This window comes from Garra rufa, chromosome 5 (assembly GCF_049309525.1).
Source record: "Garra rufa chromosome 5, GarRuf1.0, whole genome shotgun sequence".
In the NCBI taxonomy this organism is placed as follows: Eukaryota; Metazoa; Chordata; class Actinopteri; order Cypriniformes; family Cyprinidae; genus Garra; species Garra rufa.
In genome coordinates, this window is record NC_133365.1 from 22,175,607 (window position 1) to 22,236,006 (window position 60,400).

The 60,400-nt window shown below is 35.6% G+C and overlaps 2 protein-coding genes across 2 annotated transcripts; one reads left to right on the forward strand and one right to left on the reverse strand.

The window, feature by feature from the left end:
• Positions 1-3,371: 3,371 nt before the first annotated feature.
• On the forward strand, positions 3,372-17,308 carry LOC141335202 (nucleoporin 88). The gene is made up of 17 exons (XM_073840582.1): positions 3,372-3,610; positions 3,698-3,867; positions 3,953-4,078; positions 5,873-5,959; positions 6,166-6,339; positions 7,749-7,935; positions 8,028-8,184; positions 9,623-9,721; positions 10,106-10,196; positions 10,395-10,499; positions 12,149-12,301; positions 12,607-12,732; positions 14,148-14,213; positions 14,446-14,526; positions 14,693-14,819; positions 14,977-15,095; positions 17,022-17,308. Exons 1-17 carry the CDS (start codon positions 3,374-3,376, stop codon positions 17,083-17,085), a joined length of 2,169 nt encoding a protein of 722 aa, XP_073696683.1. The 5' UTR covers positions 3,372-3,373; the 3' UTR covers positions 17,086-17,308.
• Positions 17,309-17,775: 467 nt separating this feature from the next.
• On the reverse strand, positions 17,776-55,354 carry LOC141334484 (rab GTPase-binding effector protein 1-like). The gene is made up of 18 exons (XM_073839576.1): positions 55,219-55,354; positions 49,887-50,015; positions 46,277-46,480; positions 44,296-44,456; positions 44,038-44,157; positions 43,448-43,583; positions 40,901-41,079; positions 38,378-38,488; positions 35,841-36,296; positions 33,298-33,402; positions 33,072-33,188; positions 31,683-31,781; positions 31,037-31,177; positions 28,396-28,585; positions 23,665-23,720; positions 23,265-23,363; positions 22,836-22,952; positions 17,776-20,761 (listed from the first exon to the last, which is right to left on the reverse strand). Exons 1-18 carry the CDS (start codon positions 55,262-55,264, stop codon positions 20,660-20,662), a joined length of 2,568 nt encoding a protein of 855 aa, XP_073695677.1. The 5' UTR covers positions 55,265-55,354; the 3' UTR covers positions 17,776-20,659.
• Positions 55,355-60,400: the final 5,046 nt, after the last annotated feature.

Here is a 60,400-nt window from a genome sequence, read left to right on the forward strand (position 1 = left end):
TGAGCTTGTATTTACGACCTACTGCAAACATATTTATCCTTATATTTCAAATAACATGCTCCGGCTTCCTGCAGGCATGCAGGGATCTGGTATCACGCTACAGCAATTTAAGTCTCCAATGTCATATATCCCAGTCTGCAGTGACACCGGATCAGTCCCAAATGAGAAACCATTTTCTAAGCCGAAAATGAAGGATGCACCTTAAGAGTTCTCATATAACCTTGATGTGTTTCAATACAAGATAATCTGAGAGAAATTTTATGGTCTAAACCTGGTGAGCCAGAAAATAAAACAACCATACAAAATGCATTTCAAACGCATTTATGGGAACACTGACTGCATTTACAATAATGCAACGAGTGATACTTAAGAGATAATATACAGTCAGAAGCTCATTATTGCAACTCTGTATGGGGGAGGGGGGCATCTATACATAGAAATACAAAGAAATATTAGAGTTTTTAGAAAGGATTTGAGATTTATCTTTCGCTTTCAGTTTAGCCTAAAGCTCCAGCTAACAAAAAAGTGCATTTGCATCTATTAAGGAAAAAAAAAACAATCCAATTAGAGAATTACAGAAGTAGCAACAACATGAACACTGCAATACAACAATAGAAATGTATATATTATTAACCATGTAGTGCAGGTATTTTGCTGTTCACACAGCAGTGAAATATGCAGTTGAGCAGTATATATAATGTATGAAAATATTTCAGTGCTTAATGATGCGTTTGACCAATCAGATCTAAGTATTCCGAAGGCTTGCGTATTAAAACTGATTTTTATATCAAAGGGGAAAAGATTACGCATTTTTGCCCACACTTTTGTACGCTAGCAAAGCTGTAATGAGAATTAGATGTTTATATGTAAAGCAGTGTATTACTAAAATAGTTCATTCGTTATTTACTTTTAATGTAAAAACTTTAACGTTGACAGTAAATATTTGGAAAACGGTTCCCTTCTGAAATAATGGCTGTAGGCTCCAAAACATAATTTTATCAAGTATGAGTCTTTGTAGTGCGTCTGCAGTGCATTGGTCTGCAGGGCTGTATGGTACTCGATGTATGTGATGGCGTGTAATGCATATAACACGCTACACAAATCCCACGATCAGTCTTATAGGTGAATGGAATAACGTACCGCACAGTTTGTTCAAATGACAAGTACAACAGTTGATCAGAGAGAAAATGACAGGCATGTAATGAAACAGCCTGGTAATGGTGTAAACTGTGTGTGTGAATGGAAGAAATACCTTTTCACTGAGTCGCACGATCTGATTCATTTTTTCTTCATCTTGTAGGAGCTCCCGTAGTTCACTGCTATTGAGGACCCTGTACCCATCTGGGTAAGAGTTCACGTCCCTTTTCTGGGACATTCTTGTCCCCGTGAGGCGCACTAAACAAGTCCGTTTGCCAGCCATTTAACTTCCATTTTGCTCACGCTCGGCGCCAAATGTACATGAGCACGGGAGTGGTGCTGGAGAAGCTCTCATCGGCATGAAGGCGCACCACTGACTGTTTGCGAAGACAATGCACGGAGAGACTATGGCATACGTTTACAGATTCCGCCAGTTCCGCATTCCACCGCCAGGAGGCGCCACGACTCAGCGCTGACAACGTGCCATACATAACATACAAAATAGTACAGAAAACGGAAGACATACGGCCGAGATATTATACGAGTTTACATACAAATGATACGTTACAATAACTAGAAGACGAGTTATCTTCGTTTTATGCACAAAAAAAAAAACAATTTTCCTTATGTATTAGGCTAACTCAATATTAATAAATATTTATAAAGAAAAAAAAAATCAGTTGAACCTGAAGCTTCAGCTAATAAAAATAGTCCATTACATTTACTATTAAGAACATTACTATTATTTGTAATATTAATTACTATTACTATCAGGAAAAAACAACAACAACATGGACACTGCAATAAAATGAGTAATTTATATACTATTAATCTGGAACTTTATGTAGTGTGGGTATGTAGCTGTACACAATAGTGAAATATAATTGGCATATTGCTATTATTATTTTACATTATGACTGTTTTATTGACTGTTTTATTTACTTATTTTTGATAACAAAATTACTGGACAGAAATCGGAATTGTGCAAGTTAAATTTGAAACCTGAAACCTTTCAAAACCAACAAGAACAACATATACACTGAAAAACATTAGAAATTAAGATTATTATTATTATTAGTGTATATGTTGTTCTTGTTGGTTTTGAAAGGTTTCAGGTTTCAAATTTAACTTGCACAATTCCGATTTCTGTCCAGTAATTTTGTGGGTATGTTGCTGTACACAATAATGAAATACAATTTTAATATTATTATTATTATTATTTATTTATATACATTATGACTCTTTAATTGACTCTTTTATTATATTTTTTTTACATTATAACTCTTTTATTAACTTAACATAAATAAATAAATAAAGAAGAAGAAGAAGAAGTGCAAGTTAAATTTTCCAAACCTGAATTCTTTCCAGTACATCTGGAAAATTAGTTAATTTCAAATTGTTAATTTTAATTTCAAAATAAATAAATAAATAATATTTTAATTTAATAATATTAGTGTTTCTCAGTGTTTGTAATTTCTAACTAAATCATTTTCATTGAAATTTGAATGAATTGAAATAAATCAATAAATAATATTTTGCTTATTTTTGCTTAAAATTAAGCCTATTTTTTCAGTGTTTGTCGTTGTTAATTAAATCGTTTTCATTGAAAATTAAATGAACTGTAATAAAGCAAATAAATAATATTTTGCTTATTTTTGCTTAAAATTAAGCCTGTTTTTTCAGTGTTTGTAATTGTTCACTAAATCGTTTTCGTTGAAAATTAAATGAATTGAAAAATAATACATAAATAAACGAACATTTATCTAGGCAATTAAATTAAATTTAATACGTTTAAGATTAGATTATTTTTTCACTGTAAATAAATATTTTTATATTATATATTAATTATATCTTAATAATTAGTATTATTATATTCCGTTTCAAATGGCTGGGATGGTAGTTTTACACAAATTACAGTAAATTATGTCATTATGGTCATTATCACAAAATAAACCCAGAGTAGTAGAAATATTTGAATTGTAAAAAAAGAAATGTTGAATTAATAATGCAAAATATTCAAATAAATTATTTTAAAAAAATTATTATATGTTTAAGATTTTCTAATAAATTCATATGTCTTGTTTTTTAGTGTGCTCCAGTAATGCTGTCTAAAATGACAACGCGCCTTAATAAACTACAAATCCCGCGAGGCAACAGAAAAGTTGTAGTCGTTTAGCGTGATTCTATTGGTGGATTTCTCTGACGACTTTATTCTGTGACAACACAGAAAAAAAACATGGCGTCGTTCGCGGGAGATCGCTGGAGGGAAGCGTTGAAGAACCACGATATCTTTACTAAATTACATGAAAGGCGTTATTTAGAACCTCAGGGGACTAGCAAAAGAATAGCCAAGAACCTTACGTTTTGTCTGAACGGTGACCTGTTCATATGGGATAGCGTTGAGAGTGTGTTTTACACCACAAACCTGCGACAGCTGAACACTGACGGCGACACAGACACTTCTAAATACCAGGTCAGTGACTTTAAATAGTGTGTGTCTGCTATAGCTATTTCACTGACTGTGTGTACATAGTTACCAATGTCCTTTAACTCTTCGCAGACTCTGCTGTGCATCAACCCGCCGCTGTTTGAGGTGTGTCAGGTGCTCGTAAGCCCTACGCAATATCATGTGGCTCTCATCGGTCAGCGTGGAGCGACTATACTGGAACTGCCTCAACGCTGGGGCAAGAGGTCAGAGTTTGAGGGTGGACGCATTCAGATCAACTGCAAGTGAGTATGCTTCAGGTTTAGGAGAGCTGCGTTGTTCCTCTGTGCTCTTTCAGGTTCTTTAGTATTACGTTTTTCCTTTTCACAGGACGATTCCAGTGGCTGAACGTTTCTTCACCAGTTCTGCCTCTGTGACACTCCGACAAGCTGCCTGGTATCCCAGTGAAACTGAGGAGCCTCATCTGGTTTTACTGACCTCGGATAACACCATAAGGTATCTGAAATAAATGTTAAAATTATGGCGTTGTTTACTCATCCTCCTGTCTTTCCAAATCCATAAACCTTGGTTTATATTTGAAACACAAATTAGGATAATTTTAATGAAACCTGAGAGGTTTCTGTTCCTCCATTCCTCCAAGTCCAGGCTACTGAAACTTAAAAGATCCAAAGAAGGTTATAAAGGCGTCATAAAACATGGTCCATGGATCAAGCGTTTTTACAAGATGAACAGACTAAATTTATGCTTTTATTTACATAAAAATGATATGCATATCCAGTTGATGTCAAACGTTTACATACATCTTGCAGAATCTGTAAAATGTTAATTATTTTACCAAAATAAGAGGGATCATACAAAATGCATGTTATTTTTATTTAGTACTGACCTGAATAAGATATTTCACATAGAAGACATTTACATATAGTCTACAAGAGAAAATAACACTTAAATGTATTTATCAAAATGACCCCGTTTAAAAGTTTACAGGCACTTTCTTAATACTGTGTTGTTGTTTTTTTGTTTGTTTAGTGATTGTTGTTCACAAGTCCCTTGTTTGTCCTGAACAGGTAAACTGCCTGCAGTTCTTCAGAAAAATCGTTGGACCTTTTTGGTTTTTCCAGCATTTTTGTGTATTTGAACCCTTTCCAACAATGACTGTTTGATTTTGAGATCCATCTTTTCATACTGAGGACAACTGAGGGACTCATATGCAACTATTACAGAAGGTTCAAATGCTCACTGATGCTTCAGAAGGAAAAACGATGCATTAAGAGAATTTGAAAATCTGGGTAAATGTAACTTATTTTGTCTTCTGGGAGACATGTAAGTATGTGAATATTCTCTGTAGCTTCTGAAGGGCAATACTAAAAAAAAAAAAAGAAATTTAGGCAAAATAAGAAAAATGTACACATCTCCATTCTGTTAAAAAGTTTCACCCCTGGCTCTTAATGCATTGTTTTTCCTGCTGGATCATTTTTGAGCGTTTGAACCTTCTGTAATAGTTGCATATGAGTCCCTCAGTTGTGCTCAGTGTGAAAAGATGGATCTCAAAAGCAAACGGTCATTGTTGGAAAGTGGTAACAACACAGTATGAGGATTCAAGCGTATGTAAACTTTTGAACGGGGTCATTTTTATAAATTCAACTATTATTTTCCATTGTGGACTATATGGAAACATCTTTTCTGTAAAATATCTTCTTCAGGTCAGTACTAAATAAAAAATAACATGCATTTTGTACAATCCTTTATATTTTCATAAAGTAATTAACATTTTGCACATTCTGCAAGGTGTATGTAAACTTTTGACCTCAACTGTACATGTGGCCAATGCATATGACAAGCAAACTTAGACCCTAGACAGTTCCCTGGAGGGTTACATGTAAAGGACATACTGATGTATTGTGTTCTCTTCAGTTTCTTCCTTGTGTTTTCTTTACTTAAAAGTCTTACTTTCTTTACTTAATCTTAAAAGTCTTAAATTTACCTTAATGAAACCTGCAGAAAATCCTATTTTGCAACATTTTTATAACCTTTTTAGATATTTTAATTTAAGTTGTGGCTACCTGGACTTTCACGGAGGGATAGAAGCCTCTCAGGTTTCATTAAAAATATCTTGATTTGTTTTTTAAGTTTAACCAAAGTCTGTGTTTAAGTAATAACATAAGTGTGAGTAAATGATGACAGAATTTTCATTTTTGAGTGAATTAGCCCTTTAAAAATGCCTCTCTGTACAGTTAAATTACTGTTATGATTGTATTTGGTTGTATAAAACAATTTTTTTTTCTCCAGATTTTATAACCTTAAGGAGCCACAGTCCCCTGCCAAAGTTTTATCTGTGTCTCAGGTGGACGAGGAAAGCATTGTCCATACAAGAGGGTAAGTGTGACTGTTTCCGTCCAAACCACAATTTAGCTGCTATATTATTCATTTTATTAGGTGCTATTGATAAAAGCTATTCTATCAATAATCTGTATTCTGCTTGGATATATAAATGAAATGTAAAAATATAAACTAACTGATATATAATGGACAATAACTGTGTGGCTGTGATATTGGGTTAAAGGAGTCACTCTCTTCTATAGACGTTCCTATGCAGCATCTTTGGGGGAGACGGCTGTGGCGTTTGACTTTGGACCACTGTCGGATTCTCCTCATCTGAGCAGACTGCGTATGAAGGGAGAGCTGCTGGTCTATTCACTGTACATACTGTATGGGAATGGAGAGACGTTTCTGAGCTATATTTCTCTCACACACAGGTAACATAAACATGCCTATGACTGTGTCATGATGTGGTGATGACATGATGTGTTTTTTTTCTTTTTTTTTTCCCCCCCCAAGTAAAACTATAAACTTTTTTCCCCATTTTCATTAACTAAAATAATCCTGAAATAAAATTACATATATTAATTGAAAATGTAAACTTAAAGGTTGTATCAGCGATTTCTAGCCTGAAACATAAAGTGTCAAATTCAGCTGACCTTTCATCACGATCCGCTCGCTGCCTGCCCCATAAATTGTCTGTGAAAAAACCGCGTCTCTCTGGTCAGCCTAGGGTCCAAGATATGCCAAAAAAACAATCAGCGCTACCAACCTTTCCACAGATAAACAAACAGTGTTCCAACCAATCAGCGTCAGGGGTTTGGTGTTGTGGACTTTCGCTCCGCCTCCCTCACATCCCTGCACCAGTAGGAAAGTCCACAACACCAAACCCCTGACGCTGATTGGTTGGAACACTGTTTGTTTATCTGTGGAATAGTTGATAGCGCCGATTGATTTTTGGCATATCTCGGACCCTAGGCTGACCAGAGAGACGCGTTTTTTTCACAGACAATTTATGGGGCAGGCAGCGAGCAGATCGTGAAGAAAGGTCAGCTGAAATTGACACTTTGTTTTAGGCTAGAAATCGCTGATACAACCTTTAATGGAAATTAGAAAATTTCCTTTGGCAATGACTGAAATAAAATAATTTATTTAAAATTACTAAAAATGAAATGATATAAATATTTATTCAAGCGAAATAGGAATAAATGAAATAAATAAATAAAAATGGCAAGCATAAAGAGAATTGCAATAATGGCAAGCACAAAGAAAATTACTGACACTTAATTGAAAACCTAAAAAAGAAAAAAAATAGCATATAGATAAAATATGAAGCAAATTCGAAGTATGTAACATACGAAAAGTATAAAAAAAAATATATATATATATTTTTTTGCATTTTGACTATTTTAATGGCTATTACAGAAACTTCCCTTAATTTTGCATTGCAGTTGTGTAAAAATAATCCTGTGATGTATACATTCAAAATGAATGATTGAATATGTTTTTATATATATATATATATATATATATATATATATATATAGGTTGAATATATACATTATTATAGTATTTGTTATACTGACTTTAAGACTAATAGGAATTAAAGTCATTACAGATGCAGCGTAAAATGAGTAATATATTATATTCATAATGTATAATGAATAGTTGTCCTGCTGTTAACACAGATGCCTTTATTTTTTTATTTTATTTTTGAAAAACTTCAGCACATTTGTTGTGAATACAGACATTTTTTTCTCATCTTTTCATGTTCCTTGTGACAATGATTTATTTCCTAATGTGAAACTGCCACAGCTGCTTAATTTCTCTTCAATCTGCCTTTTAGTGTCGGTAATTTATGGAAGCCGATGGGTCCATTACCCATGTACCCTGCAGCAGAAGATAATTACGGCTATGATGCGTGTGCTGTGCTCTGCCTGCCTTGTGTGCCAAACATCCTAGTTATTGCCACTGAATCAGGAATGCTGTACCACTGTGTGGTGTTGGAGGCGGAGGAAGAGGAGGATGGCGGAGTAAGACAGACAGAATTCAATCAGTCCGTTTTACAAATCACCAGCTTGTCAAGTGTGAGAGATGCTAAGCCCCTGTGTTTCCCTGCCTTTAGGCTGTAGAGAGATGGTCCAGAGGCTCAGAGACGGCAGTGCCTTCGCTTTATGTGTTTGAGTGTGTGGAGCTGGAACTGACGCTTAAACTGGCTGCTGGGGAGGAGGAGGAGGAGATTGCAGAGTCAGATTTCACCTGTCCAATCAGATTACACCGAGGTCAGGAGGTCACGCAGACACTCACCACACACAGAGGCTACATCCTAATTTTAATTCTTATGTTACACCGTAATGATATGTACTTTGCTGGGGATGAGAATCAAATTGCTTTTGAGTATGTAATAGTATGTCAGAAAATTACATTTTGACACCACAAACTTCTTTGCATACTGTCTGGGTTTGCAAGTACTCATTAGTGTCTAGCTGAATTCTGCTTGGCTGTAAGCTTTTGTGGGAGCTTTCGCCTCACGTTTCCTGTCAGCGCTTAAAAATATTTGGAAGAACTCCTGTTCTGCAAGATGTCATGGGTAGTAGTGGGCCAGCATTTAAAAATCCACTGAAAACAGTATACAATTTTAAGTACCTTTGGCATACTTCGATTCAAAATTCAAAAATTTACAATCAATAATAAGTATTTTAGAAATAAGTTTGTACTATTATTTATCAGAAATGCAATAACTCAATCAGTTACAGTAAAGGCATTTGTGACCCTGGACCACAAAACCAGTCATGAGTTGCACGGGTATATTTGTAGCAATAGCCAAAAATACATTGTATGAGTCAAAATTATCGATTTTTCTTTTGTAAAGATTATGTTCCATTAAGATATTTTGTAAATTTCCTACCATAAATATATCAAAACTTAATTTTTGATTAGTAATATGCATTGCTAAGAACTTCATTTGGTCAACTTTAATGGTTTTCTCAGTATTTAGATTTTTTGCACACTCAGATTCCAGATATTCAAGATATTGTTGTTATACAATAACCATACAACAATGGAAAACGTATTTATTTATCTTTCAGGTGTTGTATAAATCTCAGTTTCAAAAAATGTACCCTTATGACTGGTTTTGTGGTCCAGGGTCACATTTGTAAAGTTACAGATGACTGTTTCACGTCATGACGCTTCATTAAATGTTTCTTTATTTTAAGAAAGGTTTCTCAAATCGGATCAGCATATTAGAATATACATTTTCTTTAGGATTATGTAACAAGTTTTGAGTAGATTACACTGGTGTGTAAAATATATATTTAAAATATTAAATAATTTTTTTTAAAAATAGGGGGTTTAACATTTTTGATCACTCAGATCTTACCTTTGAAAAAAAGCACTTTTCCCTCCCAAAAAAGTGTTACTGATTTCAAACTTTTGATCTATGGTGTAAAATTATTACAGTTTAATAATTTTAACAATTATTACTGTTTTCTGTTTTATTATAGACCTTAAAATGTTATTTATTCTTGTGATACAAAGCTGAATTTTCAGCCACATTACTCCAGTCTTCAGTGTCACATGATTCTTCAGAAATCATCCTAATGTGCTGATTTGCTGCTCAAGTAAACATTATGCACATACAGTCTGTTCTTTTTGATTAATTTAATGCATCCTTGCTTAATAAAAGTATTAATTTCTGTCAAAAACCCTCTGTTTCAGACCCTCTGTGTCAGCACAGGTACCACTGCACCCATGAGGCTGGTGTACACAGTGTAGGACTCACCTGGTTCAAAAAATTACACAAGTTTCTGGAGTCTGGTGAGTACATTCTTTATTTGTGACATTTTAAAGGGACAGTTCACACAAAAATGAAAATAAGACCAAATTAAATATTTTTGAGAGAGTCTTTCTGACACTGCACAGACAGCAACATAACTGACATGTTTAAGGCTTACAAAGGTAGTAAGGACATTGTTAAAATAGTCCATGTGACATCAGTGGTTCAACCGTAGTGTTATGAAGCCATGAAAATACTTTTTATGTGCCAAGAAAATTGTTAATCAACAAGTTCTTCTGTTTGGAATGACATGAGGGTGAGTAATTAATGACAGAATTTTCATTTTTGGGTGAACTAACCTTTTAAATTTTTACCATTATGGTGTTTGAAGAACTCTGAGTTTTGGTATTGTGTTTTATGTGCAGATGAGGAGGATAAAGACAGTCTGCAGGAGCTGGCGGCAGAGCAGCGCTGCATAGTGGAGCATATCCTGTGCACCAGACCTCTTGCTAACAGGTAGAAGAACGCTCACAGGCAATTAACATTTCAGTGCCATGGCACCAGAACCGACAGTTAAAGCTAAAATCCAGATCTCTTATGAAACAAAAAGCCCAATTTGCAGATGTTTAAGCAAACCTTAAGGGACCATGAGTAAACGCTGCAGATTACCGGTGCTTATTTAAATTCTCCTCTCGTCTTATCTCTCTCTCTCAGTTTGCCGGCTCCTGTTCGTGGGTTTTGGATAGTGTCAGACCTGTCCCTGGGAGCCACCATGATCTGCATCACGAGTGCCTACGAGTGTCTCCTGCTCCCTCTGCTGTATGTGACAAGCACACTCTGGCTTTTTCCTTTTTGTTAGGTCAGGGTTTCCTAAACGGGGGTTTGTGAGAGAACTGCAGGGGGTTTGTGAGTTGATGGAAAGCTTGTATAGTTTAATATGTTATTTGTGCTTTTGTAAAATAATAAATGTGAACAGGATGTACTTTCTGCCGTCTTGGTCTCTGTAAACTTGATAGCATAAAAAAACAATTACAGACATGACAAATCTATCTATAGAGAGCAAATAAACCAATTCAAATGAAAAAACATTCTCAGAATATGTAATCCATATTAAACATGCATTCAGGCGCATCCACTACTGCAGAGATGACGAGTCAGTGTCGCCAATTAATTAATTAAAATGAATGACTACTTTTCGACTTAAAGGAACACTCCACTTTTTTTGGAAAAGGCTCATTCTCCATCTCCCCCCGAGTTAATAAGTTGAGTTTTACCATTTTGAAATCCATGCAGCCGTTCTCCTGTTCTGGCGATATCACTTTTAGCATAGCTTAGCATAGATCATTGAATCCTATGAGACCAATAGCATTGCGTTCAAAAATGACCAACGAGTTTCGATATTTGTCCTATTTAAAACTTGACTCTTCTGCAGTTATATCGTGTACTAAGACCGGTGGAAATACAAAGCTTCAATTTTCTAGGCTGATAAGATTAGGAACTACACTCCCATTCCGGCGTAATAGTCAAGGAAGTTTGCTGCCGTAATAAGGCCGAAGCAGGAGCAGTAATACCACGCAGCACATGTGCAAATGCTAAACTAGCTGGGAACTCATTTCTGATAATACTCCGCCTGCTTCGGCCATATTACGGCAGCAAACTTCCTTGACTATTATGCCGGAATGGAAGTGTAGTTCCTAATCTTATCAGCCTAGAAACTCGCAGCTTTGCATTTCCACCGGTCTTAGTACACGATATATATTACAGAAGAGTCAAGTTTTAAATACAACAGATATGGAAACTCATTGGTCATTTTTGAACGCGATGCTATTGGTCTAATAGGATTCAATGATCTATGCTAAAAGTGATATCGCCAGAACAGGAGAACGGCTGAATGGATTTCAAAATGGTAAAAATCAACTTATTAACTCGGGGGGAGTTGGAGAATGAGCCTATTTCCAAAAAAAGTGGAGTGTTCCTTTAAGTCAAGTACAGTTGTTATAATTAGAGTTAAAACATCTTACTAATAATTACAACATCAGAGAACAAGTGTTTGATTGAAATATTAACTTAAAATATCAGGGGTTACTTGAAGTAAACATTTAATAGTTGTTATATTGGGGCTGTCATGATTTCTCAATTAAATTAGAGTACTCCATTTGAAAAAATCCTTTATTAACCGACAAAATGCCGGAAGTGGCATATTTAATCTGTATATTTCAAGTAATTTTAAAGTCTTAGCTCTATTTTTATTGCCATGAAAAAATCTGATTACTCGATTAATCGGCAGAATAATCTACCAACTACTCATTTAACAAAATATTCATTAGTGACAGCTCTAGTTTATATATTTAAGTGATTTAGCTGGCAAAAAAGTTTGGGAATTCCTGTTATATTATTGAAATTAAATGAATTGCTATCAGGTTTTTATGATGTTATCAATAACATTTTCTTTTAAAATATCCATTTAGGAGCTCTATTCGTCCACCGTCCCCTCCGTTGCTCTGCTCTCATCCGGGGGCGGGATCAGGAAGCTCTCCTCTGCGTGGATTGGCTGAAGATTCTTTTGAACAGCATATTCGGAACATCCTGGCACGCAGCTCAACCAATCCATTAATGCTGAGGTAAAATGTGACTTCTTATATTCTTATATTAAGCTTCATTTGAAAAAAACAAAAACAAAAAAAACTGCTAAAACCAACAAACTGTAATTCATTAGGGCTGGTAGGCCATCTTGAATCAGCAACAAAGCGTCTACTGTTTTCCATAATGCATCTTAAGCACCTTAACGTTATAAAAATTATATTACACTGGTTATTATAAAGTTTAGCTTTCTGAATGGATGTTTTCTGCACTTGATTAAAGCTGTCATTGAGGTTGCCACGTTCTTATGTCTGTGGGTGGTGTCTTGTGTGTGTGTGTGTTTTAGGGCTGGTGATAAAGACTCATCTCCTCCTCCTCCAGAATGTCTACAGCTGTTAAGCAGAGCCACACAGGTGTTCAGAGAGGAGTACATCCTTAAACTAGGCCTGGCACATGAAGAAATGCAGAGAAGGTTTTAAACTTTCTTTAGTAGTGTTAAATTGTTGCAGTCCATGAAAATACAGCTGTTATTATAATTAGGGGTTCAAGTGCATAGCTCATGATCTCTCCACATAAAACTGATCAGTGCTTACCAAACCGTAAGTCATAGAGACTTGCAACTTGGAGGAATGGTAGTATTTACATCGCCAACAATGTGACCAAGGCTTGCCCCAATCGGCCTGACGGTGGCATTACAGCGATCAAAGGTGTGAAATCGCTTATAACTCCTAAACCATTAGACGCAGACTTAAGTGTCTTACGTGGTTGGAATCAGAAATTTTGGGAACTAGACCTAGGTTTTTCGCCCAATTGCAACCAAACCAGTGCAGAAAGATTCTCTGGAGAGCGTTGAACATTTGATTCACCATCGCAAAGGGACATCAAAAAGGGCAAGGCCACTTTTAGTAAAATGCCTATAACTCCTGAATGGGATGAGATATGTTCGCCAAACTCAGGACTCTTTTGTAAGAACTCAACCCGAGGTCACAGGACAAAAATCGCGGAGCCTGTCCATTTGGTGGCGCTGTAAGAGGGAAGAAACATAAAAATAGTTATACCTACGCAACCATTTGTCCTATCAATGTGAAAATAGTTGTGCACGGTCTAAGTTCAAAGTGCCTCACGTGTCTATAAGGATTTTTTTACGTATCTCAAAAAAACATGGCCACCATTGGCCGATGAAGTTTGAGCACCTGTTAGACATGGTTAACGGAGACCGATCGGAATGAAACTCGGTGGGCCTGTTTGACTCACGGCCCCAAAGGTCTGTGAGAAATGTGATATCGCATTTTTCTAGGGTGTAAACGATTGTGCATTGCACGGTTTTTCACACATACACACGATATTGGTATCATGTAAGAACTTCTCATTCTGGACAACCTTGCCTCTAGAACCACTGCTGTCAATCAGTTTAAGTGATTGAGATCTAAAAAACCTACTTTTGCAAACTAGTCCTAGGTTTTTGAAAAAACAACAACACTGCAGTACAATTCTCTAGACACTCTAGGTCAATAATTATGAAAAAATGTTGAAATTTACCCTTTGGGAAGCTATAATGTGGACATTTAGAAAAGGGGCCTCTCCGAATTTACCCAAAATCCTATAAAACCTAAAGAAAAACTCAAAACTTCACGAAACCTGGTAAGCACTTGCAACAGGCGATTCTAAACAAGCATGCAACGTTTTAAAGAGATCAGACCACAGCTGGAGCAATAACGGTCATAAACGTTACAAAACATATTTCGATAATAAATTACATGTATTTGCAAAAAACGGCTTGCTATATCATGTCTTTTTTCATATGTGCATAAAAGCCTTAAAGCTCTTGAATTTTGGTAATCACTGCTTGCAGCTTTATTTTTGATGTTATGATTGTTCCCTTTTCAGAGTAAAGCTCCTGACCGGCCAGAAGAACAAACAGTTGGAGGATCTTGCTCTTTGTAGAGAGGAGAGGTGACTACAGCACTGCCTGAAAAAAACTAATCACAACCACACAAAAACACATTTAGCTCAGTCGCTAAGAAGAACTAAATGTACTACAAATAGAGCTAAACCTCATGTTGTTATTGAGTTTGGTAGAGAGTGGAAATAAATGAGTGGGCTCAGCACAGAAGAGTTATTAATGCTGTGGTTTACTGTGGTAGGCAGCTGTGCTTAATATGGTAAATTTGATGTTGTGTTGTAGAAAAAGCCTGACGGAGGGTGCGGAGAGGCTGGCTGATAAATATGAAGATGCCAAGTATCGTCAAGAAGCCATCATGAACAGGTTCACCTTTCTTTGAATTTCGTTAAATAGAAAAAATGTTGAAATGGGCATGTTTTTCTGAACTTGTTGAACTCAAAACTTCCTCTTTAGTCCAAAAAAATATTTTAGTGTAACTAAACTGCAACTACTTGTGTGTGTGTGTGTGTGTGTGTGTGTGTGTGTGTAGAGTAAAGCAGATTTTGGGAAGTCTGCGGAGTCAACTTCCTGTGCTGTCAGACAGTGAGAAGGACATGAGGAAGGAATTGCAAACCATCAATGATCAGCTCCGTCACCTTGACAATGGCATTAAACAGGTCTGTGTAATGCAGTTTTTAGTCTGATACTTTATGCTGCTTCACCATGTATCCTAGTTAAAAGCTAGTTTGTTTTGGCAGCGTTCCTCTGTTGCCATGAGCAGAGCGGATGTATGTCATTTCCCTAGTGTCACTGTGTGCTTTAATGTGTTATTAGGTGAACATGAAGAAGGAATATCAGAAGAAGCAGATGAATACAGGAGCATCTCCGGCTCGCTCAAGTCTCGCACTCAACGCCCACCAGAGGAAGTGTGTCCAGGGAGTGCTGAAAGAACAGTATGTACAGAGTTACCACCTGCTTTCACTTCACACGTACACCAAATGCCACTGCTAGTATGCACCATTCATACTGTAAAGTGCTAAGTATGTATTATGGTGCGTTCACACCGCACACTTTGTCTGCGTCAGGCAACGCACCTAACGCATCTAGTTTGACGCATGTACGTTGAAGCTGGCAACGCTTGCTTTTTGGTCCGTTCACACCGCACACATCAGGCAACGCTCCCAACGCATCTAGTTTTTTGCACACTTCCCCTGAATAAACCATGGCAAACTATTGGGACTGGACATTTTGGAATCCTCTCATGACCATGTTTCGCTAGCTAACGAAATGGGAAATAATTACGTTGAGAAAAAAATTGACATCCCGATCTCTTCAGCGATCTTCATCCAAGCAAGTTCCTTTACATTCCTGTCTTTATACAACAACGAGGACGGATCATACAATTCTCTGCGATTGCAGACGGCTAGAATAAGCTTGTAGCCGTCTGCAATCGCAGATTATTGTATGTTGTTGTTTTTTCTGCTCCCGCTTCATTCAAAATACGTGTGGTGACGTCGCTACAGTGAGACGCTCTGATTGGTTGACGCACTGCGTCAAGTGCGTCAAGTCCGTCAAAAGTTCAGCTAGCTGAACTTCTGCGTTGCTTGCGTTTGCTGCGTTGACGCTTGAAACGCAGGTAACGCTTGAAAAGTTGACGGATCCAACGGACACAACGCAACGCAGAGCCTCTGACGGACCTCTGACGGACTCAACCATTGACTTTACATGTAATCTTGCCGCAACTGACGCATGACATTTGGGGCGGTGTGAACGCAGCATTAGACTATGCTTTGCAGAGATTTACTGTCATCATTCCATTACCATCTCTTATTCTGTATTGTGATAAGGTCATATTACACCCACAAAAAGAAAAATAGAAATGACACATTGTATTTTTAGAACCATGACAGTGTTCTACAAGACTGCAAAAACAGAATTGTCTAATTAATCTGTTACTGTACTGTTACACAGCAAAGGTCATCTCTGTTACTGTTACACAAAGGACTCATTCCTGTTAGTTGACACAAAAAAACAAGTTACACAGAAGACTCTTTACAATAATGTTCATTCGTTAACATTAGTTAACTACATTAGTTAACATGAAGTAATATTGAACAGTACTTTATTAATTTTAGTTAATGTTAATTTCAGCATTTACTAATTTATTATTCTAATCACAAGTTGTGTTTGTTAACATTAGTTAACAATAAATAGTGTAATAAATGTATTGTTCATTGTTCATTCAAGTTAGGTAATACATTGATGTTTACAAATGACATCATCTTGTAAAGTGTTACCAAAGACTTATTCCTGTTACTGTTACGCAAAAAAAAAAAAAACCTATTACTGTTACACAGCAGACTCATTCTTGTTACTGTTATGGAAAAAATAACAAATCCCTGTTACTCATCTCATCACTCATCTGTTATTATTCTGCAAAAAAAAAAAACATGATACTGCTACACAGTAGACTCATTCCTGTTACTGTCACACACACACACACACACACACACACACACACACACACACACACACACAAACAAAACACTGTTACTGTTACACAGTACAATCAATCCTTTTACTGTTACACTGTAGACTCATTTCTGTCACTGTTCTGGAAAAACTAACAAATCCCTGTTACTGTTACACAGTAGACTCATTCCTGTTACCGTTACGCAAGAGTGCAAGAAATGTAACCCTGATACTGCAATGCTTTACATAAAACAGACTTGCATGTAAAGTGTGTATATTTTTAATTGCATAGTCAAATAAGTAATCAATTCAAAGTAAAATGTTTCAATGTTTTGCATTATTTACACATTATATATGTATTTGACACTTGTGTTAGTGATCCTGAACTATTTACTTCTGTCCTGCAGGGGAGAGCACATCGCTGGCATGATGAAGCAGATCAAGGACATCAAGAACCATTTCAGTTTCTGACCATCAGCATTCAACAGTCCTCCCAAGGCCAAATAGATAATCATTTTTATAACATTCAGAGAAACAACAAAAGAGCCAAATTGCATTTCCATAGACTACATCGATCTCCAAAGGACAGTACCAAACCTCTCTCATATTCAGAAGGTCTTTAAGAAAGAAATAGCTGGGGGTTTTGTATAAACTAATTAGTCTTTTTTTAAATAAGTGGTATTTACATGTACACGTCTCCTTGACAATAAAGAGTTTTGTACATTTAAGTGAGTCTTTCCTGTGCGTGTTGCTGTGCGAGTTTATCAGTGGTGAGACAGTAGTGTTGGGCATTGGCGTTATTTCCCGAACCGAGACAATGGCTTATCTGAAGAGGTCATGCTGGATATGAAGACTTCTCCCTCTTTTCCTTCCCCCTTCTAATCACAAGGCGGAATGTGACGAGGGAAAAGATCATGTCAAGTACAAGGAGCTTGTACGTTTACTCTTAACCGTATCTGTTTACTACCAAAGTTCCCCCTGACTGCTCCCAGTCGAAGTTTCAACTTTGTCATAATTGTTATTTTGTCGTTTTTTTATTTTGGTGTCAATTTTTAATCGTATTAATTTTAACACTGTCAGTTGAATTGAAGTCAGATTTATGTGATTTTTGGAAACGGGGTAAAAAATTGAACAGCTACTGACTACAAACCCACATCAAACTTAAGTTTCAGTTTGTTTTATTATATAGATATATACAGGGATATGTACACAGTACAGTATATAAATCTGCAAGGGTTTCTGCATTTGCAACACAGCATGCAAAGAACAGAAATACAACCGTTGTTATTGTGAAAGTATCTGAACTATCACTCTTCACAAACCCAGTAGAAATGACTGTCATGAATTATAAATTATACCGACAGGAGAAAAGTCTTTTTAAAACATAATTTCCATTAGAAACGGTAAGTCTCCTTGCCCCACATCAGTTATTAGAGTTCAAACAGTGTCTGCTAATGAAAAATGTAGTTCCTAAAATATTCTGACGTCAAAACTACACTGAAGTGAAACATGAAGCCGCTGAAGTAGCAATTACATGATGTTAACGTGTGTTCGCAATGTGAAGACGGCACGGGATGTGTGAGCGTTATGAAGTGCAACTTAAACATAAAATCAACACCACAACACACATGGTCTTAATATAATGCACATATTCACACAGGAGAGCTTCTTCATCAACATCAGATGACAACAGCAGCACTGGTCATACTATAGTAGCATTGTTAAAGCTGTGTGTACTCATCAAATGTAGTTGATAGTGGTTGGTTTTGCTCAGGAAACATTTCATCGTATTTATCAATTTAAAACCTGCATATTTTAATATGTGGAATATTTTGTCTGAATTAAAACTTCTTAGAGACAACAGTCTCTCGTTCAATTACAAAATTAGCAGACGTAGTTCAACATGCAGGGCTTTAACTATACTCTTTTTTTAATTTTCAGCCAATTTTCATTCTCAAGCCCAAACTTAAATACACAGATGAGTCAAAAGTTTACATACACCTTGCAGAATCTGCAAATGGCTAATTATTTTACCAAAATAAGAGGGATCATACAAATTCATACTATTTTTTTTATTTAGTACTGACATGAATAAGATATAATAAGAGGACTTTTGAACAAATTGAAGAAGTGTACATTTTTCTTATTTTGTCTAAATATCATATTTTAATTTTTAAATTTACCCTGATCTTCAAATACAACCCCTCAGCTCTTAATACATTGTTTCCTTCTGGAGCATCAGTAAGCTTTTTAAGCTGTCCTCAAGGATCTCAAAATCATATAGTCATTGTTGGAAAGGGTTCAAATACACAAAAATGCTAAAAACTAAAGAATTGTGGGACTTGAAGGATTTTTCTGAAGAACAGCAGGCAGTTTAACTGTTCAGGACTAACAAGGAACTCAACAACTATCACAAAAAAAAAAAAAAAAAAAAAACGGATCATCCATGTAACAGTATTAAAAATCATTTTGAACGGGGTCATTTTTATAAATTCAACTATTATTTTCTCTTGTAGACTATATGTAAACATCTTTTAATGTTATAAAATGATTTTATTCAAGTCAGAACTAAATCAAAAATCACCTGCATTTTGGATGATCCCTCTTATTTTGCTAAAATAATTAACATTTTGCACATTCTGAAAAAGTGTATGTAAACTTTTGACCTCAACTGTATTTCTTATTTTTCATTTATAAAAAGACCATGCCAAAAATCACATGCCACTTTTGGTCATGGTCTTGCAAAAAAATCAACTAAACATTTGCATTTAGACAACTGAATATAAATCACACGCACTTGTTTCCTGTAGTTGAGTTACATCGCCCGGCGTCCGTTATTTTAAAGTAAACATGAGCCAGAAAATGATTTATATATATAAACCATTAGCCCTTTCCATGTTTTCATCTTCTCAAAATGATTTAAACCATCGAAATATACTGCTTTGAGAATTCAAGGTCAACATGATCAACTTTGGTTCTGCGAATCCCATTGCTATTCTGTTTACGCCACACATAAAACAGACATAGATTATTGTACCCTTTAGCATGGTACACAAGATGCCTATTAGTCCACAGGACATCCCAATGACTAAATCATAAACATGGTGTGCTTTCATTAATATACAACGGCAGAATGATGGGTGAAACACTTTCTAAAACGGTCAGTTTAAGTGCTGTGGCCGTATACTTGACACAAATCAAGCGAATATCAAAATCAAACCAGATGTTAACAATAAAAATCATCAGATGTGTTTGCAATATCCTTCTGAAAGAAAAAAAAAAACACACTTGCACACAGAAAAATATGCAAAAACCAGTCAGTTCTAACGAATGTAGCAGTAACTTCAAGCAAAGGTCATCAACTGCCAGGTAATTAGGGGAACACACGGACTGTGGAAAATCTGAGGAAAAGTGATACGAGGCAGCTAGTAATTACATCCCAGTGAAATGATTGGCGGATGAGAAGAAAACACAGTCACTTATGAAAGTGTAGGAGGTGGGTCGAGATGGGAATCACAGTCTTGTGTATTAACTTAACTAATGCAATATACACAAATAATCTGTATACAAGTATGTACAAAACACTTCAGAAGTGTCCGTTTCTTTCATAGGTCACCGCTGCTAGCTTAGCAGATAGAAAGCTGAGGAAGGAAGAGAAGAAAGGCGGTAGAGATGGGAACTTTGGTAGGGTCTGGGAATGGGACACTCACGTTATTCGACCCATTATCTCATTTCCTAAACTGAATGAGGAACAAAAGCAGCGTTCGTTTGAAAGATCAGCAGCTCCTCACGGGATCCGCGGTGGACAACTGCATTATAACAGACAAACCCTTCATTCAGATAGAGGCGGGAGTCTTTTCGTGCTCTTGCGAACGCATGTACAAGCTGGATAGCAGTAGTAGGAATCAGTAGTGTTCACCAAGACCTGCAGGATCAAGTCTTCCTCGCTCGATTCGATTTATCTTGATGGAGTCGGGCCGAAGATCTGGGGTACAGGTGAAGTGTGTGTGTTTGTGGACGAGGGAGTTGTAAGGAGGAAGTGACATCATGTCTCAGGAAGCTGGCTGATGTCTGTAAGGTTGGTGTCGTTGAGGATGGCACGGATCCGCTCTAATGAGTCCGCTTGCCGGATACGCTCTAACTGCACCTGAAGGAAGAACAAGAACATTGTAGTTTTTATACACGACATACAGTCAAGCCTGAAATTATTCATACCCCTGGCAAATTCTGACTTAAAGTTACTTTTATTCAACCAGAAAGTTTTTATTGACTGGAAATGACACAGGCTTCTCCCAAAAGATAATAAGGCGATGTACAAGAGGCATCATTGTGGAAAAAAAATATTTCTCAGCTTTTATTTACATTTGAACAAAAAGGGGCATGTCCAAAATTATTCATACCCTTTGCAAACTGTCACAGTCTGTGGGAAAATCCAAAGTACCATTCCAAATAGTCCAAGCTGTTTTAAAGCATCCCAATTACCCTGATTCATTGGGAACAGCTGTTTTGATCAACTCAACAGCTCACTGAGGACCTGCGGCTGTGTATTGTGGCTGCTCACAAGTCAGGAAAGGGCTATAAGACCATATCTAAATGTTTTGAAGTTCCAGTGGCTACAGTGCAAAGTATTATTAAAAAATACAAGACGTTCCCCACTGTGAAAAATCTCAGAGGACGTGGTAGGACGCCAAAATTGACACCTGTGCTGGCCAGGAGGAAAGTGAGAGAGGTAAAAAAAGAATCCAAGGCCATCCTGATGAATCTGGGCTCTGCTGGTGGCAACATCTCAAGGCAGACAGTCCAACGGACACTGCACACCGCTGGGTTCCAAGAACGCAGACCAAGGAGGACACCACTTCTCCAGATAAGGCACACAAAAGCCCGTTTGGCCTTTGCGAATGCTCATCTGGACAAAGAAGAAGACTTCTGGTCTTCTGTTTAATGGTCAGATGAAACAGAAATTGAATTGTTTGGCCACAATGATTTAGCCTTCATTTGGCGTAAAAAAGGAGAAGCCTTCAACCCGAAGAACACCATCCCCGCTGTCAAACATGGTGGTGGGAACCTAATGTTTTGGGGGTGTTCTTCAGCCGGTGGACCAGAGAAACTAATCACAGTAAACGGCACAATGAAAAAGGAGCAATACAAAAAAATTTTAACAACAACATCAGGCAGAGAAACTTGGCCTTGGGCACCAGTGGACATTTCAGCACGACAACGACCCAAAACACACAGCAAAAGTGGTGAAGAAATGGTTAGCAGACAAAAACCATTAACGTTTTGCAGTGGCCCAGCCAGAGTCCTGACTTAAATCCAATTGAGAATCTGTGCAGGGAGCTAAAGATCAGGGTGATGGCAAGGAGACCCTCCAACCTGAAAGAGTTGGAGCTCATCGCTAAAGACGAATGGGCAAAAATACCAGTGGATACATGCAAAAAGCTGGTCAGCAATTATAGGAAGTGTCTTATTGCTGTAATAGGTTAGGTATGAATAATTTTGGACATGCCACTTTTTGTTCAAATGTAAATAAATGAGTAATAATTTTTTCTAGGGATGCACTGATCCGAATCGGCCGATCATGCTTGCGCGTTTTGTCAGTAAAGCCGGTTCTGTAATCAGCAGTAAATGCCATCAGGTGCGTGATTTCACGTTGAGCCGTATATACTACACACAGCCGTTGTTTACCGACGAGCTGCGCAAATCAATGTTCATTATCAGTGTGAAAGTGCGCAGCTCGTCAGTGAACAACGGCTGTGTGTAGTATATACGGCTCAACGTGAAATCACGCACCTGATGGCATTTACCGCTGATTACAGAACCGGCTTTACTGACAAAACGCGCAAGTGATCGGCCGATACGGATCGGTGCATCCCTAATTTTTTCCACAATGAATCCATCTTCTGGGAGACATCTGTTAACAATTAATTTATTCACGTTTGAAATAATTTACATCAACACTCCTAGTCATTAAAAACACACTCACTTGAGATGGATACCTTTTTTTAATTTAGCAAGACAAAAAGGCACATCAACTATCAAGGAAACGTTTACTTGGAAATTCCCAGATGTGTATCAAATAAAGCAGTGTGATTTTGCCTCAAGTCATGAGACTGAATAAATCACTAGGAAAAGAAAAGCTACTATCATCTCCCTGAACAGTCTTGACATGCTGTGTTGTGCCTCAAGCAGTTGTTCATGTTCTTCTAGTGAAATGTGTTTACCTGAAGGGTCTGGGACAGTTTGACGAAATCTCTCTGGACCTGCTCACTGACATCCAGCTCTGTCTGAAGTCTCTGTGACTTGTCTTTCTCCTCAAACACCTGAGTCTCCAAAGCACTCTACAACACAAACACACACTTTACTTTTTTTTTTTTTCAAAACTAGGGTTTCAGTTTACTTTATAATACATGATTATATTAATTGAAAAACATGTAAACATGCAGTCTTTTGTTTGATGCAATTCCAATACCGTCATTTGTACGGACTTTCTGAGAACTGTTTATCTTATCAAATGATCCATCACATGCACAGGAAGCACTAAGTAGACTATGAACTTTGCAATGAGTTTTTATGAGAAACATAACTCATAAGATCAGCATGGAGAAGTCTAGTGTGAAGACAGAGAGCAGTGATCACATGAGAGTTCAGACCTTGCTGCAGAGGGCATCTTTTAACTGTTCCTCCAGACTGATCTTCAGGCCCTGGACGCTCTCCAGCATCTGCTTCTTCTCCGCCAAGCTGCTCTCCAGCTGTTGTAAAAACCATCAGATTGGTCAACAAAAGTAGAGACAACAAAACAAAAACAAACACATTAAAGATAATGATTAGTGCTACTACTACTACTATTATGAGAAAAATACTAATATTAATCATAAATACCAGGCAACAATACTATTTATTAATATTATTTAATATATTAGAAAAAAAGCATTTCTAAAAAACAATTCTCCAGAAAATATAAAAAAGAGGCTTATTTTTTTTGACTGGTTTTCTAACATTCAAGCCAAAAGGCAATACAAAACAGCAGTCTGCTTTGAACGTCTGCCCTACCTGTTCCTTCTCACTCTTCACTCTTTCCAGTTCCGTTTTCAAGCTGGAAAAAGATGCTATAGGTTGGAAGACAAAAAAAAAAAAATGCACGGTCACATGCTGTTACTGTGTTTTGCATTAGTCAGACACAAAGTCAATGCATGGCTAGTTTTCCTATGACAAGAGTATGAGAACAAGGAAAGTGTTCTCCTCAGTAACAAGAGGAATAATTCGCTCAAAGATCTGTTAGTGCTGCTGACTGTGCCAGAATGAAAACTGAAGAACTGTGACCTGACAATGAATTCAACATGACTTGAAAATTACAAGTAAATAGAGGGCATGTTTTCTGAATGTTTAAGCTAATAACTGCATCTCCTCAAGCTTGGACTTCTGTAATTGCAAAGTGTCACCTAAAGAAAACTTACAAGCAAAGCAGTATTAGGGATGTCTCTGAGCAGTGCTGAGGACTTCAGTAACATGAACAGCTGATGTTTCAAAACAGTGTCGCATTTTCAGTTACTTTAATAAGTAACAAAGCTATGGAAGCCCGTTTCCACCACTGAATAAAAAAAATTAAAAAATGAGTAATTGCAACTTTTTTTCTCACAATTCTCAGAAATGAGGCTAGAATTGCATTATACAAATCATAATTATGAGATATAAACTCACAATTCTAACTTTTTATTTCGGAACTGCAAGTTTAAAATCTCAATTGTGGCACAATTGCAAGTTAAGTCAGAATTGTGAGATACAAACTTATCAGAAAATATCAGCCTCCCCCCCCCCCATTCAAAATTGGACCCTATAACACACAATTGCGAGTTTATATTAAACAATTCTGAGAAAAAAAAAGTCAGAATTGAGAGAAAAAAAAACTCAGAATCGCGATATAAACTTACATTTGTGAGAAAAAGTCAGAATTGTCAAAGTTTTTATCTTGCAATTCTAATTTTATAACTCACAACTGCAAGTTTATATCACACAATAGAGGAAAAAAATCAGAATTGCAAAAAAATAAACTTGCAATTGAGAGTCACAATTCTGAGGACAAAAAGTCACAATTGAACTTTCTCACAATAATGCAAAAAGTCTTAAAGGTCCCATATTGTCAAAATCGAAATTTCCTGGCTTTTTTCATGATAACTGAGGTCTAGGGGCTATGTAACTACCATATGAGTTTCAAAACAGTCAATCCACAGTAAACTGCACACAGCCTGCTTAAAGTAGCTGATCATTTTCACGAGCCGCTGTGACTTCCGCAAAGATGTGACGTCCGATCTACTCAGTCACCGCCTTCAGTCACCACCCCGAGCACCAATCACGTCCCACCCTCCTTTTGTCAAACCCAGACAACATCGTGTCCATAACATTGCTAAGCAACAACAACACGAAAACAAGTCGAGAAAACCCTGTTCAGTCTATAGATGTCGAAACTACATCATTGCACAGGCTTCAGAACAACGTGAATATAAGAGACCAGTGGCACGTCAACTTCAGCCTCTTTCACACAGCGATTCCGGTAAATACACGGATAATGTGTCCCATGATTTGTTCCGGAGTTGTTTGATTTGGTTCATTCACAGTTGTTTTCCGGAATCTGTGCGTGCTTTACACACAACCCGTAAAGACATGTGACGTTTGGATGTGAGATGTAATGCGACGCGTACGTTTCACTAAACTGAAACTAACCTGAACAAACTGTGCTTCAGTGCTGATAGTGAGGAGCTGGCTCTGCCTGATCGCCGCTTCATTCCACTTTGCAAGTATTTTTTCATCGTGAAGAGTCGCAGGGTAACGTGCATCATCACTACAACACTGCCTTTATGGTTCTGGCTTTTGTTCACACAGCGCTCGTTCCCGTAATTTTCCAGAATCAGCGCGCATTGTGAAAGGGGCTTTACTAAAGCAACAGTTATGTAGCTTACTGCATTGGGTGTTTGAAAAAGAAAAAAACATTATTGATCATTCTGAAATATCTTGTTGAGTATAAGCAGGCTAGGCTCTCTCTATTGCTCTGGGTTCGGCTACAAAGATACATGACCGTAGTTACCTGTGATTGGCCTGGCTGTGCGTCACTCAGAAAACAACAGGCCAATCAGAAGAGAGGCTCATGAATATTACTTAGATGGGCCAAAATCGACCTGTTTTTGACAGAGCTCCTAAAAAAGGAGCTGTAAAAATATATTGAGATGGATTTTGGCACTTATACCGCAAATATATATTCTTAAGGACATCAACAACTAAAATAAACCTCCAGAAATGTGTACAATACGGGACCTTTAATAGCGAGACAAAAGTTAGAATTGTGTTAAAGAAAAGTTTATGCCTCACAATTCTGAGAAAAAAAAAAAAGGCAGAATAGCGAGTTTCTCACAATTCTGAAAAAAGTCACAATTGCAAGATACAAACTCGCATTTGCGAGAAAAAGTCACAATTGCGAATTATCACAAATCTGACAAAAAAAGTCAGCATTATCTCGTATTTGCGAGAAAAAAAGTCCAAATTACGAGACAAACTTGCATTTGCAAGAAAGTCAGAATCGCAGGATATGAACTCGCAATTGTGAGAAAAGTCAGTCTTACAATTCTCACAGAACTCAGAACTGCAAGTTTATATCACAATAGAGAAAAAAATTTCAGAATTGCAAGATATAAACTTGCAATTGTGAGTTTCCTCACAATTCTGAGGAAAAAAGTCACAATTGAAGTTTCTCACAATTCTGCAAAAAAAGTCACAATTGCAAGAAAAAAGTCACAATTGCGAGTTCACAATCATAATTCTGAGAAAAAAAAAGTCAGAATTCTTGTATTTGTGAGAAAAGTCAGAATTGCAAGTTTATGCCTCACAATTCTGAGAAAAAAAATAGAATAGCGAGAAAAAAGTCAGAATTGCAAGGAAAAAAGTCACAATTGCGAGTTTCTTACAATTCTGAAAAAAAGTCAATTGCAAGATACAAACTTGCATTTGCGAGAGAGAAGTCACAATTGCGAGTTCACAATTCTTAGAAAAAAAAGTCAGAATTCTTGTATTTGCGAGAAAAAAGTCAAAATTACGAGACAAACCTGAATTTGCAAGAAAAGGTCAAAATTGCAAGGTATAAACTCACAGTCACAGTTGCAAGTTTCTCACAATTCTGAGAAGAAAAAAAAGTCACAATTGCGAGAAAAATATCAGAATTACGACATACAAACTCACATTTGCGAGAAAAGTCAGAAATGCAAGTTTACATCTCAATTCTGTGAAAAGTCAGAATTGTGAGAAAACAGTCAGAATTCCAAGATATAAACTTGCAATTGCAAGAAAAAAAAAAAAAAGTCAGAATTGCAAGATACAAACTTACATTGGCAGGACAAGTTAACCCAAAATTGTGAGATACATCATTTATATCTCAATTCTGAGAGAAAAAGTCAAAATAGTTAGATAAAAACTAACAACTTTTTTTAATTCAATGGCAGAAACAGGCTTTCATACAAAGCCCTATAGTCCAGCTTAAAAAAAAAAAAAACACAATTTGATCAACTTTTTTTGATCCACTTCAAATGTTGACTACTACATTTAAAACAGATATACACATTACCATCTTATCAACACCAAATGGTTTTAATCCTTTTTAAACTTTCACTCCTTCAGTGTAATTACCTACAAAAGACTAACATGGCCATAATTTAACTCCCTAAGTAGCTTTTCACTCCTAAGTAGCTTGACAACAGCTTCAAAGTAGCTTCCACAACACTTAAAATCATTCAAACAACATGGGGTGACATTTCTATAATGCCATGCACATTTGCAGGAGCATGACCACATCCCAAGTTTAATTTTTCCAAGCTGAACCCAACATCATGTAAAGACATTAGTATTAGTATAGTACACAGCTAAATGAAGTAGTATGCAGTGATGTGGACATGACAGGGCAGGTTCTGTGCACAAAATGGGTTTAGGGTGTGTGTTAGGATGGCATCGGTGGTGCCACTATAGACAGACACGACCTAGACAAACACACAGTCGGGCAGGGATTCATACCTTCCAGGATGTCTGAACACAAGTCACCAATGCAGGGAGAAGTGGAGGAGAAAAAGACAGTATTGAAATGCAAACCATGATTGGTAGATAAGTAGATAAATGTGTGCATTCCTCTGAGTGAAGGAGTTTTAAAAGCTCTTCAATGAGTTTAATTTGGCTACATTTTTCCAAACTGCTAAAGTTCACATTTCAAAGCCAGTGCAAACATCCAGTGCTGCTGAGAGCAGCTTTTGATCATTCAAGGTAAGAATCAGCGGTGTAAACAACAATTTCATATTATGGCGATTATGTATTTCATAATCTATTTATTTTGGCTTGAAATTCAACTTGAGAAGGTTTTTTTATTATTATTATTACACAACCTTGAATTTTTAATCATCTAGTGAATGAAATGCTTTACAAATGAACTGACAAAATGAATCACAAATTACTTTTTTCTTCACTTCAGTGCAAAAACATGTTTTGCATTAAAGAACTATATTGAACTAAAAAAAGGCATCAGTGGATCAGTTGCTTAAAACTGTTACAGACGTGTCTATAGTTGCATGCGTTTGGACGCTTAACCTCAGTAAATAAATATATGAATAAACTGAATTAATAAAAATAAAAGATTTCCGCATTTCTAAAAGGTTACAGCAGAATGTTTTGCTGTTGCAGAGTATATACCATTCTGCGTCCAGCCGTAAGCTTTCTTTGACTATTCAAATCAACTTGTAGATACAATCCACTTACCGATCTCTTCTTTACAGCTCTCTATCTCCAGCTGTAGAGTGTCCTCCAGGTTCTCTTTCAGACACTGCTCTGCTTGAATCTGCTCCTTCAAGAACAGAATTTCAGCCTTCAGCTTCTCCTCCAAATGCTCTGCTGCTGTACGCGCAGAAACAACGTCCTCCCTGAACTGCAACACCAGCTTCTGAAGTTCCTACATGGCAAAATGATATTAAAAACAAAGTTAAAACTAAAAATCTGATTGGATGAGCTTAGTAGTAAAATACCCAATATTTGTGGTATCTTAACATCTTAGCTGGATTTTTATGAATGCACAAGTTGCTACACCATTTTGCACAGTAAATTTCAATAACAAAAGAACAGATTTTTACATTTCTAAGATTGTATTAATTTCACATTTTAAAAGTCAGATTTTAATAATTTACTCACCTTGTAAGATTTCTCTGATTTTTAATCATTTTATTATTTTCACATTTCTTCAACATGTTCTAAGAGTTTGTTTTCTTGTTTTTTCATCATTTATTATTTTACATTTATTCATTTAGCAGATGCTTTTAAAAAAAATAATGGGAGGAAAAGGGAAGTTAATTTGTAAGACTTCAATAAATTCACTTATTTCATAATTTTCACAATTTATCAAATTTCCTATTACTTCCTACCAATTTTTTAAGACTTCATTAATTTCCCAAATGTGTTCATTTTTTAATTTAACATTCTATTAATTTCCTTTATCCTAACAGTTTTTATATTTGATTAATTTCCTTATTTTCGAAGATTTAATTCATTTCCAATTGTTAAAGCATTTTAAGGTTTTATAAATTGTCCTGCCCCCCCCCCCCATCATTTATATATTATATAAGATTTTAATAAAATTACTTTTTTCATAATTTTCAGAATATCAATTTTCCTATTTCTTCTTAACAACTTCAAAAATGTTATTAATTTCCAAGATTTTCAAAATTTTACATTTTATTAATTTCCCTTTCATAATTTTCTAAGAAGTTATCAATTTCACTTTTCTTAATAGTGTTCTAAGATTTTATCAGTTTTTCTTCCATAATTTCTGACTTGGCATTTATTCATTTATCAGACATGACACAAAAATACTTATTTACCTTTTCCCCCAATTATTTTCTAAGATTTTAATAAATTCACTTTTTATAATTTTCATAATTTATCATCAATTGTCCTATTTCATAAATTTCTAAGGTTTTATTAATTTTGCAGATTTTTTTTATATTATTTAATACTTCATTCATTGCCCTTTCATAATTTTCTATGATTCTATCAAATTCCCTTTTCTTCCTGTCAGTTTAAGATTTTATTATTTTCCAAATTTTCTAAGATTTTATTAATTTCCATGATTAAATCATTTTCAAAGATTTTATTAATAATTTCACTTTTCTTCATAATGTTCTAATATTTTATCCATTATCCTGTTTTTTCCATCATTTATGATTATATTAATTTCTCTTTTTCACACCATTTTTCAAGATTAAATAGGTGAAAGATAAATTCACCTATTTAATAATTTTTGTAATTTATCATCAATTTTCTTATTTATTCCTATCAATTTCTAAGATTTTTTTTTTTCATAATTTAACACTGTATTCATTTCCCTTTTATAATGTTCTAAGATTATCAATTTTCCTGTTTTTTCCTGTCATTTAATGGCTTTGCTTTTATTCATTTAGCAGATGCTTTTATCCAAAATGACACACAAATGATATTAATTTCTCTTCCCCCCCCCCCCCATCATTTTCCAAGATTTATCATCAATTTTCCTACTTCTTCCTATCAATTTCTAAGATTTTATTAACTTCCCTGATTTCTTCATAACTTAAGACTTTATTAATTTCCCTTTAATAATTTTCTATGCTTTAATCAATTTTCCTTTTTTTCCTATCAGTTCCTATCTGTCCTGATGTTTTCATGAACTTCTATGCATGTACTGAACAATTAGCTCCAGGCATAATTTTCATTTTCCAACAAAGTAACTGCACACTGATTATCTACGAACAATGCCTTTCTCAGAGTGTGCCAACAACCACAGCGAAATAACAACCCCTTCTGTAATTTTTGAGGAACCAATCAAACAGGGTGCATTCAAGTGTTAAAACAGCTAAATGAAGCACAATGGAATTGAACAGAAGGTGCATTTATAAGGGATGGGCATTTCTGATCATATTTCATTTCGATTAATCCACAGGTTTGAGAAACGAGTACTCGATTAATCGGGGGTGGAGTTTAAGCAAGGGGCAGGGCGTTTGCGTCACAGTATACAGTAAACATTTAAAAGAAATATCAGCATGAGGTGAAGCTGAAGCGCTTTTTCTACATGACACATTGTATATAAAATTAATCACATAATACTAGATACATAAATATGAAAATGTTATAATACAAATTGTATTTATCTACACAAAATGCATGTGAGCTTGAACTACGTGCCAATCATAAAGTAGTTGATGCGCTTCTCCCGTTACTTTAAAACAACGGCAACTGAAGCCCCGCAAATTTTTTGATTCAATCGATCGTCATTTTCATGCTCGATCGTCGCTGATGGATTCAAGTAATCGATTAATCGAGTACTCGTGCACATCCCTAGCACTTATAGGTGCAACTCGCATGTGAGTTGTAATACCTGTACAGTGGTGGGCATGTGAAAGTCCTCTTGCTGCTGCAGTGCCATGTGAAGTCTGTGTTTACCCTGAAGACTCTCATTATCTCTCTGCAGTCTGTTCAGCTCTTCAGTCACCTGCTCTCTGGACTGTAGCAGCACAGCCTGAACACACACAGTCACCACTTAGTCTACTACACCCACTGACAGCCACAAATGGTTTTCTAAAGCATATATCCAAGTAAAGTGGAAAACGATCCATTATAAATGAGAATTTTCAAAAGAAATCCGCCAATGAAAATATCAGTGACCCTGAGCGATTCACCGAGCATTCCTCAGGTAATAACTAACCGAAAGAAAACTTTCAAAGGTGATTTATTTAGGGGATCATGTCACAACAGCGTCAAGTTTATAACCTTAATAGCGCAACTTTAGATTCAAAACAGATGTGCCTCAAGAAATTGCAGAGAGCATGAATACTGAATGCCAAAAGACATTTTTACACATTAGTACAAATCACACAGGCATGAAGAAGAAATTCAAAATAGGACTAGATCGAAACCAAAGGGTTCTTCATCAATGGAAAAAAACAAAACATATGCTCTCACTGAAAGTCATCAAGCAAAGCAATAGAATGTTGTTGTGTAGGAGTGTATGTATTTGGACATACCATCTGTTCCTGGGTGTTCCTCTTTGCCTGGCTGAAGGCCTGTTGAAGAGTGCTTATGAGAGATTCAGACTCCTGAACTTTCTGCGTCAACTCTGAGATCTGTGAGCCAGACAAATAAAAGTTACTGAAGTCGTTTGACTTGGAAAAAGAGTAACATTCAGGGCAGTCCGCACATTCTTCACATTTGTGCAAAATACTGTGAAGACACTGTGGCTATGTTCTCATTTCTGGTGAGCTGCCTCACCAAACATCATTTTTAGTTAACAAATACTTATAAACAGAAGGCAGAAGAGTCATGTCGCCTTGTAAGATACACTACTGTTTAAAAGTTTGTGGTTAATGTTTACGTAAAAACAGTAATATCATGAAATCCTGTTACAAATTAAAATATACATAAAAATAGAAAAGTTTTCAGCTTCATGGATTTTCAGCATCATTATTCCAGTCTTCAGTGTCACACGATCCTTCAGAAATCATTCTAATATGTGTCCCTGAACCACAAAACCAGTCTTAGGTAGCATGGGGATATTTGTAGCAATAGCCAACAAAACATAGCATGGGTCAAAATGATCCATTTTTCTTTTAAGCCAAAAATCATTAGGATATAAAGTAAAGATCATGTCCCATGAAGATATTTTGTACATTTCCTACCATAAACATATCAAAGAACCGAAGACGAAGAACTAACTGCGCTTCACCTTTCCAACGTGATAACGTAATGCACAAAGACACACATGTGCTTTGAAGAGCTAGTGCAAGAGCAGCATTTGTGGTTAAAAAGTTTATACACATTTGAATTTTTTTAAGAAAATGGCCGATGGTTTCGCTAGATAAGACTCTTATTCCTCGGCTAAGATCGTGTAGAGCCCTTTGAAGCTGCATTGAAACTGCAATTTGGATCTTCAATCCGTTGGCATCCATTGAAGTCCACTATATGGTGAAAAATCCTGAAACGTTTTCCTTAAAAACCTTAATTTCTTTTTGACTGAATAAAGAAAGATGTGAACATCTTGGATGACATGGGGGTGAGTAAATTACCAGGAAGTGAACTTCTCCTTTAACAACTGTGAAAATGTGTCATCACTGTCTGTGAAAATCCAGAATTCAAAATAAAATAAAATATGTATGCAAAAATTGCAAAATATGTTAGATTATTACAACAAAAAATAAGGTTTTGTGGCTTATGAGGTTTCATTTTGGTTAGTATGCCAGTTTAAGGGTTGAAGCATAACTCTTACCTTGTTGATGTGAGGAAAAATTATAAAGATGTAACATTACTGTAACTTCCCCACTGTATATGATGTGCTAATTATCACATGATCCTATCCAAGTTTAACCTGCCAACAGGTTTTTATTTTTCACTAAATACATTAGAGAGATGAGCTTTACCTTGGCAGTCGTTTCCTCATTGGCCTGTTTAACAGAGTCCTCTAACTCCTGCCTCTCATTCATCGTGCGCTCCAGCTGATCGTTCGCCTGCCGCAACATGGCCTGAAGCTTTTTAACCTGAAGGCACCAGAGGAAGTTCACTGTATAGCAATTACTACAGAATGTAATTTTGAATCATTTCATTATGGGTCTTGCAAGTGATTTTTTAGTGCCATAGAAAACAAACCTGATCTCGTGTCTCGGCCTCTTGGCCCTGAATGACCTGCAGCTGTTTCTCATAATTAGAGCACATATCACATCGTCGCCCCAACTTCCTTCCAGCGTTCTTCAACTGGGGTGAAACCACACCAAAAACAAACACAAAAAGTGTTATTAAAGCATATTTAAGATCTCCCCTTACTGCTGATCTATTTCAAACAATCATATGCTACCCTGATGTCACAAACCTTGTAACATTGCAGGTTTAAACAGAGAGTTAAAGGGATAGTTTACCCAAAAATGAAAATTCTGTCATTAATTACGCCCCCTCATGTCATTTGAAACCCGTAACGTATATTTATAATCCAAGAGCTTTCTGGCCCTGCATAGACAGCAATGCAACTACTAGTTCAAGGCCCAGAAAGGTAGTAAGGACATTGTTAAAATAGTGCATGTGACATCAGTGATTCAACCTTAATGTTACAAAGGTAAGAGAATACTTTTTGTGCACAAAGAAAACAAAAACTACAACTATATTCAACAATTTTTTTCTCTTCCATGTCTGCTTCGACACACTTTCATGAGACTACCACGATCAAAAATATCGTAATATGCGTTTCAAAGATGAACGAAGGTCTTACAGGTTTGGAACGAAATGAAGGCGAGTAATTAATGACAGAATTTTCATTTTTGGGTGAACTTTTACAAATATCATACATTTTTGATCCAGATTATTCATCTAAAAACAACTGGAAAGTGCACTGCATTGTGGGATACAGTTCTTTGTGTTTCCTACAGAAATCCGTTTTTGTAGTGAGGGACCATGAGTCAGTAATGATATAGATTTAAGTTGAACAAACCACAAGTTTACAAAACTTCATTTCATCAGTGGAAGCAATGGGAACTTACAGTTTAGTGAGTCAGATGTTGATTCAGTAACCTCTGACTGATGAAGCAATATCAAAAATCTCACAATACGATAATATCGCAATATGAAGTCCATGATACAATATTTATTGCAATATTTAAATATATACAACAAATGAAGAATTGGAAAAAAGTGAAAAGTCAGTATAACTTCACTTTTTAATATGTACAATCTAATGCACTTTGAGACTTCAAATTAAGAGCTCCAACCCATGTTCTTAACTAAGAAAATTTTAAAAGGGAATCAACCCTCTTTTTATTTGTGATATACTGTATCAGTCTAATTTACATTCACACTGGTGTTTTAGGAAACCAAACAAATTAGAATATAACAATAATAATAATAACTACAATGACAGTAATAGCCATATATTGTAAAACAACTGCATTGCATAATATATGAAAATTAATATGTATACTATTTTAGCTTTACCCTACAGTAGGGAAATTACAATAGTTCTTTGCCAATTTTTACACTTAAAGAGATATTTTGAATTTGGACTGCAGACGATTAGATTAGATTAGATTCAACTTTATTGTCATTACACATGTACAAGTACAAGGCAACAAAATGCAGTGACATCACTCATTTAAACCGTTAGTTGTCAGCAAATCATACTGCACTTTTAAGCTTTTATTTTGACGGAAACAGCAGTAAAACTTTAATTTTGTAACTTACATTTTTAGTAAAATGTTGTGATCATCTGCTGCGAAAATAAAGCATAACTTTATTTTCAAAGCAAAGCAAAAGAAAGCTTTCGAATTTCCTCAAAAATATATATTTTGTGTTTTGTGTTCCGAAGTCTTACGGGTTTGGAACGACATGAGGGTGAGTAATTAATGACAGAATTTTTCATTTTTCAGGCAGTTCTGAAAGCAAGTATTGGGTGTACTTAAAGGAGTAGTTCACTTTCAGAACAAAAGTTTACAGATAATGTACTCACCCCCTTGCCATCCAAGATGTTTGTGTCTTGCTTTCTTCAGTCGTAGAGAAATTATGTTTTTTGAGGAAAACATTTCAGGATTTCTCTCCATATAATTGAATTCTATGGTGCCCCCGATTTTGAACTTCCAAAATGCAGCTTCAGAGGACTCTAAACGATCACAGCCGAGGAAAGAAGGGTCTTATCTAGCAAAGTGGTTGGTTATTTTCTAAAAAAAAATTTAAAAAAAAAATTACAATTTATATACTTTTTAACCTCAAATGCTCGTCTTGTCTAGCTCTGTGTGTACTCGGTGTAGAGATTAAAAAGTATATAAAATGCAAATGTTTTTAGAAAATAACTGATCGTTTCGCTAGATAAGACCCTTCTTGCTCGGATTTAGAGCCCTTTGAAGCTGCATTTAAACTGCATTTTGGAAGTTCAAACCTGGGGGCACCATAGAAGTCCATTATATGGAGAAAAATCCTGAAATGTTTTCCTCAAAAAACATAAAAGACATGAACATCTTGGATGACAAGGGGGTGAGTACATCATCTGTAAATTTTTGTTCAGAAAGTGAACTACTCTTTTAAGTGGCCACCGAGTGCATTTTCACTAACAAGCCTAACAGTTAAGCTAGGTTCAACAGTACAGAAAACAAAATAGGTTAACTTAGAAATAAACAAAAAGGCATCCCCCTAAAAAGCATCTACTAACTGACCTCTTGCTGCAGCAGATTCCACTCACTCTCGCTGACCAGTCGGTAGCCAGGAGGCAGGTAAGCCGTATCGGCAGTATGAGAGATGCTGGACAGGAGTGATGCGGTTTCCTCCTGCTCTGGGGTCATGGCCTTAATGGCCTTCTCCTGGTCCTTGGTGAGGAGAAATTGTCCAGGCTGGAGGGATGATATGGATGAGGTGTCCATGCTGTCAAAGCCTCCACAGTCTGCCCCCACTAGAGGACCAAAGTCTGACTCATCCAGCTGGCTAGCTGACTTGGCCTTATTGTTGTGTCCGCCCAGTCCATGAGGCTGTAGGGCACCTCCTGAAGAACCCAGGCTGTCGGTGGACTGCACCCTCCTAAGCCCATCCTTATAAGGGTCAGAGCCATCCGGGCGGCTTGGGGTGTCTGCGTCCAGAGAGTGTAACGAGCTGTGGATGCTCTGGCTGAGATGGGACTGAGATCAAAATGAGAAAGAGAAAACAAGATACTTAACATTTAAGGTAACATTATAGTCAACATTGTAGATTATTTACAGTGGTGGCCAAAATTGTTAGAACTAGGGATGGCGAAAACTAAAAAATTTCTTGACCGACCACCGAGCCTCATTAGCCGGTTGAAACCGGTTAACCGATTAGTTTAAAATATGGTACGCTATTTGAAATAACAGCCATTTCCAGCCGCGCCTGCAATTTCGCAACTCTGTCGCATCTGGCCGCGATCACACCGAATGCGTCTTTTAGTTCTAAAAACGCGAGGCGCACAGCACTGCCTTTTTTTGGTGACTTTTAATAAAAGAGCGTGCTGCGTTTTTTTTATGTTGCTAAGCAACGACCAAAACAGCTGTCCTGTCAGTCAAATCAAAGGATTATAGCGCGAGCGCTCTAAAATCTTAGTTTTATGCTGTTAAGTAAACTGTCATAAACCCTAAATAATACAGCTCCGGGTTACCCACGATAGACACAAAAGGTTTCTCCTCTATTTCTTGCAGTCTCCGGACTTTTTAAGCAACCGTAAAATTCCGTCACCACAACAGAAGGCCCGCCTCTCCATTCATTCGATTGGACAATGGAAAAGAACGCGAATGACGTTGGGCGTTTTTCCGCTCAGAGTTGATTTTTTTTTTCAACTTCACGCGCTCCTGCAAAAACGCGAGGCGCAGCAGGCGGTGAAAACGCGAGGCGCCTGGGACGCATAAGCAGCGCGTAGAACGCTCACTGCCAACAGAAAACCATTCAAAAGAGGCGCCTCCTTCTGCAAAAACGCGTTCGGTGTGATCGCGGCCTCTCTCTGCCGCTCTTCCTCCCGCGCACACACACACACACACACACACACACACACACACACACTGCCACTCACGTCACTTTTTTTAAAATCCCCTACAGCGCGAAACATGAGTCCCGCAAACGCGGCGCCAAAGAGCTTGTTGTATGTAATCGTAGGACAAATGGCTCCTTAGTTTCAAATGGTTTGGGTACAAGGTGATCGCTTTGAAAATAAAGGCGTTTGTCTAGGTTAGAAGCTCATTTGAAACATTGCCACGGCTCATTTAAGAAAATGACAGCTCCGAAGAGACGCCGCTTTAGTTGAGGTAGTGCTAACCATAATAAAGAAAGATGATGATCATCATCACCTTATCGGTTACCACTGAAATGTAGATGTAATGTATTTCCAAATCTAAGCCCATCTTATGCGGAATGTTGCCTAATAGACTGCAACATGATAAAACCAATGGATAAAACAGGCACCTTCAGAATGCGTAAAAGACGCACCGGCACTTTTTTTTTTTAACCGACTACCGACAACTTTGACCGGTTAACGTTGATACGGTCAACCACCGGTCAAACGGTCATCGGTTAACATCCCTAGTTAGAACACTAGTATTTTCAGCAGCTAAAAAATGGTTTTAAGTCAGTTATTTATCTTTTGCTGTAGTGTGTCAGTAGGAAATATCAGTTTACATTTCCAAACATTCATTTTGCCATTAATTGTAATAATTCAGTAAGATTTTTGTTTGCACAAGGAGTCTGACAACAGCCAGTGCTCCACACAGAGATCTGATCCCATCATCATCCAGTCTGTCTGGAATGACATGAACAAACAGAACAAACTGAGACAGACTAAACCCAGAAGAACTGTGGCAACGTCTTTAAGATGCTTCAACAAACCCACCTGCAAAGCCACCTGAAAAACTATGTGCAAGTGCACCTAGGGCAAAAGCTGCTTTAAACAGCAAGGCTAGCCACAGAAAATGTTGATTTAATTTAGTTAATAGAAGTAAATTGATAATGAAAATCTATTTACGACATTGTTTTTTACAGCATCCCCATTTTACAGAATTTTTACACAAGTGCCTAAAGCTTTTAACAGTACTTTAGCTTTGCAGGTAGGTTTCTTGAAGCACCTTGGAGACATTGCCACAGTTCTTCTAGATTTAGTCTAAATTTGTTATGGTTTCTTCATGTCAATCCAGACAGACTGTATGATGATGAGATCAGATCTCTGTGTGCATATATATATATATAAAAAAAAAAATACCTCTTCTATGGAGAGTCCAAGGAGAGAGTCCTCTACTGCTTCTGCATGTTCTGTCCCATCATCCTCACTGGCCTCTTTAGCCTGGCTCAATCTTTCCTTCTCATCCTCTTCCTAGGCAAATATGCAAATATTTGCGTAAATGTACAGTAAGCACAAGACTAACCAGGTGTCCTAGCGAGGTACTAGCCTATATTCAGAATTTAAGAATTTGTTCCCTTTTAATTCATAAAATTAATTCTGAATTAAATTCCCACCCCACACAAAAATCCTCCCAAAAAGAGAGGGAAAAACTAAATAATTACATAACTAACTATCCCCGTTAAAATATCTCTAATATATGGAGAAAATTTAACTGATTAGACAAACTTCTTTGAACCAAATTAAACAATATCAAAATACTTTTATAAAACTGAGATAAATTAGTGCAGGAAAATGGCTTTAGCTATCATTCATAAAATGAGTTCTAACAACAACAAAAAAAGAAAAAAAAAAAAACTTAACACTTGTGTTACTGACATTGTACACAGGATCATCCCTCACATAACAGTATTAATAACAAATGTTTTAGCTTGTAATTCTAATGTGAAAACTAAAAGGTAAAAAATTAACTAAGGTCTCACTGAAACATGACCAACACACTATATAAAAGTCACAGCTAAATGTGACACGTATTATAATGAATTTATGTGAATATTGCTGTAAGTTTAATTAAATTAAAACTTTTTATACTATTTTTATTGTTCTGTAACTGATTTTGTTTATCCTGAATAAGATATTTCACATAAAAGACGTTTACATATAGTCCACAAGATAAAATACTAGTTGAATTTATAAAAATTAAACCGTTTAAAAGTTTACATACACTTGATTCTTAATACTGTGTTGTTACCTGAAGCCTGTTGTTACCGAAGTTGTTCATGAGTCCCTTATTTGTCCTGAACAGTTAAACTACACACTTCAGAAAAATCCTTCAGTTCCCACAAATTCTGTGGATTTTCAGCATTTTTGTGAATTTGAATGATTTTGAGATCCATCTTTTCACACTAAGGACAACAGACAGCGTTTCATTGATTAACACTAATCTAATGCTTCTAGACAAACTCTATATGTTGTGTAAACTGTTTATGGGTAATACTACTTACTGTACATACTGAATACATACATATACTTACAATACACACTGAAAAATGAAATTATTATTAAAAAAAATAGTTTCTGAATTAGTATTTGTTTCTAAAGAGTCTTCAGGTCTAAACTGCTACTCCATATTGTTGTGTTTTAAGCAAAAATGTTCAGTGGCAGTGGGTCTTTTCTGTGGATTTTCAGCATTTTTGTGAATTTGAATGATTTTGAGATCCATCTTTTCACACTAAGGACAACTGAGGGACTCAGTTACTGCAAGTATTACAGAAGGTTCAAACACTCACTGATTTTCCAGAAGAAAAAACAAAACAATGCATCAAGAGCTGGGGGTGAAAACTTTTTTGAATTTGAAGATCAGGGTAAATGTAACTTTACTAAATGAAAAAAACACCCCTGGTTCTTAATTTTTTCTTCTGAAGCATCAGTGAGCGTTTGAACCTTCTGTAATAGTTGCATATGAGTCTCTCAGTTGTCCTCAGTGTGAAAAGATGGATCTCAAAATCATAGTCAATGCTAGAAAAGGTTCAAATACAAAAATGTTGAAAAACCCAAAATGTGTGGGACCTGAAGGTTTTTTTTTTAAGAACATTAGGCAGTTTAACTGTTCAGGACCAACAAGGGACTCATGAACATAAACACAGCTGTGGATCATGAACAATACAGTATTAAGAATCAAGTGGATGTAAACTTTTGAACACGGTAATTTTTTATAAATTCAGCTTTTATTTTCTCTTGTGGACTACATGTAAACATCTTTTATGTGAAATATCTTATTCAGGACAATTCAGAACAAAATAAAAAAATAACATGCATTTTGTATGATCCCTCTTATTTTGCTAAAATAATTAACATTTTGCAGATGTAAATATATGTAAGTTTTTTACCTCAACTACATCTATGATTAATTATGCTATTAATCATGATCAAACAAAACGTTTCATTGATTAACACTGATCTAATGCTTCTAGACAAACTCTATATGTTGTGTAAACTGTTTATGGGTAATACTACTTACTGTACATACTGAATACATACATATACTTACAATACATACTGAAAAATGAAATTATTATTAAAAAAAAATTAGTTTCTGAATTAGTATTGGTTTCTAAAGAGTCTTCAGGTCTAAACTGCTACTCCATATTGTTGTGTTTTAAGCAAAAATGTTCAGTGGCAGTGGGTCTTTTGGTAATTCATGAAGCATTTTAGCTTTAAGGCCAGAAAAAAATTATCATATGATTCCTGATTCATGTCTTGTTACACAGTGCAACCAACCAGATCTTTTATACTTATTAAACAACCTCAACTGAGAATTACTTTTAGTCTGAACTTTAGAATGGATTCAATTAATGCTTCCAGTTGATTAAACAACAGAAGTACCTGGTCCCTCTTCTTCATCTCCTCCACCTGCCGCAGCTGCTCAGAGGACAGAACGCTCTCAATGCGCTGCATGTCTCGCATCAGCAGCCGCTGTGACTCCAGGAACTGATCGTTGGCACGTTGCCAAGTGTGTTTCAGCTGACTGTGCTGTTGCCGCTCCAACTCCAGCAGGTGAACCACTGAAAAATAAACCATAGTTCAAACTGGATGTCAATCACCTGCTGATGTGCTGGGAATGGGACATAAAGACCTCTAGTCTATCACAGCTTTACAGTACAAGCATTTAACTTACATTCACAAAAACTGTTTTGGTGGACATGTGCGAGTGACATCTCATCTGTGAAACACCATCAGCACAATCTAATGCATCTAACCTTGCACAAATTACGTTTTTCATTTGGATTAAGTTTATTACCATATAAGTAAACAAAAAAGGCATGCAAAACATTTGCTGATGCATAGGGGAGTGTTCACACAGGATACATTTGTTCTCTTTTTTAAGCGACTGGCACCATGAATGCTGGGTTTTAAAGAAAGTGTCAAGTTAAAAATAGTTGAACTCTTAAAAACATGTCTTGAGACCTTGTGTTCCGTTTCTGAATGCAAATTCGCATCCTGTATGTGCTTCCTAACATGACATTAAGGTGTAGCGTAAAATTTAATGCTTGTCAATAACTGAGCTATTTTGAAGTGTTATGACTACATAGTATCCGTTCACAGCTTTTGAATCTATAAGATTAATGTTAAGAAAAAGGATAAACAGTAATATTGTGAATTTTAAATAATATTATGAATAACATTTTTAAAAAAATATATTTGAATATATTTTAAAATGTAATTTATTTCTGAATGCTGAATTTTTAGCAGCCTCCAAGTGTCACATGACCTTTCAGAAATCATTCTAATTTGCTGATCTGGTGCTCAACATTTCTTATTAATATGAATGTTGAAGAACTGATTAAAGATTCATTAAAGAATTCTAATAGCATATAATGTAGGAAATCCAAAAAAACATCACTTGTTTGAAACAGATTTTTTTTTACATTTTAAATGTCTTTACTGTTACTTCTTATTATCTTAATGCATCCTTGCTAAATACAGGTTGTAACTTCTTCACCAAAAAAAAAAAAAAAAAATCACTTCATGAGCATTTTACAGTTTCTTTAGAGAAAATCTATCATCATATCACATCAAACAGAAAGTCTTCACAGCAACCCGTCAAAATAAAAGTTCAGTTTAAACTTAAAGAGATTTTGACAGATTTAATGTAATGACAGTATTACTGCTAACAACATAATGTTATGTTAACATAAAATGTTATTCTTTAAGAAATATTTACCAGAAAAATTATTTACCAGAAAAATGTAAATACACAACACTGTACTTCTCAGGAAAAAAAATAAAAGTTCGTATTTTTTATAAAATAAATTAATTACATGCTTTTGATTATTAAAGTTTAATAAAACCATTAAAATGGAGTCCAGAAAATTAATGGAAAACACAGAATTTAGTAAAAATATTGAATTTAAAAATATATTTTACAGAGCCATAAAGCTACATTTGTTTTGTTAAAATATTTTTATAAGTTTCTGTTAAATTGTGTCCATTTCATGATTTTATCTAATTAGACATGCGTTTTGAGAAATATTTTTAATTTAACCGTTAAAACAGAGTCAAGAAAAATTTAAACAGGAAAACTTTCATAGGGCCTTATAAAAGTAAGTAAATAATTAAAATATTTAAACATTATACTGAACCTGAAATGACAAACTAATCAACCAAACTAAGAAGAAAATGTAACATTTCTTGTCAGTAAATCCAGTTCTGTAATCAGTAGTAAATCTCCATCACGTGCGTGCTTTCAGATGGAGAAGTATTTACTACACAGAGCCGTAGTTCACTGACAAGCTACGCAAAACCACGCAGACAGTATCATTGATATTATCGAATCATGCTGCGATAATAAAGTTGTTTCCGTAGCTTCTCTGTAAACTACGGCTCTGTGTAGTAAATGCTGCTCCATCTGAAAGCCGGTGAAAATACCACATTTAATAACATGTTTTTACGCCAAACTCACTTCATAATGTCAGTCGAGTGTTTGAAATAAATCCTTCTGTGAGATGATGTGGTTTCTTACAGAGAATAAGGCACACAACATATTTAACAGTATTCTAAGCAGTAACAAAGGCTGTGTCAATTAGCACAGCATTATAATAATTTATAATAATGAAAATGATAATAATAATTATAAGAAGATCTCAGATAAATCATATCTTGTCATAGTCATGCGTTTATTAGTCATGTTGAATTTATCTGCAGCGATCAAGAATTCCTGGATTTCTTTTGTGGAGCGTTTTTGGAGTTTCCTCACAAGAGCGCCCTCTGGGCTTCGAATGGAGATTTACTACTGATCACAGAACCTTGCTTTACAGACAAGATGCGCGCATGAATATCACAGCTTTTCCTAATGTTGAATGTGATATTAACGTGATTTATTATGAGGCCCTACTTAGAATTGTTTGCATAATAAATATTTTGCTCACATACCTTCATGTAGTTCTTTCCGAAGTTTCTCTGCATCCTCCTGAAGGACAGATTTCTGGGTGTTGAGGACGGCAACATACATCTCCAAGTCTGTACGGCATGATTTCTCAGCCTCCAGGACGTGATTAAGCTCCTTCACCTGGGAATTAACCGAGCACATGTTTCAAACTTTGTTTTCCATGATTAACAAGACCCATAAACAGAGGCCTTCACACAACCTTTACACTTCAGAGTCCAAAAGCTGACTCAAAATGAACATTTTATGTTTGAAAATAAACTAGCAGACTCATTAACAACCTTTAATGACTTTAGGGCTGCTGGATCACTGACTTCTACCAACTTTTACAAGACTCAACTGATATATCACTCATTCCTAAGGCCAAAACATTACCACATAGTCATAATCATAACTTAACGGCTGTAATTACACACACTGTAAGTTCAATTCGCCAGGTGTGAATTTGTCTAATTCTTAACGTCATAACCACATGAAAGCAATGAAATGACATAGAAATGAGTCAGATCTAATAATACATCTGAACAAAACAGTCTGGCTCTCAGTTCCACTTTTTTTTTTTTTATTCACGCCTAACCTTTGCTGCCTCGAGTTCCTTAACTCGATCTTCTGAGCTTGACAGTTTGGCCTTCAGCGCTGCAATCTCACTCTCCATTGGCATCACCACCGAGCGTAGCTTCTCTGCGTCCTCCTGAGCCTAGATTAATACAAACCCACTAACATGATGCAAACACTCTGGCTTTGAGTCAGAATTCAGAGAATAAGACTGTGCATTTTTGCTTTTACAGTTGAGGGAAGTAAAATCCTAAAAAGTACATCAATAAGCAAATCTGACCTTCTTCATCTCGTTCTCTAAATTCTCCTCCTCCTGTCCCTCAGAGAGACGGCGGCGGAGCTCGGCTATCTCTCGCTCCACCCCGTCGCGGTACTGTGCCCACTGAGCACGCTCCTGCTCCAACTTCTGCTGGAACTGCAACTTAACTTCCCGCTCTGCATCTGGACACACATGCACGTCAAGATAAGGATTTATACATCAAACGGAAAGCCTCAGAAACACATTTTACATTCACATGCAGAGATCAAAAGTAGACATCTTTCTAATCCTCCCTTGTCCAAATAGGGTTTATTTATGACGCTTATGATTTAACAAGACTTACACAGAATCTCAACTCAAAGACAGACTGCAACTTTCTGCCTACACTTCTGTCTCTACACAACATGAGTCTGTTGAATGTTCATTTATGAAATATACTGATTAATATAAAAATACACATTTACTGTTTAGCAGTGCTTAAACATTATGCTGATAAATGGCAAAAATAATTAAATAAATACATAAATTATATACGTAAATTCTATATATGCTGCATTTATTTGATCAAAAATAGTTTTAAAAAATTAATATTGTGAAACATTACAAAATTTAAATAATTTTACAATTTTAAAAAGAAATTATTTCCTATAATGGCAAAGTTCAATGTTTTTACTAAAACTGTTAAAAACCTTTTTGTTAATCAAAGTAAAGCTGACATTAAAAAATATATAAATATTACATAAATTCAGTAAAAAAAAAAACGTAATTGTGATATATTATTGCGATTTAAAATAACATTATTACAATTTTTAAAAAGTTATTTACTCCTGTAATAGCAAAGTTAAATGCTTTTGACTAAAACAATTAAAAACCATTTTGCTAATCAAAGTAAAGCTAAAATAAATAAAATATAAATATTAAATGAAACATTTGAAACAAAATGTAAATGTTATCATGGCAACTAACAAATACAAGTTGATACACTACAATTACTAACTGGAAAAAATAAAAACTAGAACTAAACTGATTAAATAAATAAATAAATAAATAAATAAATAAAATAAACCCATGAAGTGACATTTAAAAAAAACTAATATAAAAGACAAAAATAACAAATTACTAAACATCAAAAGAAAAACTAATGTATATAAAAAAAACTATTTAAAATAATAATAAAAACTATAATGGTATATCAATAACACTAAAATAACACTTTCAAAAGAACAGCACTTCTTTGAAATATAAATATTTTGTTAAATTAAATGTCTCTGCTGTCATTTTTGATTAAATAAAATTATTTATTTCTTGCAGAAATAGTGTAGTATATGAAAAACAACAATATATGGTGCCATCTAGAAAGTCCTTTACATTTTACGTTCTTTTACCCATGGTTTCTTCATAAATTGCAGCAATATGTGACCCTGGGCCACAAAACCAGTCCTAAATAGCACGGGTATATTTGTAGCAACAGCCAAAACTACATTGTATAGATCAAAATTATTATTTTTTTTTTAATGTCAAAAATCATTAGGATATTAAGTAAAAATCATGTTCCATGAAGATATTTTGTAAATTTCATACCGTAAATACATCAAAACGTAATTGTTGTTCAGTAATATGCATTGCATAAGAACTTCATTTTTTTCTCAATTGTTTTTTTTTTTTTGCACGCTCAGATTCCACATTTTCAAATAGTTGTATATTGGCCAAATATTGTCCTATTCAAACAATAATGATAACTATACATCAATGGAAAGCTTATTTATTCAGCCTCCAGATGATTTATAAATATCTTTTTTTTTTTTTATTTACCCTTATGACTGGTTTTGTGGTCCAGGGTTACATATTAGTCTTGGACTGCTATTTAGCATTTCAGTCACCTTCAGGATAGAGATGAATGGTTTAGTTACCGTTTGAAACAGAAATAGAACATTAAATAAAAAGCGGTTCTGCGTATCGGTTATCCAACACTTCAGCATGAAAATAATCAGTATCTTATTACCTTTCATAATAGCCTGCAATGACGCCACCTCCTCCTGCCACTGCTGCTTGACCTGGTCGATGGCTTCCTGCTTTGTGCTCTCAGAGACGGTGGCCACAGCTTTGATGGTCTCCATCTCTGCTTTAGACTCGGTCAGCTGCTTCTGCAAACTGCTCAGCTCCACCTGGGACTTCTCCAGTATAGCAGCCTGCCTCTTCAGCTCCTCTGAGATATTTACAGGACAAGAACAGAAGGTTTATGTAGAGGAACCGGCAGCTTCAGTTCTATAAGGCCACCAGCATTTGTTTCACATGATGTTTCATTCACTTTGACTAATAATTGGTCCCTGTTTATGTATTAAGTGTAAAAGGAGCCTTGTGTTTAGATCCCTGCTAACATTGTTAGAAAAGTTTTGAAATGTATCTGGCTTAGTAGTTTCATCCTGCCCCAGGACAGATTTACTGTGAAATAAAGATCTATGACGACAGCTCAACTGTTTGCTTGTTGTTCATTCTACTGTATCTATGTGTGTATCAGGAACAATATGTAACGGATGGATTACATGTCTACTGAAAGGGTGAGAACTAGGGCTGCACGATACATCGTTTCAGCATCGTCATCGCGATGTACGCATGCGCAAAGTCACATCGCGGCAGTCACGATGCTGGGCAAAATAAAAATAAAATTATGTGTCTGATTTAAAAATTTACTGTCTATATCTCTAAACTTTCTATTCACGGATCTATATTTGTCTAAAATAAAGTAATTAACTCATAATTAAGGGTTCTTTAAAAACTACAAAGCACACATTGCTTCACCTACTTCATGCATGCAGTCTCTGCGTGTGCACATACTCTTTGGTGCGCATGACGAAATGAGCGCGGGACAGGAGAAAAGCGCCGAAATGGAAGATTTGGTTGTAAAAAAAAACCGCAACGTCGGTCATATGGAAGTATTCTGGATACAAAAACGATGATGCTGACCAAAAACAGGTGCTTTGTCGGGAGTGCCTGGCAGTTGTTGCCACAACTCGCGGAAACACTACGAATTTGTTTGACCATTTAAGTCGGCACCACAAAGCACTGTATGACAAATGCAAAACCAGATCAGATTGCCGTCCAAAGCAAAAAACTATTTCGGATGCGTTTGCCAGTGTGACGCCTTACTAGAAGGGCTCTAAGCGACAGAAAGATGCCACTGATGCTATTACATTTCACCTTGCGAAAGACATGGTACCAATAAACATGGTCACCAAGCAGGATTTTACAAACATGATCCGTTCGCTTGACAAGCCTTATGTTATGCCGTCACACACTTATTTTTCTCAAATTGCCATCCCAGATCTGTACAACAAATGCAAGGCACAAGTGGAATTTTATTCAGGAACAACCGCTTCAATGAGTAAATTAATGCATACAGAAGCACCAAATTGGTGTATTTGAATATTTATCAGGCATGTGATTGGCTAAGGACAAAAAAGCAGACAATATACCCCCCCCCCCCCATGATTTACAATTGAGATGCAGATTTCACAAAACAAAAAAGATTTCTTAAATTATAAATTCACATTTCAGCCTTCAAGAGTCCTTCAATTCTTATATTAATTTCAACAATTATTGTCAATCAAGTATTATATTAATTAACATATATTTTATTTCCTTAATTGTTTAAATTTGTATAACACATGATCTTGTCGATCCATCAGATAACATTTACAACTCTACGTGTTTGGTGCTTAAAACCATGGACTGATTTGTTTACATTGGTCTTTTTGACAACAGCAGACGTACGAGCTGATTAAAAATGTCAGATCATTCTCTTCCAGCAGGAGGCGCTATCAGAATGATACACAAAGCAGCGCCGCAGCTGACTTTGAAACGCGCAGCGCTCATATTTATTCAATGGATAACCTTATAAAGTTCCATCGTAATTCTTGCCTTTCAATCCCCACATTTAATACCACCTCAAATAATTAGTCTTTCTTAACCCCTAATAACACTACAGTCATCAATAAAAATGAAGAGCTTTATTTCAAGAACCGACTTTCAAAAACCCTTAGCCTACACAAAATACGTTTCTTTTTATTTTGCAGAAGAGAAATATTAGGGAAGTAAATTAATATCAGCATATGAAGTATAATCGTCTATCATTGTCTCTTAGAGAATGTGCACATTAGATGCTGAAAGCGCTGTTTTTTACTTTCACTTTAATATATGCAGTTTTCACGCGCTTGTGTGATATCCATTGTCTCACCGTCGTGGTTTAAAATATAAATATGTATGAAAATACAGTATAAAAATTATATTTACAATATTTTGCGACGTAACCCCAAAATAATGCATTTTCCATCAACGTTTTTCACTCACTGAAAGCTAAATCTGTCTGCCGATCTCTCCTCTCCTCACTGCACAGATTGCACCCAAACGCTGACCCTAGTGTGCTTGATATAAATGTATTTATTAGAAATAGCGTTTGGCATTTTTTTATTATGTCAAAAGCTTTCACGGTCGGCATGGACGCATCTTGCGGTCCGGAATACTTCGCCATCCGCCATTTGCGAACGGTCGCAAATACGTGACATAGTTCACATTTTCAGGTCGAAAAATCCGGAATTCCGGATTAATCCGGAAAAATCACATCCCTGATTTATATTTACTTTATGCAACAGTTCTGAGAAAGAAGCCAATTTTTTTATAGAGTTGTTGAAAAGTTTAATCTTTTTTGTTAGCTGATGAGCAACACTTGTTTTACTTTGGCTAAACAAAGTATGCAAAACTAAAAAAAAGAATCTTCTGACTTTTTTTTTTTTAAATTTTGTGTCAAAATATATTTACTAATCTGTTTTCAAAAAAGAAGTTGTTGAATAAAATGTTAAATTACTTATTTTGTCACTCATGTTAATTCTTTAATTTGATAATGAAGTGTCCTCTTTTCATTCTGAAAATGAGTTCCCTTTCATCGAGGTAAAAGCAACATTCATTATTAATTTCATAACATATTAGAGCCTTGATTTGCCTGAATTGACTGAATAAGGGGAGTCAAACTGTTTATGAAACAACCCAAAATAAGGTTTAAAAAGTATTTTATTTCAGGGTTTGGATTATACTTTAACACTTTTTTATTCTTTGAAAATGCTTACAAAATTATCCCAATTATTTTAGAATTATTATTTGATTTTTAAGCAGTTCAAAACACCTGATGAACATAAATGAATTTGTACACATCGCAATGTATATCGCAGGAAAAAAATATATCGCAAAGTAATTTTTTCCCAATATCGTGCAGCCCTAGTGAGAACTGAAAGTCAGTGAGTGCAAATCCCAAGAATTTGTTTTCCCTTTAAACCGCATGTAATGAACAACACCTTTGGTAGGACACCTATGTGAACTTAAGCACTAACTTCATACACACAAAAATTAATAAAAAAAACAAATAAACAAGAGGAAAAAAAAGGCCAAATAAACATAAAACTAAAACCAAACAACCAACAAAACTAGAAACATAAAAATGTATTAAAAAAAAAAAAAAAAATATATATATATATATATATATATATATATATATATATATATGCATCTCTTTTTTCTGTATCTTGCTGCTACATCACTAAACACTGTAAACAATATATTACCTTCTTTAGACAGATAGAGTTCTTTAAACTTGGCTCGCTTCTGGTTGAACTCCATCTCCAGCTGTTGTTTGAGCTTCAGGAAGTCGGTTCGATCCTGCTCCTGTTCGGCCGCGTGCTGCTGCAGAACCCCTGCCGGAGCAATCATAACATCCATCAGTGCCAGACGTTCACAAAAATCTACACCTCCAACCTCAGAAAGGCAGGAATAAAATGTGTATAAATAATGCATGACTCTTGAAGGGACATTTCCAATGACAAAAGAGTTGAGAGAACGAGATAACCATTCTCGCTTGGCTAAATAATAGAAGTGTTGCGCCAATGTACTGAAATGGTCTATGTTTTTACAGTTTTTTTGAAGATGGACTACCGTTCTTGGACTATTGGGTGTCGGTAAAAATGTATAAAATTGTATTATTAAATATTATTATGATTTAAAATAGCTGCTTTCTATTTCCTTTTTTGTTTTCAAATGTAATGTAATTTATTCCTGTAATGCAAAGCTGAATCTTCAGCTTTATTACTCCAGTCTTCAGCACACCATAATTCTTCAGAAATTATTCTAACATGCTGCTTTGGTGTTCAAGAAACATTTCTTATTGATTTTGAAAACAGTAATGCATTTTTTTTAAGATTATATGATGAAAGTTCAAAAGAACAGCATTTATATAAAATAGAAACCATTTTTAACATTACAAAAAATTGTAATAGACCTAGGTCTTTACTCTTTACTATCATTTTTGATCAAGTAAATGCATCCTTGCTGAATAAAAATAATAATTTCTTAAAAAAAAAAAAAAAAATAGAACTGAAATTAGATAATAAAATAATAAAATAAACCGTAATATAAAAAAACGAATATAAGGACAAAAAAAATCACATAAAATTTAAGGAAAACTGAGATATTAAAATAAAACCTAATTAAAAATAAAAATGATCGTAGTATATCAATAATTCTGAAATAACATTTTCAAAAGAACAACATTTATTACAAATCTAAATAAATTGTGACATTACGGATGTCTTTGCTGTCATTTCTGATTATATTTTTAAATGTATTTTTTTTTTTTTTTACATTTGTAACAATGTAGATGTTTTTAATGCCACTTTTGATCAATTAAAAGTTTAGTTTACCCAAAAATGATAATTAGCCCATGATTTACTCATCCTCAAGGTATCTTAGGTGTATATGACTTCCTTCTTTCAGTCGAACCCAGAGATATATTAAAAAATGTCCTGGCTCTTTGAAGCTTTATTGTAAAAAATATATCCATGTTTAAAACATAATAATTACTTTTCTCAAGCTTGCACAAACTGTTTTACTTGGAACCCATTCCGGTAAAATGACAGGAGGCCTTTATTTACCCCCCGGAGCCGTGTAGAGCACTTTTTTTATGGATGGATGCACTTTATTAGACTTGTTTTGGACTGTTAAACAGAAACACTCACCTATTGCCATTATAAAGCTTGGGAGAGCCAGTATAATTTTCAATATAACTCTGATTGGATTCGACTGAAAGAAAAAAGTCATATACACCTAGAATGCCTTGAAGGTGAGTAAAACATGGGCTAATTTTCATTTTTGGGTGAACTAATCCTTTAAGGCATTTTCGCTGAATAAACGGCTTAATTAAAAAAAAATAGCTGTAGTGTACTAATTTCAAACATATAAAACTTTAGGCCAATAAATAAAATCAAAAGAGAGCTTATATTTTCTTCAGTTCTCTTAAGTTTGCATGTTGGAGTTTTTATTTGGGACATCTTTCATTTTGATTCACTAATCAAACATGTCACAGCTCTCTTTTGCTCTTTGAACCTTTAAACAAACTACTTTCACTTCTTACTGAGGCTCAGAGCAGTGAGAAGGCTTTTAAAGTGTTACAAAATATATTTTTCCCCAAACATGTGATAAACTCTACGATCGGCAAACCAAAAATGTGAAAACTGCGCAATATGTTAAAGTGAAAGTAAAAACTGACTTTCAGACTCTCAGAGACAATGAGAGACGATTATACTTCATATGCTGATATTAATTTAGTCCCTTAATATTGGTGGGAGGCAACACAAGCTATTTGCTTCACCACCTCCGCCACAAACATGTCCAGGAATATGAAGAATGCACAATAAAGTGTTGTGTATTTTGACTGCAAGTCATGAATTCTGATTTCTTCACCTCATTACAATTATGAGTGCCACTGTCACTTCTTTGTGAACAGCAGCTTTTGTGAGACCAATCAAACCTGGGTTAATACTTGTCCGGTCAATGTAAGCCAATATACTGCAGTAATTATTCTCTAATTTATTAGGAAATGTGGTTAACACCTAGTCATGCATGAAAAAAAAAATACCGTCATATCAGGGATGGAAATTAGCACCCGCCACCAGCCAAATGCGGGTGATTTTGTGTTGTGGCGGGTAAACTTGCTTCACCCACCGGCCACCGTGGCGGGTAAATAAAAATAACATACTTCAACCGGACGGCGTGAGGCGGTAATGCACCTTAACGTTGGTTGCGAACTGCCGTTAAAATACACGAAGAAGAAGACGACGATGACGGCGGACACTTTTAGCAAAGGCACACCTTCAAAAAAATGTGGCGATACATCATAGGCGTTAAGAGGTCTGTTAAAATATCTTTACAATCTGCTTTTGAAGAAATATATTGTATTTCGTGCTACAGCGCATATTCTGTCAGATGCAATTCATGGCGCATCTTTCTTAATATACTGTACAACGCGGCATTCATTTACATCAGATGATAACTTGGGGGCAGAGTTCCACTCACACAGGGGCGTAATTTCCACTGGGGACACGCTTTTCAAAATCCCGTTGGTGTCCACCCAAATGGTTTTGTTAAGTAATCTCTTGTATTTTAGAATGCACGCTCTACGCTGCCGAGAGTTTCGCGCTATAGTAAACGAAACCCAAAGTAAAACGCGCACGCACATTCAACAGCAACTTTAATACCCTGCGTTTAGAGAGCGACTCCCCAATGCACACAAATTAGGCTACATAAAATATCTAGGCTGTTATAGTATGTGGGCTATAAGTTGTGTAGTTGTGAAGATAGCTCTGTATCATGATAGAAAAATTCTGTGAAAATGTCAGTATTTTATTGAGACTTGAGATTAAATAAACTGCTCAAGTATAGTAGATCTTGTAGTGTTAATCTTCACATGCAGCTACACATTGTCGGTTAAAAACATAAAGTGGCTGGTAAAAACATTTAGTGGCTGGTAGATTTTGAAATCCACCAGCCACACTGGCCGGTGGACAAAAAAGTTAATTTCCATCCCTGCGTCATATACCGTGATACCGTAAGATTTTGAAAAAAATACCGTGATATAAACTTTTGGTCATACCGCCCAGCTCTATTAATAGCCATTATTCCATCTGGCAGTTTCATTTAAGAACACCAGCCTACAAACAAAACTGCTTTCTTCAGGATGATTACATCATTCTGGAAGAGCAGTATATCATTGAAGTAAACAAGTAGAGATGCTAGTGCCAAGTCCAAGCCAGTGCAGCCATATAGGTCAATTATGTCATGACAGATCATACATCTCTACTGTTGGTTTGTACTTTTAATTAGGCCTAAATACAAGTTTTTACAAACGCATACCTATTACACAGTTCAGCAAGTGTCAGATTTGTAAAGCACGACTACACCCAAAGCAACCACGAGCCTTAAGGGATGACAGATGGCTGTGTTATCTGAACTTTCCCTACAGCAAAAATGTAGCTCAACGGGACTGAAGCAGCATGCGCCTGGACTTAAGAACTGAAGATAATTGTTTTCAATAAATCTCATTTGAGTCATACCTAATAAAATATTAATTTAGCAGTTCACACACCCACAAAAAAGACAATTTGCTAAAAAAAAAAAAAAAAAAAAAAAAAACTACTCAGCATCAGACAATTTAAAACCTAAATGAGTTGGTTTCTTCTTCAGAACAGATTTATAGAAATTTAGCATTACCTTCTCAACAAAGAATCCTCTGCGGTGAATGGGCGACGTCATAATGAGTCTAAACAGCTGACAAAAACATTACAATAATACACAAGTAATCCACACAACTAAAATTGATCAATTAAGGTCTGGTGAAACAAAAAGCTGGAGTACTCTATAATATTAATTTCTCCAGTGAAAAAGTCATTTTGTCTGAATCAGAAGAAAAACAGGCACAGATCAAGCAGTGCTTATAGCGAAAAGAGTCTAAAACAACAAATATGTGGATGGATTTTAATGACAACAGTGGAAGGATTTATGGATTATTATGTCCAGAAGCAACCGTTTAAAGTTAAAATGTCTTGGTTTAATAATAGAACTTGTTTATTTTACAAATACACAGCTTTTCGCCTCACAAGATGTTAACTGATGGACTGGATTCATGGGGATTACTTGTGGATTATTGTGATGTTTTTATCAGCAACTCTCATTCTGACGGCACCCATTCACTGCATTACCAAGCAAGTGATGTAATGCTAAATGTCTCCAAATCTTTTCAGATGAAAGAAACACACCTTCATCTTCTAGCCTGAAGGCGAGTAAAGTTTCAGCAAAAGTATTTTTTTTTTTTATTTTCTTTAATATACGGCCAGGGGTGCGTTTACTTCATCTTCACAAAAGGCAAAGAAAATATGACATCCCAAAACTTGTTTTAAATCATATATCGGTCAATTTAATCACAAACTGCTAATAAAAATTTAAGAGTAGACTTCTAACATATTGTAATTCATTTACCACAGTATTATAAAAGGTACAATAATAGTACAAGGTAACAATAATAGCATTTTCAAAAAAAAAAAAAAAAAAAAAAACTTTTTGTAATGGTAGTGCTTATATTGCATATACATCAATGCATGGCTAACATTCAATGCGTGCATCAAAACACTGCATGAACGTACATGCATTAGAATCATATCATCTGAACAACATTACAAACAAAAACCTGTAGACATGATAATCAATTACTTCAAATATATACCAAACAAACCCCTGTCTGTTCTGATAGTCTTAACTCACTGTCAGTCCAGCTGTCATCTGCTGATCACACTGGGTGCAACATCATGATGTTGACCATATAAACACGCTTTTGTGTACCTGAAGACCAACACACCCAATGCTTTGTGCAAGAAGCGTTCTGTCAGAAGCATCGACACATATCACGCATTAAAGCATCCTATGAGCGTGTTTTAATAAATAGGCAAATAGAGAGTATCTGTCAGCCGGTTGACTGTTGCTTGCTAATCCGTGAACGAACAGGCCGCGGGCCTACAACGAGCACAGCTAATTTAGCACGATAAACCGCTCCTTCTGGTGAAAGACGCTTACCGTCATGTTGAGGCGGCCGGGTGGATCCCGAGGCCTGCTCGGCCATGGTTTCCCGGGGCTGAGTTTAGAAAAGCGGCTCACTGAAGGAAAGCGAGGAGCACCCAGCAGAACAGGCTACTAGAGACTGAGCAACGTCATTGTAGAAATAACACGCACTGCGCATGCGCGCACCGAGTGGGCGGAGCTCTCTTTAGTAACTGATAAATTCATGACAACACAGCAAGAGTTTGCTTAATGATCTTGACATTGTATCTGCGTTATCTATATTTATTTATTTATTTTATATGATTTGTTATTAGGCCTATTAGTTTATAACTCATTAGTTATATGTCCATCTTAATAAATTAATTAATTAATAAATCACTAAATATTTAGATGAGACCCATTACACCACAAGAATAAATGCACACAAACATAAATAAATAAATAAATAAATAAATAAATAAAATAAATGGCACTTTACTATAATAAACACAACCAAAACAATCAAACATACCACAATAAAAAAAGTTTTTCAAGAAGTATCTTATGCTCATTAAGGCTGTATCTATTTCAAAAATACAGAAAAAAATACTGTGAAATATTGTTACAGTGTAAAATAAAGTTTTTCTATTTTTATACAAATTAAAATCGAATTTATTCCTGTGATACAAAGCTGAATATTCATCAGCCATTACTTCAGTCTTCAGTCTTCAGTGTCACGCGATCCTTCAGAAATCATTTTAATATGCTGATTTATTATCAATGTTGAAAACAGTTGTGCGGTTTAGTATTTATTATTATTTTTTTGAACCTGTTATACTTTTTCAGGATTGTTTGATGAATAATAAACAGTTAAAAAGAACAGCATTTATTAAAAATATGTTTTCTAACAATATTAGTCTTTTATCAGTTTAACAGTTTATCAGTTTAATTTCTTTCAAAGAAAGAAAGAAAGAAAAACAATTATTTACCCCAAACTTTAAACGGTAGTGTATGTTACAAAAGATTTCTATTTTAAATATATGCTGTTCTTTTCTAATGTTTTCTTCATCAAAGAATCCTGAAAAAATGTATCACAGGTTCCAAAAAAAAAAAAACTGTTTCCAACAATGATAATAAATGAGTATATATATATATATATATATATATATATATATATATATATATATATATAATGATTTCTGGAGGATCATGTGACGCTAAAGCTAATGATGCTGAAAATTCAGCTTTGCATCACAGGAATAAATTCTATTTCAAAGTATATTAAAATGGAATACTACTATTTTAAATTGTAATAATATTTCACAATATTACTGATATTTCTGTATTTTTAATCAAATAAACAGCCTTGATGAGCAAAAAAGACTTCTTTAAAAAACACGAAAATCGTTCTGATCCCAAACTTTTGAATGGCAGTGTACTGGATTGCCTATAATCACATTACACGTTACTAATTTATAGATTACATAATTATATTTACAATGGCAGATAATTATTCTTAAGGTAATGATTCACCCTAATTCTTCTTTTTACTTTCTTAATTTTCCTTTAAACAGTTTCATTTGAGATTTTTCAATAGTAGCTTTTATTCTCCTCACAAACCCCTTTCAGTTCATTCAGTAACGTCGGTTTGGGAAACCTTGGCGTTTAGTAACATTTAATGCACTTCATGATGTTCAGAATGAAAAAATATTTGTAATCAGTAATGAACTACATTTAGTAAGTAATCTACCCAGCATTGTCATTAACTAATAAAATAAATTAATTCAATCAATCAATCAATAATCCCATGAAAAATTCATTAAAACAGCCACAATAACACTTAATAAAAAACACTTAGATGCAGAGGCCATGCCTACCATGAAGCCTCTCTTTAACTAGCTCATTGTCAAGTATATATTGGGTTTTGTCCTTTTGTGTGTGTGTGTGTGTGTGTGTGTGTGTGTGTGTGTGTGTGTGTGTGTGTGTGTGTGTGTGTGTGTGTGTGTGTGTGTGTGTGTGTGTGTGTGTGTGTGTGTGTGTGTGTGTGTGTGTGTGTGTGTGTGTGTGTGTTTCCTTTGTTCTATTTTCCCACCAATCATTACTTTATTAGTGGTTACTTTGGTTTGGTCTGTCTATTTAAATTCTATTTTAATTTCCTCAGTTCATTACACTTCCTTGAAGTATTTATACCCCTTATGTTAAACTGTTTTAAATTACTTTTTTCCAATCTAAATTACTTTTTTTTTCAATCTAGACTCCATGCACCATAATGACAAAGCAAAAACAGAATTGTCACAACTTCATAAATTTATTAAAAATAAAAAGACTGAAATAAGTAAATTGCATTAGTATTTATACATATAACTCAGTACTTAGCTAAAGCACCATTACAGCCTCAAGTCTTTTGAGGTATCTGCATTTGTCTGGCAGACATTTTCAGGTTTCTCCAGAAATGTTTGATTGGGTTCAAGCCCAGGCTCTGGCTGGGCCACTCAAGGACATTCACAGAGTTGTCTATAAGCCACACTTGCTGTGTTCTTAGGGTCATTGCCCTGCTGGAAGGTGAACCTTCTGCCCAGTCTGAGGTTCTGAATGCTCTGGACTGGGTTTTCATTAAGGCTATCTCTATATTTTGGTGCACTGAGCATTTCTTCTAATCTGACAAGTCCTCAGACCCTGCCACTGAAAAACAGCCCAGCAGGTGATGAGCAGTGCCTGGTTTCCATTCAAACATGATGCTTGAGATTGAGGTTCATCAGACCACAGAATCTTGTTTCTCACAGTCTGAGAGTCCTTTAGATGCTGTTGCAAATTCCAAAGTGTGGATTCATGTGTCTTCACTGAGGAGAGGATTATGTCTTGCCACACCACCATAAAGCCCAGATTGGTGGAGTGTTGCAGTGATGTTTGACCTTCTATAAGTTTCTCCCATCTGCATATGTGATCATGGAACTCAACTAGAGTGATCATCAGCTTCTTGGTCACAACTCTAGCCAAGGGCCTTCTCCATCAATTGCTCAATTTGACCAGGAGGCCAGCTCTAGGAAAAGTCCTGGTTGTTTCAAATTTCTTCTATTACTGTAAGGGTAACAGAGACATGCTTCTGTGAACATTTAATGCAGCAGAATGTTTTTTGAACTCTTCTCCAGATGTGTAGTCCCAGCCTCAGGCATCACGCCCACGGAACGTTGGCTAAACGTCTGATGCACTTAACTGGAAACACTTCAGGAATGTCGAAGTCGTCATCTGATTAGTTGAATTTGACCGGATTTCCGGGAGACGCGAGTGTCGCGTTTATTTTCGGTCCGCCGGGAAACAAAGCGAAGACTGATTTACTCGGCGTTTTGCTAAAAGGTGCTTATGCAGATGCCATTGTTGTTATACACATTTGCGACGTTCGGGAACAAATTACTGACTTACTGCTTGTGCTCCCTCTTCTTCGTTATGTTTCAATGCTGGTTATTTCAATGACTGACTTGTTGCACGCCAGTCTGTTGTTGTGGGGGCATTTCCACGCACCGAATCGTGACGCTGAACGAAACGAACTGTGATTGGTTGTTTGACATGTCGATCAAACGGTCTTATGGGCGGGCCTTGGCCAATGAACGCTGCCATGAATTCCAGACCTTCAGCCGTCAGTCTGAAGGTCTGGCTATGCGAGACTACCAGATGTGTGGCTTGACTCTGACTCTGAGCTCTACAGTTTTTTTTTTTTTTTTTTTTTTTTTTTTGTTAGTTTTTTTTATTAACCTCAGGGCTTGTTTTTGCTCCGCATTTTCAGCTGTTAGATCTTTTATTAAGACGTGTGTGGCTTTCCAAATCATACCCATTCAACTGAATTTGCCACAGGTTAACTTCACTCGAAGTGTAGTAACATCTACAAGCAATATGAATGCTCCTGAGCTAAATTTTAACTGTCCAAGATAAGGGTATGAATATTTATGCAATGGAATCATTTAAGTTTTTAATTTTTAATAAATTTGCAAAGATGTTGAAAACCTGTTTTTTGCTTTGCCAATGTGGTGTATGAAGTGTAGACTGGTGTGGGGAAAAAAGTAATTTAATGCAGTTTAACATAAGACAGCAACAACAAAATGTACTTTTGCAAAGCTCTGTATTTCTAAGTATTTGGATTTTGTTTAATAAAGAAGAGACTATGACTGCTGTGTTTATTTCATTATTGCTGCAGACCAACTGTGAAACAGCTGAAATTAAATTAAATGCCTGAATTTAGTTATTTGCAGAATAGCAGAAGTACTATTTTGTTCTACACCATCTCTCTGTCTCTCTCTTGAGTTCAGCTCCCTACAGCACCCTAACAAAAGTTGATTCTCAACTAACAATACACTTCTGAGACTTAATAAGGCTTATAAAAGGCTTATGTTGACCACATTAAATAAACTCATGAATACTTCAAACAAATTAATCCTTGAGACCACACCCACTAAAACACATAGAAACATATCTTTGAGACAACAGCGAATGATGTGCTTGGATGCAGAATAGCAGAAGTACTATTCTTGTAATACACCATCCCTCAGTCGCTCTCTCTTGAGTTCAACTCCCCACAGCTTACTTAAAACACCACACACAGTCGATGTACAATTGACTGACAACACACATCTGAGTCACACAGACCTACAGCTTATGTGGAAGAACTAGTGGGTGGAAAGAGGCTGGACATTCTGAAGAATTTATTCATTTAAATTTAAACTTCCAGATGTGACACTTCTGTAACATATGCAAGACTAATGTGATCTATACCGAAGACAAAGGTAATTAAGATTTATCTTAATTTCATTTTCACAAACACATGCGAACAGCTATTTTAAAACAGTTGAGTTTTTATTTTGGAAAAAAAGTGTAGATTATAAATTTATAGTAAATTCAGTGTGATTTAGAATACAGAAATACATTGTTACAATAATTTATTGGTTAAGTTTGCCAATCTAAAAAGCTCCTTAATACTGTTAAAACCAATCTAAGATCTGAGATACATTCAATACGTTATCTACTATATTTTCTTTACAAAATACAATGTATATTAATTATTATAACATTTTGGATTGTGTGAATCTGCACTTTGACAAATGTTAATGATTCAGTTTCTGAATAACGGCCTATTTTCTAAATCTGTGTGTGAAAATGTGTGTAAATGAATTCAAAAGTAGGTTTTTTAAAACTAAAAAGGTCAGTTGAGTGAGACGCATTAGGTCGC

Excerpts from the sequence above, each read along its gene's own strand:
- LOC141334484 (XM_073839576.1), bottom strand. The coding sequence starts at position 55,264 with ATGGCCGAGCAGGCCTCGGGATCCACCCGGCCGCCTCAACATGACG. Across the intron at positions 44,457-46,276 it reads ATTGCAGGCTATTATGAAAG|ATGCAGAGCGGGAAGTTAAG; the intron begins GTAATAAGATAC and ends ATGTGTGTCCAG. Across the intron at positions 31,178-31,682 it reads GGAACACCCAGGAACAGATG|GCTGTGCTGCTACAGTCCAG; the intron begins GTATGTCCAAAT and ends GTGTGTGTTCAG.
- LOC141335202 (XM_073840582.1), top strand. The coding sequence starts at position 3,374 with ATGGCGTCGTTCGCGGGAGATCGCTGGAGGGAAGCGTTGAAGAACCAC. Across the intron at positions 3,868-3,952 it reads CGCATTCAGATCAACTGCAA|GACGATTCCAGTGGCTGAAC; the intron begins GTGAGTATGCTT and ends TCCTTTTCACAG. Across the intron at positions 10,500-12,148 it reads TGTCTCCTGCTCCCTCTGCT|GAGCTCTATTCGTCCACCGT; the intron begins GTATGTGACAAG and ends ATATCCATTTAG.